This window comes from Ictalurus furcatus, chromosome 23 (assembly GCF_023375685.1).
Source record: "Ictalurus furcatus strain D&B chromosome 23, Billie_1.0, whole genome shotgun sequence".
In the NCBI taxonomy this organism is placed as follows: Eukaryota; Metazoa; Chordata; class Actinopteri; order Siluriformes; family Ictaluridae; genus Ictalurus; species Ictalurus furcatus.
In genome coordinates this window covers 9,602,501-9,660,351 of record NC_071277.1, presented here as the reverse complement: position 1 = coordinate 9,660,351, position 57,851 = coordinate 9,602,501, and the positions used below count along the sequence as shown (strand labels likewise).

At 39.6% G+C, this 57,851-nt stretch overlaps 4 protein-coding genes across 6 annotated transcripts in view; all 4 read right to left on the bottom strand.

Moving 5' to 3' along the window:
• Nucleotides 1-5,735: 5,735 nt before the first annotated feature.
• On the bottom strand, nucleotides 5,736-17,166 carry tfr1b (transferrin receptor 1b). 3 transcript variants are annotated; one of them, XM_053611759.1, is made up of 19 exons: nucleotides 16,910-17,154; nucleotides 13,744-13,795; nucleotides 13,418-13,637; nucleotides 12,925-13,141; nucleotides 12,130-12,267; nucleotides 11,966-12,047; nucleotides 11,030-11,152; nucleotides 10,855-10,947; nucleotides 10,617-10,756; nucleotides 10,056-10,222; nucleotides 9,858-9,974; nucleotides 9,664-9,749; nucleotides 9,285-9,348; nucleotides 8,814-8,881; nucleotides 8,653-8,723; nucleotides 8,225-8,315; nucleotides 7,203-7,409; nucleotides 6,918-7,082; nucleotides 5,736-6,573 (listed from the first exon to the last, which is right to left on the bottom strand). In XM_053611759.1, the coding sequence occupies exons 2-19, from the start codon at nucleotides 13,786-13,788 to the stop codon at nucleotides 6,331-6,333; spliced, it is 2,337 nt and encodes a 778-aa protein (XP_053467734.1). In that variant the 5' UTR covers nucleotides 13,789-13,795; nucleotides 16,910-17,154; the 3' UTR covers nucleotides 5,736-6,330. The 3 variants fall into 3 exon arrangements, 2 of the variants coding, with proteins under 2 accessions (XP_053467734.1, XP_053467735.1); XR_008384474.1 differs by having other exon boundaries at nucleotides 6,435-6,573; nucleotides 6,918-7,042; nucleotides 16,910-17,166; XM_053611760.1 differs by lacking the exon at nucleotides 16,910-17,154 and having other exon boundaries at nucleotides 13,744-13,927.
• Nucleotides 17,167-19,471: 2,305 nt separating this feature from the next.
• Nucleotides 19,472-24,416, bottom strand: LOC128599804 (C-C motif chemokine 3-like). Its single transcript, XM_053611761.1, has 4 exons — nucleotides 24,174-24,416; nucleotides 22,758-22,860; nucleotides 22,594-22,671; nucleotides 19,472-22,500 (listed from the first exon to the last, which is right to left on the bottom strand). Exons 1-4 carry the CDS (start codon nucleotides 24,250-24,252, stop codon nucleotides 22,476-22,478), a joined length of 285 nt encoding a protein of 94 aa, XP_053467736.1. The 5' UTR covers nucleotides 24,253-24,416; the 3' UTR covers nucleotides 19,472-22,475.
• Nucleotides 24,417-28,393: 3,977 nt separating this feature from the next.
• Nucleotides 28,394-30,913, bottom strand: LOC128599770 (eotaxin-like). Its single transcript, XM_053611714.1, has 4 exons — nucleotides 30,359-30,913; nucleotides 29,312-29,414; nucleotides 28,988-29,065; nucleotides 28,394-28,863 (listed from the first exon to the last, which is right to left on the bottom strand). The coding sequence occupies exons 1-4, from the start codon at nucleotides 30,582-30,584 to the stop codon at nucleotides 28,821-28,823; spliced, it is 450 nt and encodes a 149-aa protein (XP_053467689.1). The 5' UTR covers nucleotides 30,585-30,913; the 3' UTR covers nucleotides 28,394-28,820.
• Nucleotides 30,914-42,281: 11,368 nt separating this feature from the next.
• Nucleotides 42,282-57,851, bottom strand: part of map3k15 (mitogen-activated protein kinase kinase kinase 15) — a 31,645-nt gene continuing 16,075 nt past the window's right edge. The window contains exons 12-31 of the mRNA XM_053612160.1: nucleotides 54,438-54,588; nucleotides 54,142-54,249; nucleotides 53,991-54,040; nucleotides 53,826-53,921; nucleotides 53,014-53,101; nucleotides 52,719-52,852; nucleotides 52,515-52,642; nucleotides 51,822-51,952; nucleotides 51,580-51,685; nucleotides 51,052-51,209; nucleotides 50,517-50,700; nucleotides 49,157-49,334; nucleotides 46,978-47,152; nucleotides 46,690-46,878; nucleotides 45,639-45,744; nucleotides 45,316-45,547; nucleotides 45,013-45,131; nucleotides 44,277-44,404; nucleotides 43,654-43,730; nucleotides 42,282-43,305 (exon numbers count right to left, since the gene is read on the bottom strand). Coding sequence (XP_053468135.1) covers nucleotides 43,215-43,305; nucleotides 43,654-43,730; nucleotides 44,277-44,404; nucleotides 45,013-45,131; nucleotides 45,316-45,547; nucleotides 45,639-45,744; nucleotides 46,690-46,878; nucleotides 46,978-47,152; nucleotides 49,157-49,334; nucleotides 50,517-50,700; nucleotides 51,052-51,209; nucleotides 51,580-51,685; nucleotides 51,822-51,952; nucleotides 52,515-52,642; nucleotides 52,719-52,852; nucleotides 53,014-53,101; nucleotides 53,826-53,921; nucleotides 53,991-54,040; nucleotides 54,142-54,249; nucleotides 54,438-54,588 — 2,629 coding nt within the window. The 3' untranslated portion in view covers nucleotides 42,282-43,214. The remainder of the gene's footprint in view (nucleotides 43,306-43,653; nucleotides 43,731-44,276; nucleotides 44,405-45,012; nucleotides 45,132-45,315; nucleotides 45,548-45,638; nucleotides 45,745-46,689; nucleotides 46,879-46,977; nucleotides 47,153-49,156; nucleotides 49,335-50,516; nucleotides 50,701-51,051; nucleotides 51,210-51,579; nucleotides 51,686-51,821; nucleotides 51,953-52,514; nucleotides 52,643-52,718; nucleotides 52,853-53,013; nucleotides 53,102-53,825; nucleotides 53,922-53,990; nucleotides 54,041-54,141; nucleotides 54,250-54,437; nucleotides 54,589-57,851) is intronic.

Below are 57,851 nucleotides of genomic sequence, written 5' to 3'. Positions count from 1 at the left end.
TGGTGACACACTGATGAGTTGACTCACTCGCTCGGGCTGAGTCATGACAGGACGCAAGGCTCAGCGTCGGCCTCTATGCGACTCTGATACACTGTTTACGACTAAGAGCATAACACTGAAATTCTAAACATAACCGTAAATGATACTGAACACCGCATCCTCACACAAACACACAAACACACTCACACTCAGAGCATCCAGCTGGTCATATAAAGCATTACTAAATTATTCACAAGTAAGCACAGAGTGCTGCTGAGCTCTGGATTGTGATTGGTCAGGAGGTGTTGATTAATTCTCTATAACAGCGGCTCTGACAGTAGTGCAGCTGCACATCACAGGTTTATATTAATGCACTCTTTCTAATGTGGTATCATTTCTATAGCAACAACCCATGTACAGGGACTCGTACGGTGGAAGTGTGAAAACGCGTGGAAGGAGTCTCCAGGGTCAGCGCTTTGTAACAGTCTGTAGCTTTAAGTTTTTCCGACATCTTCAGGACAGAGGAGTTTATGCTTTTTGTCTTAATGATTTTTTTTTTTTTTTTTTTGTCTTATTAACTTCAAGACAGAGAATAAAGCGAGGCTGGTGAGAGAATTACCCTTTACAGCTGCTGTAACGTAAGAGAGAACAGGAACTAACTTGTTTCACCATCATTAAATGTAAATAAAAATTGATTAAAAACAACAACAACAGCAACATCTTTAATATCTGCTCAGTGGTTCCTTTCCATTGATAGACAGGGTAAAGTGGTGCCAATACTTTGTGCAGAACAACAGATGGATTCCAGTCTGTAGCTGTACACCTACAAAACGACCTGTACGCTAGGTATACCTAATAAAGTGGCCCATAATTGTATATACTTTTTTTTAGCGCCTTAAATTTACATAAACAGTTAAAGGCACCAAATATTCTGGATTTCACCAGACAGCCTCAATATTTTACACACACACACACACACACACACACACACACACACACACACACCTCAGGACATGTAATAATTCTGTTCTGCATCTGAAGCGGTTTTAGACAGAAAGCTGCTTGTAACGCGCTCATGTAGGAGTCATAACTGTAATAAATCATGACGTTATAAATAATAATAATAATAATAACACACTGACGCTAACAGTAACACACCGGATATCCGCTGCTGATGAAGCATCTCTGATCTGTTAATAAACTGTCAGTGTTTATTCACTTGGTATTATTACAGTAATGATGTCGGTATAAATCCGGTGTGAAGATGAAACCTGGCCTTCTGCTGCACAACTCACCTGCAACGGATTCAGCACGCGCTCAGCTCATTGCCCTAAATTCCCCGTTAAATTCCCGTTAAATTCCCGCAGTGGAGTCGCATTTCAGATGAGTTTAGTCCTATGTGTCGGAGCACTGCACTCCGGATTATCCTGCTCTAATTATACAGCATGTACACACACACACACACACACACACACACACACACACACACACGCAATATTAAAGACACAGTGCTGTTCACCCTGGTGTTACCAAATCCACAGATTTCACTCATACTGAGTGTTAATCATTCCATTTAAACTGCTTATAATTGTACAGAATACTCAACTATTCCCATATCCTTGGTTGTACTTAATGTAATAAAATAATATTTAAATATATATATATATATATATATATATATATATATATATATATATATATATATATATATATATATATCACATTATAGCACAGTTGAATACATGAATCTGATTGGTCAGAAGGTCAGAAGGTGTGCAGCTGTAATATGCACCAGGTTTTTATGAATGCTCTGGTTCTAATACTTAATTGTTTCTATAGCAACAGCTCATTCACAGGGACTTGTACAGCAGATGCTCCACATAATCTAAATTTAATAATAAAAAAAGTAGACCTATTTTTTTTTCTAAACAAACATAATAGTTGATTTGGTGACTTTTTATTATTATTATTATTATTATTATTATTATGATGAGATGTTCATTCATGGAGTCTCCAGTTTCAGCGAACTGTAACAGCAACAACGCCCCCCCCCCCCCCAGTCTTCAGGAGAAGACTGTTTATTTTAGAGTTTATTGCCGTAGCTGCTAAAATGGCTATTTCATGGCAAATACAGATATTAATCAAACAATCAAATACAGCTTAAAAAGTCAGACATTTCTGTATAACATGACTCTATAGAAGATTCTTTCAAAAATTGTAATAGTTTTCCTCGGTCCATCTTACAAAACAAGTCTGAAAGTTTGTCCTGATAAACAGCAATGTGTCACATTAGTAACGGCAAAGAGCAAATAAATATGTTTTACAGTGTAACCACAGTAATAGTATATAAATCTATATTTACTGTATACATGTCTGTTTAATTTTATAGCTCAGCTATTCTTTATTTATTGCAATATGCAGAAAACATTTAAGACTTTGTTGAAACAAAAAATAGATCAGTTAATGTATTATTATTATTATTATTATTATTATTATTAGTAGTAGTAGTAGTAGTAGTAGTATTGTGTTGTTTTAAAAAAAATCTGTCTTGATGTTAACAAGACAATAAAACACAGCCTGAGTGAGTGAGATCTCGGAAAAACTTACTTTCCCTCTGACACTGGAGACTCCTTCCATAAATAAACATTAAATAGTCAAGAATTAAAATGATTAATTAAAATCAAACACCACAATTAAGCGCAAGAACACATTTATTGGACGGGAAAAAAAGAACACACAGAAAGATCAGACTAAAACATTTCCAATTCATACACTCTTCCAAAAGAAAAAGAAAGATTCATCCATCACCTTAAATTGTTTAAGCCCCAGTGTTTAAGCCCCAAAGGTTCCATGTTAAACTCTGCAACAGTGTTTTCCTTTCAGAACCCCTTTAATAAGAGTGTAGAATTCATAACGGAATATATCCACAGTCCTCACTTACTGAGCTCAAACCGGGCAACTTACATCAATAGTGTGAAGAAGTGCGACATATGAACATTTCTGCTCTTTTTGGAAGCCATTTAATTTTCTTATTTAAAACCATAGTGTGAAGAGATTACTAATTCATATCTAATCACAAACTTATAATGTATTGTCCAAATTAATTAAACTAATGCATGCAAATAAATTCTCAAAATTTCCCTAGTACTGCTTCTAAGAGCTGCATCATGCTTTCAGAAATGTTTAAGCTGAGAGAGGGAGAGGGTGAGACAGAGAGCGAGAGAGGGAGGGCGAGTGAGAGAGAGGGAGAGAGGGTGAGAGAGGGAGGGAGGGTGAGTGAGAGAGGGGGGGGTGAGAGAGGTTGAGAAAGAGGGCTAAAGAGAGAGAGAGGCCAAGAGAGAGAGAGAGAGGGCGGGGGGGGGGGGAGAGGGTGAGAGAGAGAGGGTGAGAGAGGGCAAAAGAGAGAGGGCAAGAGAGTGAGAGAGAGAGGGTGAGAGAGAGAGAGGGAGAGAGAGGGGGGAGAGACAGGGCGAGAGAGAGAGGGTGAGAGACAGAGAGGGAGGGGGAGAGAGGGTGAGAGAGAGGGCGAGAGAGAGAGAGAAGGGCGAGAGAGGGAATCGTTTCCGCCTAAAAGAAGAAGCTGCTTTTAACAAACCCGCCATAAACTACAACGGATTTCTTCTGCACAACCACTGAAATGAGGAAGTGGTATATTAAGTGTGCTTTCACATCTGCAGCGTGTCGTGTGAACTCTAGTGCAGTGGGGAAAGTGATTCGATTCTGAATCGACTCACCAGCAGGAAGCGAATCAAACAAGTCGGGTGTTTCGAGTCACAGTGTTTTTGTGTAGATTTTTGCAAGCAGCTGAATGGAACGAAAGCGCAGAGCTGTAGCGCTGCAGAAACGGGTGTGCTCTGAAGATCTGGAGAAAACCCATTCAAAACATTTTAAACTACTCATTTATTTAATTATTTATTTATTTAATAATGATCCGTAACTGTATTTCTTATCCAAATAACAAGCTTTCAGCCATACACACCCCTCAAACAACGGTTATTTGTTTTTATTTGTTCAACAAAATGCAGCGTGAAAGCAAATCAAACCCAACACTGTAGCAAACGAATCAAAAGAACCAATTTCACTCTGATTCAGACTCGACACACGGATCAATAGGTGTGAAAGCACCCTTAAGAGACACTCTGGAAACTAAAAAGCTTGAAAAAACAAAACAAAAAAAACAAACAAAAAAACACAGCCACTAAATGCAAATATCCGTGTACACATTTCTCCTGGTGATCACTGAAAATGAAACTGGAATGATTTTAAACATTTATCAGTTCATAACGTAAACCCACGCTGACCAGCTGAGAAGTGTCACAGGAGAAATGCTGAGATTTCTTCAGAGATTACACACACACACAGCCCAAAAAAGTCACACAAATACAGCAGAACGTGAACATAAATATGTAAAAAACTATGGGAAACACTGTTCCCGATAATTGACTCCACTCTACAGTGAAATATGAGGGACACTGCCCCCGATAAATACACACTGGTAGACAAAAACTACCTTCACACAGTGCATTATGGAAGACACTGCTCCCGATAATGTTTCAGAATGAGAAATATGTTCCAAAATATACAAGCTTCGTCACAGAAATCACTACACGCTCGGCTCTGATAACGGGCATGTGCTGAGAATTAAACAGACCAGGTGATGAAGAGAAGTTACGGACACCCCTGCAAAGTTGATTCTTATTACTCTGTCACTAGGTGGTGGGGGAAGTTTGTTGCTGCGCATCAGTCCAAGATTTCTCCTTAGAACGTGTGGCTGAACATTTCGAGGATTTATGTGGAATTACCATCATCGTTCCTGTTTGAAATATACTTTAAGGGGATTTCAGGCACACACATTAGTAACAAGAAAAATTATACTATTCAAGATCAGAACCGTCAGATCTGCTGTTATAGAAAATTAATCGACGCCTTCCGCTCTGTCCAACGCTATGGTATAAAATCACAATATTTTAGAGCAATTTAGCTGAAAAGCCGTCCAGTCAAATCCAGAATAAAATTTGTGATCATTTTTAATGTTAATATAATCACACGATAGTCATTTTACGTCAGCACACGCCGAGAGCATTTCCGCCAAATCGCTAATTTTTGTAACAAAATTGCTGCGACAAAGAACAACACCAAATATCCAGAATCTTCGTAGTTAAACTACAATTTTAACAGCAGCTTTCTGTCACATGGACGAGTTCCTACACGCTGTGGAAGATGATGAGCATGCGCTGATTTCTGCTGACGGCTTGTTTGGTAACACGGATTCCTCAGAGCAGATGCTGCTTTTATAAATTGACAGTATAACCGTCACAATTATGGAAGGCACTGCTTCCGATAATGTAAAAAACCCCCACGTTTATAGTGAACACTGTCACTGATAAATAAATAATGACAAACAAAACACATTTCTCTCCGTGCAAAATGGATCGAAATCACAAGTTAGATGATCCGAAAGCAGTGTTTTTCCCCCCTGCGAGGGATTTAGATTGGAATCTCGACCCGAGTGCTAGTGAACAAAGCAGAATGAAATATCGGATTAGCTTTTTAATTCTGATGCGTCAGGACACGATGGAGCTGTCCAGGGTTAAACCAAACATCAAGTCAGAACCTGAGAAACAAGTGCACGCGTTCCAAACTGTGTGCTTAACAGATTATTTTTGCTGATTATAAATATTGTTTTATATTTATTATATATATATATATATATATATATATATATATATATATATATATATATATATATATATATATATATATATATATATATATCTCATAATATTAATACTATTATTACTACTACAAATGTAAAATTCCTGCCAATTATTAGATTATTTGACCTACAATGACCGAAATTAAATCAAGTAAAGACATTCAGCAGGATTTCGTAATAACGGAAATAAATACATGACGTTAAGGCTGGACGATATGGCAACAAATATCACATTGCAATACTTGGAATCATTCACGATAAAAAAAATTATAAATTGGGAAACCAAATGGATCAAACAACAATCAGGTTAATCATGGATTTGTTTCAGTGTGTTCTCAAGCAGCTGATGATAAACTACGGCGTTTGAGGTATATATCGCAATATCGCTTTGGTATCATATCGTCCAGCAATAAATGATTATCGACTAAACCTCAGTGTAAATGTCGGGTTAATTATCTATCAATCATCTTTATAACGTTAGCATTAGATTATTAGCCAAACCTGTAATAATACCGTAGGTGTGATTTGTTTAAATTATATTTCACTTAAAAGTCGACCGTTACTGTAACGTTTCATCGTTTCGTTTTAAATGTGCTGCTGGATCAGACCGCGCCTCGAGGCAGAGACGCTGATGATCAGAAGAGGTTGTCCAGAGCCCAGACGTCTCCCGCTAGGTCGTTAGCGCAGCTCTGGATGGTCCAGGTAATCAGCGCAAGCTGGTTCCGGAACAGATCGGTGTCAGAACCCATGGCCTGCTGCGTCAGGGATCCGAGGTGCTCGAGCAGAGCGCCGATGCTGTAATCACCCAAGCCGAAGATGATGTGACGGAACGGGACGTCTCTTGGGGAGACGTACGGAGACAGAAGGTTGTGCTCCACCTGCGGCGAGAAACACACCAGGCTGTTAGAACCACGTTATAACACTGAATACATTCTGACGGCTAGAGTTGGGCGATACGATACGAAACTCGCAATATATTTACATCATGATGCACTTCTCAGTAATATCGAGCTCCATTTGTCCAAAAAAGTTATTTTAATGTTGATTAAATTTTTTTAAACACTATTATTTAACATTTACAAAAAAGTATCATCGAGTATCAAAATATTCATATTTCTGCAATAGAGGAGCACCCCCTGGTGGCACCATCACGATAGGTTTTTTTTTAATGGCCAAGTAGACTTTCACAGGTGCTGGAGTGTGATTGGCCGGTTATTTTTACCCTCATGATGCGGTCGTTGATGTTGCGGCAGGTCTCTGCGACGTCCAGGTCACTGTTCTTAATCTCGTTGTGCAGAGCCAATGCGGCGCGAGAATATGATCCAATCACGGAGGACAGCCACAAATCTTTAAGTGCAAAGGATGCGTTAGAATTAATTGCTGCAACCTGGGTAAAATAAACAAACAAACAAACAAACACCACACCACCACGGAGTCACAGTGAGAAACAGCTCTGACACCTCATCATGAAAAAACATGAATTTCAAAGACTTTTAAAAACTCTTACTTGTTTGATCTGCTTTCCGATCCCACGCACGTTCTTCCTGATGATGCGCGTGTACTCTTCTACGTCCAGATTGAGGATGTGATCGTGGACGAGCCGGAGCACCATCTGTCCCGCAAACTGAGCTGCAGACACGCAGACTTCCAGAAGCTTCTGCTCGGTGGCCGCGTCAAGATTTTCTCTGGTGTCCAGATCTGTTCCAGAAAAGTCCTAGAGCAAGAAGGACATCAAATCAGATTCATGATACTGTATACAGAGAAATATAAATATATACTGTACGTATATTACATATAATATTTCACTGCAATGATTAACCGCATTAATGTGTATAAAATATTCGGAAACAAAAATCCGGTGTGGATAACGTGTTTACATGAACTAAAATATTCTTATATTCATGAAGTTTACACAAGTCTTACATGTATATACTATATAGTTACATAGTTCTGCATTTTAAACAACAGCAGCAAAAGTTCAATGATATTTTAATGTCTAGTAAAATAATTAACAAATGAATTTTTTAAATAAAATATGTTTAATGTTTCTTCTTTTCTGTATTTTAAATGCATTTTTTAAAAATAAAATTATATGCTCAAAACTAATAAAAAAACCCCACAAAGTTAAAAAAAATTACATTTCTTCTCTAGTTTAAAGAAATGTTGGAATGTATAATATAAATTATTCGTCTGTTACTGTTATATTAACTTTTCCAGTTGTGAGATCCATATTAATTTAAATTAAATTCAGCATTTTTAATGTTTATTACTTAAACATATGTTGAGAATATTTATTTTTATTGTTTTTGTGAGGGGGTCGAAAAAAGAGACACTTTCTGGTTCTGTTAGTGCTGTAGAGGTACAGGTAGAGGTACAGGTAGAGGTACAGGTGTAGACAGTAATAGAGATGTAATAAAGGCCGTTATGAGAAAAATTATGGGTGAATTACACGTAAACGTGAGCAGAATTATTAACTCTTAAATGTTAATAGAGGAATAAATAAATAATAAATAATAAATACAAACTCACGCTGTCTGAGACGAAGCGGAAGGAGACGGAGGGAATTCCAGAGAAGGCCAGGAAAGGATACGCTCCGTCCTCCATCCTCATGGGCTCCAGACTGAGAGCAGAATATGCAGACGTTCAGTTTCGGAATAAATTCCTTAAACTACCGCGGTTTCGTCCGTTATTAAAGAACATTTAAAGGTTCAGGTTAACAAATGCACTGCAACTAATAAGTGAATAACTTTATTATTAGTTATAAATGATTGTAATTAAACTATTTGTGGATATTACTGGTGCATGTTATTATACATTTACTAAGATCACTACATCATTATTCAAACCAAGCGACTGGAGCTATTAATCCTAGTTACTTTTCTCTGCAGCATTAAAACTGAAATGTGTTTATGCGGATATTAAAAACTACCCAGGTTTAATTCTGTACTCAAACTCACACTGACTGCTCCCATTTAGAGCCAGCGAAATCCTCAGAGATGGATCTACTCACATGCAGAGGACTCTTCACCTGTATAAGAGATTATTATAGAACAGGTTAGAGACATTGTTTGGGAAGGGGGGGGGGGCTAATACTTCATCAGGAGAAGTAAATTCAAACCTCATCCATTGTGTTCTTCAGGAGTTTGTGTAACAGCGGACTGGAGGAGGCTTTGAACTGCTTTATACCTGCAGGCACACACACACACACACACACACACACACACACACACACACACACACACACACAGACACAGACAGACAGACACAGACAGACACAAGAGATGAGCTCATATTTCCTCACACACAAACACACTCTCTCTCTCTCACACACACACACACACACATTTCCATAGATGTTAAGCAGGAAGTTACTCCTCTGGTAAAAGGTGTGTGTGTGAGTGAGTGAGTGAGTGAGTGTTAAAACCCTCAATAGAGAGGAAACTATAATTAACTTACTTAACTTTTCTAAAAAAATTAAAGCCTAGGTTAAAATATATATAGTTTATTTATTTATATATTTAGTAAATTAAAAACTCAAAGAACCAAACGTGTGTTGTGTGTGTGTGTGTGTTGCTGAGCTGGAGTTTACCAGACACGGTGGAGTCCAGGCTGATGTAGGTGAAGGCTCGGAGGTTGAGAGAGGAGATATAACCCTGAGTGAGAGAAACAGAACAGAGGACATTAGGGTTACACTGCAGGGTGTGTGTGTGTGTGTGTGTGTGTGTGTCTGTGCGTTCCCCAACACGGACTACACTGTATTTTTTAGAATATTTCGCTAACGTCGGTGTTGGTACTGTGGTACAATGGTGTGGTACGGTGTTGTGGTACTGTGGTATGGTGTTGTGGTACTGTGGTACGGTGGTGTGGTACGGTGTTGGTACTGTGGTACGGTGGTGGTACTGTGGTACGATGGTGTGGTACAGTGTTAGTACTGTGGTATGGTGGTGTGGTACGGTGTTGGTACTGACCTCAAGCCATTCTGTAGAACCGACGCTGCCGAAATCTCCAGCACTCCAGCTGGCGAACACGATGCTCCTCCTCGGCTTAAATCCATCTGTAGGAAACGTTTACAGGGTTTACTCTAAATCAGCGTTTATATAATAAATAAATAAATAAATAAATAAATAAATAACCGCTTTGAGCATGTCCCGAGTCTCTTCACCTTTCATCATGTCCCTGACGGCGGTGGCGAGCTCCACCAGCAGCGCCGTGCCGACGGTGGACTTGGCGAACCCGTGGCTGAACGCGTCTCTCTGAGCGCCGAGCACCACGTAGCGATCTGCACAAACAAACCCTGAGTTCGCACGGAACACCGACATGCTCGCGAGCACGGAGCACAGGAGCACGCTTCAGCTCTCACCTGGATCCATGAAGCCTTTAATGACTCCAAAAATGTTGAAAATCTTGGTGTCGGCGAGGACGTTATTAATTGTCACGGTGACGTCCGTCTCTCCCCCCAGCGTGTATTTAGAGACGCCCGGCAGTGTTCCTGCGAACTCTTTGGGCGCGTCCTTTCCTCCCATCTTCCTGCGAGTCAGAAAGCAGTTAGCATCAAACATCAAGCTAACATTAAACACTTCCTGTAAAAACTATTGGCACCCTGGTTGAGTCTCTGCATGTTTCCCCATCACATACCTGTGAAAATGGGCGGAGTTTTATGGGTTATCAGGGTGGAGATTAATAAGTAAACCACTACTGAAATTTTTACAGTATTTACAATGTAACATTTTTTAAAAAAAACAGTTAACTTGGATTTTTTTTAAAAATGTACATTTATTCAGTTGGTTATCATTAGTTTACGTCTCGAACAATTTTAGTCACTAAAACGATTTTAGTAAATGAAAACGAAAGATTTTGTTTGGTTTTTTCCTCCAAAACACAAACACTATAATTTCCTGAGGCTCCGTGGTGTGAAACTTACAGATGGATTTTGCGAGCCGTTTCCGCGGTGACGGTCTGAGCCAGAATCTCGGGGAGACCGGAGGATTTAGAAGGAGGGAACTGGGTGTGGTTGAAGGAAGGAAACCCCGGAGTGTAAGGATCTCCAGTTCCGAGGTGAACCTGGATTTAAAGACAAGCAGAGATTAAATAAATGAAGGGGAAAAAATGAAAGAAGAGAGCGAGACGCGAAGGTGGCGAGAGAACACCTGGACACTCACCTGGCCGAAGAACTCAGCATTGAGTTCGCCCTCATTGTTCGGCTCCCGATAGATCAGAACCGCAGCTAGACCGAAGCGTGCGGCGTTTGCGACCTGGACGACGAGCAGACAGAAGCGGTCAGGACAAAGTGGAGGAACTGAGCTTTCACAGCTGTGGTAAAGAGATCTGACGTACCTTCTCAGCCAGGCTGATCTTTCCAGCTCTCACCAGAGCGATGTTCTCCGTCAGGTTCAGTCTCTGGTTCTGAAGGTTCTCCAGATCTTCTCTTCGGCCGTAGTTAGCGTACACCACCTTTCCCTGCGAGAACATCGGAAGCGAGGAGAAGGAACGATCAAATAAAACCATCACGGATTTACGCATCAACTACGAGTGGAGAAACTCCAGCGAGCTGGATTACACGTGAATTATGGATGCGTTTAGATTAGTAATTTCTACAGCCTTCGTTCATGACTGTTCATCACAAAATGCTTGTTGTAGTGGGCGTGGCTGCATACTAGTTCACATGAGTAGGTCACATGACACAATACGATGTGTGATTCTTACTCCAGCAGACGGAAATCCTGACCTGACGAATTGACTACCCTGATAACAACAAACCTGTATATTTTATCTGTTGTGAAACTGTTGTGGAATGTGCATTCTTCTGGAAGTTTCTCAGTAACCTTGAGACGAGGATATGTTCTTGCACTGACAAGAACATTTAGTCTGCTACATAAAGGTGCTAAAGGTGTTATCACTCACGTAGCGCAGACTAAAAATACAGCTTATATGTCTATAATGTCTACCATGTATTTATCCACTCTATATCCTATGTGCTGAGCGTATATAGAAATTATTCCTGCTTAGACTTGCGGTTACTGCCACTCAAGTGCCACTGAAGAAACACAAACACTAAGAAACTTTTTTTTGTGACTTGATGACAGCTGCTAACATTCACTGCCTCATTAATATTCAAATGAATATTTAAATCTCGTACGCAATTCAAAACCTAAAGTTTTTAATAGAAGTGTTGACACTGTTGATCATTTGCACTGCTGATATGAACATACTCAGGACACTTTTTTGAAAAAGTCTGACAAAACGATATGAATAAAAAGTTTTGGCACCCACCTGTTTGGTTCCCGGTGCGCTGTACGCTAAATACCCTTTTGGTCTTCCTATCTCCTCAGCCTCCATCGACACTTTGTTCTCCCTGTTCATTAACGACACGCCGTGTGAGCGATAAACACACACGACTCGACACACAACACATCAGAACCCGACCCAAAACTCACCTGGATGGCACCTGCAGCTTCACGTAGTGCACATCCATCCACGTGTCCATGCCCAGATTCCTGAACTTCGCCAACACCTTCTCCGCCAGGTCGTGATCTCCCTCACTGCCGGCCTGATGGTTCGGAGAGGAAAACTCCCTGCAGGAAGAGGATGAGAAACGCAGCAGTTACATCCACAGGCCATGTGGATCAAACAACGGTTCACAGACATATGATTTAACATGTTGCACAAAGTTGCCGGATATGTAGCAGCATTTTAGAAAACAACAAATGAAAGGATAATCAGAGCAAACAGCAACGCTACAATGTTTTTTTTAATGAAATAATAAACATTAAAAATATAAGTCTCTTTTAGTTACTTTGCAACTATTGGGTACTTTGTACATATTTTTGTACGCTATATGTTTTTAAATATATATATATTTTTACTTTGCATCATTGTGGCTAATCTCTGTGTTAATATGTTTGAGGCTACTTCGTATCTTTACTTTGTAGCTTTTTTGTTACTTTGTGGCTTTTTGTTGTGTTACTTCATACTGTTTTGTAAATGTGGCCGACAGACAAGCTTCGAAATGCACCAACTCTGACCCCACCCCCGAGTGTCTCCACAAACACCACGGCTGCTTTCTGGAACGATTTACACCCTTCTACTGAAAAATAAGGTTTCCCAAAAGGTGGAACATTATCTAATTAAGAAACTGTAATATACTCTTACGTGTTCTACAGTAATTGGAGTCTGCACTTAGCTGTACAATTTATAAATAAATAAATAAATAAATAAACAAACAAACGTACTGTAAGGATTTGTGGAAGTTTGCAGTTGTGAGTTTCTCTCTCAGCGTGACCGTGACACTGCCCCAGTCCGCAAAGCTCTGAGAGGGCTCGCTGTCCTTCAGTTCAGACTTTGGCTCTTCGTCAGCGTCTTCAGTAGCAGAGATTAAAGTCTCCATGGAGACCGTGGTGTTCACGGTGACGTCAGGCTTGCGGGGCGTCACATAACCAATAAGGTAACCTGATGTGCATATAAAATAACATTTTAAATAAAAAGGCTGAGTGGCAGACATGCTTAAAAAACATGAATATTCATGATGTGTAAATCTTTTTTTTTTTTTTTTTTTACACCTGCTGACCTGCGTTCTGCAGATGATCAACAGTTAATATCACGCTGCACTACATTCAGTTCACTTGAACACAACTTATGGCACTAAAATTGTGTTATTTTCCAACCTAATTACGGTAAACATAAAGCTTTAACGTTTAGTCTACAGATAATTCTAGAGAACCTCACCAGCAATAAAGAAGAAGATAACGATGAGCGCAATCTTGGCCACTTTGCTCCACTTCCTGTTTGGTTTACGCTGTCTCTGAGCGAAAGATCCGTCCATTTCCTCTCCTCCCTCGGACGAGGACTTCAGCTCCACTGAGATCTCATGACCATCGATGATCTGATCCTGATCCTGGTCCTGGTCCTGGGTCAGGTCCCTGTACCTGCCGGTCTCCTTACGGAACTGATTTCACACAGAACATCCATTATTCAGATCAAAATCTCTCTCTCTCACACACACACTTCTCTATAAAAACAGAACTGTTTCTTGTCAGAGAATCACCACTTACGATGTTTGAAAACTTCACGTTTCCTTGATTGATGCATCCTGCCATTATGGACCTGGAAAAGAAAAAGATTAATTATAAAATAAAAGATGAATTCAATGCACAACAGCACGAGTAAGTCTACGGTGCGTTTTGAGAATCAGACTGATGTGGTGCCGTTATATACACATCGAACCTGCTCCAAGGACAAAGGTTTAATTTTTAACTCATCAATCCAAATAAATAAATAAATAAATAAATGGCTGATTCAGAGCCAGGTGTAGATGGAAGAGAAAATAAATCAATAAATCAGGAATGAGATCAACTTCCAGCAGACACGCTGATAAACAACAACAGTTAAATAACAAAGAAACAAAATGAGAAAATTGCCAGTTGTAGGCATAACAAAGTTTAGAAATAAGTAAGTAAGTAAACAGATAAAAACTCTCAGCTCACACACAGGTAGCGATGAAATAAATAAAATGATGATAGCAATAATTAATAAATAATAGTAATATAAAACACATTCAGAGCCAGATGGAGATGTGGATTTTTTTCAATTGGGAATAAATAAATAAATAAAAACCCAGAAAAAGACAGGCCACATATCAATGGAAAATAAATACAAACATAAAATAAGAATAAATTAATACATTTAAAAAGTGTTTATATAACAGCACTGAAATGTGGTGGTGGGGTTTCATAAACTGGTTCATTTTTCCTGGGATATTCAGAGAAACAAGCTTTACTGTGTGTGTGTGTATGTGTGTGTGTGTGTGTGTGTGTGTGTGTGTGTACGTGCGACAAACAAAGGCTTTTTTTTCTTAAAACTATCAGTTTATCACAATCTGGAGAAGAACATGTCCGGCAGCTTCACTGTACTTAAAGACACCTGTAACTGAACACATTTCATCACCAGGTATTTCCTGTTCATGATTTCAAAACCTAAAAACCTCAAATGGCAGAAAACTGAAACCAGACAAGGAACGCCACTAGCGCAGCTGTTTCCCCACAACGCCACACAGAAAGGCGCGAAATCTTCAACTGTCACTTCCTCACTCGCTTCGGCTGCAGAACTTTCACAGGTCCCACCTCGTTAATGATTAACGACTCATTTACCGACTTTAACGGCTCACTGTTTACTGACTCACGGGGCTTACAGTCAGCACCAACATCAGCATTAAAAATACAGAGATATAAGAACGCTAGACCAGCGCACACGGGGGTTTACAGAACACTCGTTTCAAAAGTGGGCCAAGAGCTTCAGCGGTGTTTCGGGTGAAAAGACGCACGCTCGTTATCTGACATTTAAGAGTAGTAATGATTTCTGTACGAGGAACATCAGAGGAACTCAGGATGATTTCCTCACAATAAACTCTTTCAGAGCTGGAGGCATCATCTTCACAATATCCTCGACCTGTATGAAATATGACCGAGGAACACACAAAACTCTGTTTCCTCCAAAAAAGCCTCCTGTTTCAGAGTTACAGTCAAATCACACAACAAAATCTAAGAGATAAGAGCGAGGCACCAGGATGGCACCAGGACTTCAGGGTCACCATTACGCAAATCAGAGCTCATGTGGTAAACACTACTACTAACACTGATTCAGAGACAGTAAACTGTATATATATATATATATATATATATATATATATATATATATATATATATATATATATATATAAATAAAAGGAATTATATGTAAGAATAATATACAATAATAAGAAGAATAAGAATTGATTGAATTCCTAAAACCCTCCTGGCACTGTTCTCAGGTTGTACACACAAATAAAAGTGGACAACACGCCAAGATAAGAGCAAGCAAGGCGCCAGACTGAACGCGACTCCATTACGTAAATCAGAACTCGTCCTACAGACACTGCGGTTTAAAAATTAAACTACAAACTTCAAATTAAACTAAAGTTTTCACAAAGAAGCTGAGTTTAAAGGTTTAACATGATGAATAAGCTGATCACTTCACATTAAACTCATAGGACTTCCTGTGTGCAGGGAAAAGATCAACATTTCCCATTGATAGATGTGGTTTTTTTCTTCTATTGTGTTCTATTTCTATTATCATTTAAGACTATTGTACTAAAAAAATGAATAATAAAGCAACAGCATGAGGGAATTTTAACAATTAATCTACAGGTGTCACAAAAGTCTCCATACACAGGGGAAATAAATACTTTTCAGCAAAATGTCATACAAAATTGTTCATACTTAGTTTATATTACACATACATGCATATATATATATATATATATATATATATATATATATATATATATATATATATATATACATATATACACACACACACACACATACACACACACACTTTTTTTTTCCAGACAGCCTTTAAGAACACCTTTTCAATTCATTCTTCTTTTGTCAATCATTATCATGGCTGGATCAACTAGTCAGCAAATATTAATTCTATTAAGGGTGCCAATAAGTTGCATAAACAAATTCATTAATAAAAAAAGTTTAAATATTAATGACCTGTTTGCTCCTTGTCATGAAGGGTGCCAATAATAATAATGCTGGAAATTACAATATAATAATAAAAATACTACTACTACTACTACTACTACTAATAATAATAATAATAGCAATAATTTGAGTTTTATATTAATATACAAATTCTTTTTCCATACTTCCGCCTTTTACCGTTAGCGCGTGCAATATTGTGTACACTTCCGGTTGTGATGACATAAAGGTCGTTTCAATGAGCAATGAGGACAAAAGTAACCATAGAAATAAAAAATGCAATGACACTGACCAAGTAAACTTTATTAATCAATAATTAATGCATGTGAATAAATGACAGATTTCAGTCTGACTCTGACAATACATTTAACAGCACGATGCTAACCGAGCTAATTTAAATATAAATATAAATATTTGTAAAAGTTCCATCTCAGCAGATAATAAGTCTTCATACTTTTACTAAAAAAGAAGTCATATATTTATATTTTTCAGTATCTAGCTTGCAGAACTGATTCAGTTTGGACAGCTAGCTAGTTAACTGGTTATACTGGTAAACTGCTTAGCATTTTCATTGATTCACGATTCGCACAAAATGGCTGAAACGTCAGTCTATAATGCTACAGCTTAGATAACAGACATCTGTTTTTAATCTACGCTACGTTCATTATATTATTATAACCTTAAAATGTCTCACCTTTTAATCTGGAATTAATAAGAAGCAGGAAGCAGTTAAACCATTCGCGAGATACGCGGTCTGTCTGTGTGTGTGGTGTGGCTGATCCGAACCCACGAGTCATTCAAGAACGAATCGGTTCTCTGAGAGTCGACTCCCATATTTACATACATTGAGTTAATTCTCACCTATTCCTAGGTACTCTGTTTCTCCCTTTCTTTCTTTCTTTCTTTCTTTCTTTTTCAGTTCTTGCTTTTAACTTGGTTCTTTTCTCTTCTGTTCTGTTATTCTGCATTTTACTTCTCTTGTCTATATCTTTATCCTGCATTTTCACTTCTTCTTTCCAGGGTTTATCTTATTTCTTTCTCTACTCTCTTCATCTCACTTTTTTTCAGCTGTTACTTTCAATCACACTCTTGTGTTCTTCCTTTTTTCCCTCCTCTTCATGTAATCATTACTCATTGATGTCTCATTACTCAGTGACTACGTTCACATGCAAAAATCAGTATTCCGATAGTAATTTGGTAATATTCAGCAGTATTCAAATTAGTCTCGAGTCATGTAAACACTGCAGTCCGATTGCCCGATTCAGATTAAGACAATATTCTTATTCCCCAGATTCCCACCCCTGGAACACGCTTATTTTAGTATGAAATTTGCTGTACGTAAACACCTTATTCAGAAAAACCACTGAAAGTAAATATACGTGCACGCTCAGTCTGCAAGGAATTGTGGGTAGCAATGACAGCATCTTGAATCTCCAGAGGAATATCCTGATGCCTGTTCGCATATAAACATCGCATTCGGAATATGGCTGCAACCCGAATACAGACCTTAAATGGAATTTGATGTGCGTGTAAACATAGTCATTGTAATGGGGGATTGGCCCAAGTACAGAGCCAACTATAAACTGATGTTAACCAAGGGATAGAACCTAGAAAAGTACGGCTAGGACATGGGAAGCGAACTGAGGGAAAACCACACCCAAAGAGGAGCTACCAACCCAACACAAACAAAGAACTGGGAGTGTGTCTAGTCAAAGAGGCTGGAGAAGAGTAAACAGAAAAACAAAAGACCAGGAAGGACTGACTTCCTCAAGGAAAGAAGCCAGGATGGATATGTTTTTTTTTTTTATTGTAAAAAAAGTAAGGAACTAGAGAACGCCAGAGAAACCCCAAGAGATAAGCTCCAGGAGGACTGGTCTGACAGAGAGAGATGAAAGCATTTTTTTTTATCAAATTACAAATTTAGCCTTAGTCTCAGTACAGTAATGAACACGGAGAACTCAGGAGTGTTTGAGGAACCTGTAATCAGCCTTTAAACAGGTGAGATACAGGAGGATCTGGTTCCCAGTAATTACTGAGAGGCACCTCTCCTTCTTTATTCAAAAGTCATTCAGTTATTAACTCTTTCCTTTCTCTTCAGGAAGTAAAGTCTTCCACTGAAAACTCTTTTTCGTGTTTTGCGGTGTGTGTGTGTGTTTGACTCAGCCATGTGAATGAAGCAGGTTTATTACTGCAGATCAGTGTATCAGAATAATAATCTTTCTAATAAAGAAGCACAGTAGCACAAAAACATTACTGCAATGAGGCTCAGTGTTTTTGTCAGAGCCCATGTTCCTAAACACATTTAGTAAAATTCACTGCAAAATGTTATTCTCTCTTCATTAGAAGGCAGAGTGAGCTTTCATTAAACACTTTCAGCCCTAGTTAATGAAGTTAAAGAAGAACATCACTGATCTGATCAAAATCTAGGGGAAAAAACCCCCAAAACGAGTGATTGGGAGCCGGAAGAGTCGACTCTTACGGTTGATCCGACTCTGCAGCTGTGGCAACCCGATCCGCGTCTCCTGGACGAGCTGCGCATGCGTGCAATTAACACTGAGTTTCTTTCGCATCAAACAGCGGATACACTGCGACTCCTTCCATAAATGTTACATAATCTTCTCCTTAAATGTGTTAAACAACACATTTTAAAAAATGTATTTGTTATTAGTTTTAGCTTGAGTGGAGCATCCCTGTGAATACTGTTACTATGGAAACGATAACCCTTTCATGTTACAGCTGGAACTTCAGTCTCGATGTTCTACAGAAACACTGGCATGAAGTAGTTTTTATATTTGTGTTCTTTCGTTTTTTTTTGTCCCATCCTTGTTGAACAGATGATTGTAATTGTTATATGTCCATTAATCTTATTTGTGTGTACACTGAACGTGTAATAAAAATCATTTCCAAAACAAAACACACTCAAATCCTGTAAAGATTGGATTAAATCGAGCGCGTGTGCAGGTACAGATCGGGTCGCATCGTCACTACCTGATTTGCGCCCACCGCCCAACCTGCACTGCGCATGCGCTGGGTAGCCACACCCGCCCCGAGAATCTGCACATGGCTTCTTCAGTGGTGTACTCTCAGAGCAGCACGCGCTCAATGGCTGTCAACTTCAAAATAAAAGTTACACACAGGCGACTCCATGTTTAAACTTTGTTTGTTTGTTTGTTTGTTTTAATTTGTTTCAGTAATATAATAAGTAAATGAAGTCATTAATACAATAATATATAAGTAAGTACATGAAGTCCTGAAGTTGAATCTTTGAATTGTAATACATGAATTTAGCTACCAGAAGTATATAAGTGGTCAAAGAATAAACAAATAAATCAATTAAAATAGCTTAATTTTCACATCATTCCAATTTCCCGATGGTCCAGTCAAGGAGATGGGATGTCTTTTCAACTTTCTTGTTGTATCTGATGTTATGCAAGGATTCATAAAACAGCTTTAAGTCTACTGTAAATGATGTAAGATTAGATTTGGAGGAGGTTAGTCTTACTTTGTGTGGCCTAAATTAAATGTTCTGAAACACTACTAGAAGCCTAATGGAATCATATCAGCGTCAAAGACCTGTAATATACAGCATATACTAGAAGGAACTCATCGATAAGAAGTCATTTATGTAAAGCTTGGAAAAATCAAATTCAGAAGTCTTCAACAACAAAGAAAAGGTGTATGATGGCAGATGAGAACTGCAAGACTTGTGAAGTGTCCTGGAATGGGCTTCTTACATCTTATTAATTATTAAATATTTATTCAAGGTTTTCCAGGGGTAATTTTTTTAAGGGATAATTGAGGAAAAGCTTCTTTCCATGTGAGAATTCCTTGTGGAATACTGCTCTGATCAGCGGTTAGTGTCTTTCTAACGTGCTGTGATTCTCTCCAGTTGTTACCAAGCTGTTTTCGTCTTCCTGGTCGTAGCCTTGCCTAGTTTACACTTTTTACCCTTTGCCTGACCTCTGCCTGTTTATTTACCACCATCTTGTGTAATGTTTTGGAATTGTCTGCCAGTGTCTCTAATAAAGCTGTTGTTTACCTGCACCTGCGTCCATTTCTGTCTCTTCATACATCAAAGAGATCTAAAATAAGACAGATATTATGACGCCAGATTGAGCTAACATTAAAACATTAAAAGGGAAATGTCCTTGCATGTCAACTTCAAAGTGTCTAGATGTGAGAATATGCAATCAGATCCACTCATCTCTTTAATGAGGACCCTTTGATCCCTTAATCTGGTTTCCTCATTCCTCATTCCCCCTGCTGTATTTACTGAATTTTCTTCAGGCCTTCGTTATCCAATCACAGTCAGAAAAAAGGAATTTGCTAATTGCATGATTAAGGTTTCCTTGCTTGTAGTTTCTCATTTGTAAGTCGCTTTGGATAAAAGCGTCTGCTAAATGAATAAATATAAATGTAAGATGACTAAAATTGCTTTATAGGATTTATTTAGGCAGTTTTATTTAATAAAGCACAATAAATCTGCTCACATCTGCTAAAAATGGTGCAATGTGTTTTAGTTATTGTATATTATCTATCTTCCTTTTTCTTCTATACATTTAGATTAGTATATTCAAGTATATATTAGTATATATGTAAATTTATAAAAATAAAAAATAAAAAACCCTTTTCACCATTTTCACCATCATCTCAAGTCATAAGCTAATTTGTGATAGCAGGGTGACATTAGAAAGTTGTTTATTTTAAAATAAAAGTATTGTGCGACTGTTAAGATATTTACATAGTGTTTTTTCTGCTTTTTTTTTTTTTACCACAGCTTTCTTTATAGATTGTTTTATATAGAAGGTTTAACACCTTAAATATGCAAAAACAAATGATTAGATTATTAAATTTAAAAAAAGGATAGCCTGACCCTGTTTTTCTAAAGGAAAAGAGAATTGACTGATAAAATTGTCATTTTTAAAGAATGTAAACTATCATGTTTTTTGAATTTTAAAATAATTCTAAAAAAAATCTAGAGTAATAGTCCAAACTGTCTGAAAATGGATGAGATATCATCAGCATGATTAGGTTAATTAGTTATGAACTGGTTAGATCTAGTTATAGCCTATAGACTAATATAATACTAACTTGTTAACAAACCTGGCTACTGGTTTACACAATACAGGAGTTTTAAAATACCTTTATTTTGTCATGGATGGAGCAGAGAGGGTTAAAGCTCTTGCTCAAGGTCCCAACAATGGCAGTGTGGTGGTGCTGGGGTTTGAATCCCAACCTACTGATCAGTAATTGAGAGCTTTAACCATCGAGCCACCTCTGGAATTGTTAGCTAGATGCTAGCCATCTTGCTAGTATCCCTCTTTTGAGTTAGACTAATTATGGCAATTTTTTTCTTTTTCTGTTAATGATATTCAGGAAATCATTTAAACAGATAATCATAACAGTATATAAAGGTAAGATACAGGACATATTATAAGAGATGTGTGGCAGCGCTAGTTGTAGATCACCTGCAACACCCTTTCTTTTCACGTGCACAGTTTTTCCCTTCAACATGCAAATTAGCATGTGTTGTTTGGGATCCTACTTTCAGGTGGACTACAGGTCAGCTCCTGGGACACTCTTGATTTTCAGACAAAAAAGTGTACAAAATGCCCTTTAATAGAAAAACACCTGAGCACATAAAATGTGTTTGGAGTGAAATATTTCATCAGCGATGCCATGAATTCAAAAATGGAAGTTTTGTGGATTTTAGTATGAATATGTCGGCCTTAAGGTTCTCTCTAACGTTTAGAAGAGATACGCAGTCAAAACGTACAGTCTCTCTCTACCACCGATGCGGATCAACAATTCTGATGACATCATTCTGCACTTCAGCTTCTCATCAGATTTTCTGTCCAATCAAACGCTCTCTAGAATCTCTAGTGTCCCGCCCCCCAACATTATAAACATCCCCTTGCCCGAGTTGCACTTGTTGAGCGATTGGCTATTTAAAAAGGGGGAGGAGCTATTCGATATGTCCTGCCCTGACTGGCTGTTTCAGTTGAAATTCCATCAACATCAACACTTCGAATAACTTTACGCAGAGATGAAGCGAGGGCCGCTGCACCTCGATCAGCACGGCATTGTGACTAATGTAGGAAAGAGTTCGGCAAAGTTAAATATGTTTAAGCTGAAAACCTTAGAATTTCATTACAGAAGGAATATACTGTAGGATGCCGTCAAAAATCGCATGCTAATGATAAAGATTAATATGTGAATTATTTTCCCGGACGAAATGTCATCCTCACTTCAGCCATCCATCATTCCACCATTCCAGCCTTTTCCCTAGAAAGAAAGAGTTTTTAATGCTACGGTTGAATTTGTTAAATAGAAAGTTTCTGAAAAAAAAACAAACAAGCAAACGACAGTATATCTTACCACAGGCACATGATCCTCTCTTGAGTCCATTCCATTTTGGGATCAGCGCAGATGAATCGCCCATCCTTGGTCTGAAAACTGCAGAAAAATACAGAAATCGTAACTTTGAATATAAAAAATAAGTAATTACTGTAACACACTGTACAACGTGCGGCGAGACTCACATTATAGCTCTGATGTCGCAGCTTCTGTTGATTTCCTGGATGTAGTAGCCTTGCAGCCGGCCGCAGCGTACAGGCCTCCGAGTGTAGGAAAAGCAGCATCGTGCTGTAAGGTATTCCGATTATTTACAATATTTAGAAATATCAATGCAACCATGATCGCACTAATTCAGTCCCAACATGATGATGTGTTTAATTCTCAGCAAATCCATGCCTCGTTGACCCAGGACATCTCGTTAAGCGTTAACAACAATGCAAAAAAAAAGATTAGGGTTAAAAATACTGTCATTTTTAATGATATCCAATAAAATCCAATCAATCAAATAAAACTCCATCATTAGTGGTAGAAATAGTAGAGTTTTTATTTTTATTTCTAGTCCTCACAGTCCTAATTCCATACAGGTCAGGAGTTCAATTTAAGTTTATTTACTATAGTTTATTCATTTAGCGGAGGCTTTTATCCAAAGTGGCTTGCAAATGAGGAAAAACAAGCAAAGCGATAATATCAAGCGCAGAACAATACAAGTAGAGCTACCGTTCAAGATTCTTAACCGTGTTCTAGAGAAGCCTAGCAATTAAACCACAATGCAAATTCTTTCTCTGACACGTATCTACTTTCTCTTTTCACAATTGTGGCCGTGGCTTATCATGTAAACGCTTCTACAGCCAACAAGTTGAACAAGTTAATATCGCACGAATGCGTGTTGCTTTATTTAAATTAGTCAGGTGTAAAAGTTCCTTCCAAGCTTTATTTTTCTTCATGGCATCTCAATGCACATTTAATGAGACGTCTTATATGACAGGAGGAGATGACACCGTGCTTATTATCCTATTACCCTTCCAGTAAACAGGAGTTAATCGCAGGTAGGAGCTGAAGGTGTGAGCGGGGAACTGAAGGAACGTCGGACCGCACGCGCTGTAGCATTGGGATCGGGTCTGAGAACCCGTTCGAGACGATCGTTTTGGGTTCGTCAGACCTAATCTGCATAGTTGAGAAAATCTTAAGTTATAATCTCGCTGCTGCTGAAATCACGGCTGTGGTTCACATCGTTTAAGGAATAAACAACACAGTGTAAACGTAAAGGTAACACACACATCAAAATCAGTTTGGAAATCTCTGATTCTTTGGAACCTCTACGTACATCAGCGCCGACACCTGCATGTATAAACCTGAGAACACTAACAATGAATTAGCCATTGTTATCTAGCAAATAAATAAAACTCTCCTAACCATGCGTGATTATTCCTGCACTATTGCACTCTCTGTGATCAAAACATGAACATGACTCAAACGCTGATGTACATCATGTTAGGAACAGAATCTAACATTCAGGATGTGTTTGACATGTTTGTTCTATTTTTACTAAAACAGAAACAGAATATAAAGGTGAAACATGACTGTAGTTTTTGCAAACTCACCAGTTTCTGTGTCCATGATGAAGGCACTGAGGATAAGGATGAACAGAAATGTCCCAGTGGGAAACTTAAACATGGCCATGATGTTGTGTCTGTCTTTTCCTTTCTTTTATTCTCTCTGAGCAGGTTTACAAAGCAGAGCGCACATATGCGTGTGTGTGTGTGTGTGTGGCAGAGCATGTGTGTGGCACAGAGCGTGTCTGTGTGTGTGTGTGTGTGTGTGTGTGTGTGTGTGTGTGTGTGTGTGTCTATGTGTCTGTGTGTGTGTGAGTGTGTGTGTGTGTGTGTGTGTCAGTCACAACTCATTCATGGTTCAGCTTCAGTGTGATTGAAGGTAGAAAAAATTTTATGTTCCTTATTTCCGCATTCCTCCTGCTGTAATCTTGTTTTTACAATCTTCACACATTTGTTATCTAATTGTAGTTGTATATAAAACGACACGCATTGCATCTGAGAGTACAAAATGTTTAGGACAAAATGAAGACTACAAAATGTATTTTATACCAACAAGATGCTGGAGTCCTGATTTATTTCCACAATATCGCACAAGCAATAAGTGCTGTTCTACTGAATACCAGCACAGCTGTGACCGGGCCACAGGTACTCACAGGTACTCACAGCCGTGCTGCTATTCATTTTTGCCTTATTGAATATGTAATTTGGGGCAGAGTCAATCAAAGAGATTCCTTTATCAACAGCAGTGTGATTGATCACTTTGGGAACATCCGAAGGGCAGGTAATACATTTGTCAAAGGTTGCTTCTCCCAATTATAACATTCACTAGGCTTTAATAAGAAGAAAGTTGATCAGGATTATGATTTAGCATCTTCAAACGATCAAAACATTTCTTAATATATAAGCATGACTTATGCCTCTGAAACAGCTCTGAGCCGTCAAGCAGGCCCGGATTAACACAGTGTGGTCTGTTGTGGATAAAAATGACATGAAATAAACATGAGGGAGACCTAGTATGAGTAATATGTAATTTTATTGAAAATTCACAGAACTGGTGGGTGCATAATCTTGAGGAGAGCGGTAGGGGGAAGAAAATGGGGTGTGTCCTGGGGACATGGGATAGTCAGCAAAGGTGAAATAAGGAGATCACTGAGAGTAGGGCGGACTGACAGGTGAGAAGAGGGAAGAATGGTCAGAGCCCAGATCAGAGAAGGTGACATCATCCTCAGACTGAAAGCTGGAGGGAGGGTCTGTCTGTGTAGAGGCGTCAATACACACATTCACGGGGTGGAGTCTGTATCGGGGGGGGGGGGGACGACCCCGCATTTCCATTTCCAGAGGGGGTGCTGCGAAGAACGTTAAGTAGCACCATGATGTCAGCAGTGAGATGCGCGAGCTGATAGTGAGTGTTCAGGTCCAAATCCAGCCCCTCCCGTAAAGAAGAGAAGGAAAAATGACGACGGGCACCTAGACACACAGAAGCGGTATTAGGCGGATATTGACGAATTGGATTCACACTTTAAGATCTTTTAAGAATAACACACTATGGTTTATAAGTCACAAAGAAGTATAAGAGCTGAGGAGTGCAAACACACACACACACACACACACACACACACTCTCGTACAGTCAAGGGCAGGCATGTAGACGTAACCCACACACACTCTCTCTCTCTCTCTCTCTCTCTCTCTCTCTCACACACACACACACACACATAACATTATAACTTTATAAGAATAATAAAAAGGAGTATTAAGATATTATAAGGGTAATATAAAGAGTAGTAGGATATGTAGGATAGTAGAAGGGTAATATAATGATATTATGAAGTAGGAAGTACAGTAAACCATTTTGCAAGCAGTATAACTATATATAAAATAGAGATATAGAGCAAATATGAAAATAAATTGTAAACCAGAAATACAGAAAAATGTAACTTACTCATAATTCAGATGGTGAAGATTCTTGTCTCGCAAGGAAGGGCTTAATTTTAAGTGAAAACCATGAGGAGCCATTTATAAGGGTAGCTGAGTCAAGCTGCCCCCGCGAGATAATAGTGAGACCAAGGTCTCTCTAAATTGTTTTGTCTCTCTCCACTTTCGAACCTAATGGTATCCAGAAAGTCCTCTTTCAAAACATAATGGTAAATTTGATAAGCCTCTTTCAAAACATAATGGTAATGTAGATGAGCTCTTTTTTAACCCTATTGGTATTGATATCATAGTCTTTCTGAAATATATTGGTTATCTACTGTGTAAATACAGTATAAATACTGGAGCTTGAGCTCCGGGTGTCAGATCACTTCTGAGAATTCTCATCGGTGTGGATCTCGTGTGGTGGAACAGAACCAATAAATCTGTACCCTTGCTTCTTCTCACTCACGGCTGGTGTCTTTTTTTCTATCTCCAACTGGGTTTACAGATGTGAGTATTTGCTTCTATGTTGAATTTTAAGTGTTTTTGGGTAATAGGCTAAATTTGGGCCAGCAGGTCCCAGGGTGAAATTGAAATTTACTCTGGCTACAAAGACATAGATTTACATGAAATTCAATCTAAAGTACAGGCTCACTGCACGTACTACAGACAAATGTAATACCCAAACAAAAAAGCTGCCACAATTGATAGACATCTGCTTACAAATTCCATCCTAGCTCTTGCACTGATGCTCAGATCTGAACGCAACTCATATGCCAATGCAACACGTCATCATAAATGGCCTGTACGAGGACTACGTACAAAACCCTTACAGATTATGTCTAAAAACAATCATCGCACACACACACTAAATATAAGGCAAGTCTGAGAAAGTCTGTTGTAAGCAACATATGAACAGCTGGATTCATCACCACGGAGACATCACCAACTGAGCAAGCAGTTAAAAGACAAAACTGTTCCACAAATATCAACGTTGCATATCTGCACAGAAATAATGTTCAATCACTCTTACATTCAGCAGAACATTGACTTTCCTGAAGTCGTCAATTAAATCTTTAACTTTACTTTTCAAAATCTGAAGAAAAAAACTTGCGATCGTGGGTATGTTGTGGCTATGTACCGTGATCATTTTTTAGTTTTCGTTCCACACAACAGATTAACTGATGCCTGTCAATTCTGAATTATTCTGATATGTTAGATTGGTGCCAGCAGCACTGCGTCACTGTGGACTCGACTCGTACTGGGGGGAAATTCTTTATATATATACAGTGAGAGAAATAAGTATTGGACGTGTCAACATTTTTTTCAGTAAATATATTTCCAATAAGGCTATTCATATGAAATTTTCACCAGATATTAACTGTCCATCATGGATAGACCTTCCAGCAGGACAACGATCCAAAACATACAGCAAAGGAAACTCTCAATAGGTTTCAGAGAAAAAAAATCAAGGCCCAGCCAATCACCTGACTCGAATCCAACTGAACAAGATTTAAAGACAATATGTTTAGAAGAACGGACCAAAATCACACCTGAATACTGTGGCCCATTAATGTCTTCATTCAGGAAGCGTCTTGAAGCTGTCATTACAAACAAAGGTATTAAATATTAAATACATTTCAGTTAGCGTGTCCAATACTTTTTCCCCGTGTCATTCCACTATATTACACATAACTTTATTTATGGACTTTAATGTTGTGAATTTTTTACATTTCCGGATTTCTTGAGTTAATACCGATGTCTGGTGAAAATTTCATGTGAATAACCTCATTGGAAATATATTTACTGAAAATATTTGTTGACGTGTTCAATACGTGTTCAATGATCCCCCATTGTTTATTTTTATATTCTCTCTCTTTTTCTCTCTCTCTCTCTCTTATATATATATATATATATATATATATATATATATATATATATATATATACACACACACATACACACACAAAATTTGGCCCTTGTCAACGTCACTCAGATCCTTACGCTTGCCCATTTTTCCTGCTTCCAACGCATCAACTTTAGAGAACTGACCGTTCACCTGCTGCTGATCTTTGTGATCTTGGACTTGTTGGATATAAGTTGAGCATTTCAGTGTGATATTTTAATGCACAGACTATCAAACACGGTCCAATTAACCAGAGTTTAAATTGTAATAGTAATGACACACCATTCCCAGATTGTTAACATCAATGGAGAGTTTTAAGAAGTCCAATATGGTGGACCCAATGTTCTTTTAGAACCCCAAATTTTTCTCCTTTTATTTACCGTCTCTTCGACTTGAACACGTAAAATATTTTAAAAATCATATAAAGAACAGGGTGAAGGCTGTGCTTTTTCATGCTGTGCTTTTTATTAAACAAAAATTTAACATAATGTGCATTTAATGTGGTAAGTGATGCTTGTTTTTTTTTAGCATCCTCATTTTTTTGTTATTTATACAGAAGGAAGAAGTAAATTTTCAAACCACATTTTATCCATCAATACAGTCTTGTTTGTTTTTCACATTTACAATTAAAAAATTATATTTATATATAAAGCAAAACAAAATATGGATGTATTAGAAACTCCCTCAGCATTCTCTGAGTATTAGGGTACACAATATGTGAATGTGAGACTGCGGCTCCCACAAGGGGCCAAAATTCTAATAGAAGCACATCTTTAAGATGCTCTAATAAGAGGAAAATAAAGACTTCATTTGGAAGAAAGAACTGATAATCTTAATTCTAAGGCTGAATTAAATGTCCTGAGCTGGAACTCATCCTCAGTTCAGTGTCCCAGACTTCCCCATTACTGCAGCCTTCTTCCTAAAAATAAAAACAAACAGTAGTTTTAAAAAAAATTTTTTAGTGAAAGTATTGTTCTTGTGTGTAGAATAACTTTTAAAAAGCTGAATTGCTTTCACTGGGCTGATAAAACTGCTTTTCTCACCGTAGGCATGTGACTCTGTCCTGAGTCCATCTCATCTTCGGATCAGCGCAGACAAATTTACCGTGTCGGGCCTCAAATCTGCAGAAAATACAGAAAAGTGTGTGAGTTAAATGAATTATGGAACTACCACAGTTTTACTGTAATACTATGGTTTTATTATGGTACTGTGCTGTTATGGTTTTGCTACAGTACTTTATGGTAACCATGCTAAGCATAACACTACCATGGAGCTACTATGGAATCTCATGGTAACCATGGTAACTGTGATACTTCATTAAAACTGTCATAGTCATCATTTTCTTTCAGTGTAGCGTTGAGACTCACATTATAGCTCTGATGTCACAGTTTCCGATGATTTCCTGGATGGTGTAACCTTTCAGCTGGCTGCAGCGAATGGGCCTCTGGGTGTAAGAAAAGCAGCATCGTGCTACGAGACGAAATGAGACGAGATCGTAGTGATTAATGATATTATTAGATTATATTAGATTCAACGTTACTATCATTGTGCAGAGTACAAGTATAGAGCCAATAAACTGCAGTTAGCATCTAACCAGAAGTGCAAATAGCAATATGTCAATATATATACATAGACATATAGAGAGAGAAAGTAGAGACCAGCTCAGTGCAAATGACAAGATACATATATAGAAGATTCATTGTACAGAGAGATGAGGTATATATGTCTGGTGACCATCAGGTGACTGTACAGGTGTACATGTAGTAATTAGTCAGTAATGTTAGAGAGGTAAGATTGAGAATGATGTGTAAGGGCCAGTACCATGGTAGTGCTACTTTTGACAATTGGTACTTAAGAGTACAAACAGCATTAATACTGTACATTACAGGTGTTTTTTGAAACATGGGTCACAGTGGGGTGTACAGTTCAGGCTGACAGCTGATGGGAATAATCTCTTCCTGAGTGTGCTAGATCTTTTAGATATATTAGATCATTATGATCAGATATACTAGATGTGATACCGCATGTCCTCTTGTGCCCTTCATGCAGATTTAATAAATATCTCATGCACATGAACTGAATCAGGTATTTTGGTCCGTGGGGTCCCGTATGTTCTGTTTAATACTCCGCAACACACATCTTGCTGACGCAAGATTGCAACTGCTCTCTTGCAATCTTGATATTAATAATTTACAATATAATCAGTGTTTAACTTTAACTTTGCTTGTTAATAAGAGATGGACAAAATTTCACAGGGAATAAAACCACATTTTAGTGTCATATAATAAATAATAAATAAATCAACTTTTTACTTTCTGGCCCAAATGATTTCAACATACATGCAAAGCTTAATCTATAAACCTTATTCATTAAAAATAAAGATGATGGAATTAAGTATATTTTTCTAATCTCACCTGTTTCTGTGTCCATGATGAAGGCACTGAGGATGATGATGAACAGAAATGTCCTACTAGAAATCTTAACCATAGTCATTATATTATATCCGTTTTTCCCTCTCTCTGTCTCTCTCTGTCTGTCTATCTCTCTCTCTCTTTTTCTCTTTCTTGGTAGATGAACAGTGCATGTGTCTCTCACAGAGCGCCTCTTTTTTAAACCATATCTCCTGGGACTTTCCCACATGGATATCTTTGGTGTTTTTTTGTGTGCAATCACCTGCTGGATTAATCTTTCCGCATTCCCCCTTCTGTAAACACGCCTACCTGGCACAGACTACAAGCACAACCTGATCATGACCTAAATTCAACTCTCTAATGTTGTGCATACTGTACATACACCAATCACCTATAACATTACAACCACTGACAGGTGAAATGAATAACATTGATTATAACATTGATTATAACGGCACAGCGGGTGGGATATGTTTATTAGGTAGCAAGTGAGCAGTCAGTTCTTGAAGTTGACATGTTGGAAACAGGAAAAATGGGCAAGCGTAAGGATCTGAGTGACTTTGACGAGGGCCAAATTGTGATGTCTAGACGACTGGGTCAGAGCTTCTCCAAAATGGCAGGCCTTGTCGGGTGTACCTGGTACGCAGTGGTTAGTACCTACCAAAAGTGGTCCAAGGAAGGACAACCTGTGACCTGGCGAAAGGGTCATGGGCTCCCTAGGCTCAGTGATGCACGTAAGGAGAGAAGGCTAGCCCGTCTGGTCCAATCCCTCAGAAGAGCTACTGTAGCACAAACTGCTGAAAAAGTTCATGTTGGATGTGATAGAAAGGGGTCATAGGTCACATAGTGCATTAGGGTGTTCCCTAATAGCAGTGTCCTCTTTCAACATGACAATGCGCACAGATACACTACAAAACCTGTTCAGGAACAGTTTGAGGAACATGACAAAGAGTTCAAGGTGTTGACTCGGCCTGTGGGATGTTCTGGACAAACAAGTCCGATCCATGGAGGCCTCACCTTATAACTTAAAGGATCTGCTGCTAAGGTCTTGGAGCCAGATACCACAGCACACCGTCAGAGGTTTTGTGGAGTCCACGCCTGGACGAGTCAGAGCTGTTCTGGAGGCACAAAGAGGCCTAAACAATATTATGCATGTGGTTTTAATGTTATGTCTGATCAGTGTATATGCACAACATTGGAGAGTAACTTCCTTGTACGCTTAGCACACACAGTTCACTGTCTTCTGTCAACATGACTATTAATTAGATCTTTCTTTTGATTTTGGCACTTTCTGAACACTAACGTCAGTTACACCTACAGGCAGGCTTCGTAAAGTAAAAAACATAATACTTATTTTATTATTACAACATATATCTTACTTCCAGCCTCAGGCTGACTTTAAATAGGACATCTGAATATTTTTAAAACTCCTCTGTCCTTCCAATTATAACATCAAATCATAAAGTCATATAAAGCAGTTATTTAGTTTGAAAGGTGCAAATGTTTTAATGTTATGAAAAAATTCCAGATGTTTTCCAGGTAATCGTTAAATACAATATACACAGTTAAAAAGCGATGTTTATGCAAATACTTTAAATATTTAGAATGTTTTATAGGCACAATAAGCCTAATTCATATTTTAGTGTAAAAACAACAACAATGAAGTTTATTTACAGACATAAATACATTTCATTTAAAATGCATCTCAAAGTGCTTTACAGTGTGACGTAAAAACTGAAATAGGGTAATAAATGGTAGATAAAAATTAAATAATTTAAATCATATCTAAAACATATTAAAGGGAGATAAATATCCTACAGCACATGACACAAGGTTACTAAAGGGTTGTTTTTCTAACTTCCATCATGACCGTTCCATGGAAAGTGGCTTGTTATTTTCCATGTCCGCGAGGTTAATGTTTGAGGTAAACACTGAAAACTGTCGCATAAGGCCATAGAGTGGCTTTAAAGGAGCTAAAAATAAAAGAGCTAAAAATAAAGGAGCTAAAATAGGATTTGCATTTCGCACCTTTAAATAGCTGATGTATGATATAAACACCTGTCGTGCAGGAGAACGTGAGATCAGACAGATCTGACCATACCAAGACAGTGGCACAAACACACACTGTAAACAGAATACTGAATATAATCAGGTGTATTACAGGAAGTCCAGTGTGGAAATTAAACCACTACACCAGGATATTCTCTCTATGTGATCTAATAAATCATAAAGAATTTACATACTTGTTTTTATAAATTATGCAATTTCATCATCACAGTTTATCTAATGTTGATCAAAACATGGTAGTTTACCATAACAGCACAGCATCCTCATATACCACAGCAATTTATCAGTGTTTTTTTTTAAAGATGACATACATACTGTATATTTACATTTAATTCTGGGGACACGAGTCAGTTCCTGTTCTTGCTTACATTGTAGCAGCTATATAACACTCGTTCCCTCAGCAGCCCTCTCTTTATTCTCTCTCTTTATTCTCTCTCTTTATTCTCTCTCTTTATTCTCTTTCTTTATTCTCCTCACAGTTAATAAGACAAAAAAACCCACAAAGAAGCATAAACTCCTTTAACAGCTTTAACTCTGTTATAAAAGCTCTGACACTGGAGACTCCTTCCTTAAACGTTAAATAAACATCTCCTTACAGAAACCCTCTCTGTACCAGTGACTAAATAACAATATGTTTTGGGTTTTTTTTGGTAAATGAGACCTTTTAGCTGTACTGTTGTTCAACACACGTGAATCAAAGAAGGCTTCGATTGAATGTGCGTTGTGATGATGTCACATGATGCGTCTCGGCCCGAATCTGTAGTCATTTTGACAAATAGCAAGCTCCTCTGAATATTGTGGAGTTTGCTTGATTTGCGTTCATTTCTGCGATCGCAAAACTCGCAAAATCCTGGAGGGACTGGAGTATATAATGAACAGAATGGGTGATAAAACGCAACCCCGAGGAGAACCCGTCAAAGAATCTAACATCCACCCAGAGATATTCAAGTCCATATTAAAAAGAGAAATAAATTTCTCTGTCAACAAATAAGCAGAAGAAAAATCAATAAATAACAATCTTGCATGGGTCTTAGGATTCTCGAGGTGTGTAAACAGTTTAATAAGAAAAGAGTAGCATCCTCAACACACTGACCCGCTCTATATTCCTCGCAAGGCCAATATTCAATTACTGTCTCAATTTCATCCTTCTATTTTAACAAGTCTTTACTCATTTCTAATGTCACCAGCTTTTTAATTTCTCTAACTGTGTTCAGATGTTCCTGCTTGAAAGCCACTTGTTTTCTATCCAGAAGATCTTTCGTATTGTTTGAAATCCATGACTTTGCTCTTTGGGAAATCTTTAACCGGTTAGTAAGGACTGACCCTCTCAGTACAAAAGGACACAAGTTCACACAAGACCTCTGTAAGTTCATCAATGATTTCCAGAGCAGCTTGAAAAACAGTGTAATGTGTACAATCGAAAGAACGCTGTAGGGACAAGGAACTTTCCTCTGATCAAAACCTCCACCTTCCTTTCCTACATCTTCTCCTCTCGTAACACTGACGTATAAACAAAAAAACCTATTGAAGGGCCAGCAACAGATTTCACTGCCCCTTAAGAGAACCATAGCAGAAGTCCACAGGTAAAAATCCCTTCAAGTTACAGTTATTAAAGTTGAAATTGATTTCATTTAATTTGATATTACTTTACAGACAGTTTCAGAAGCAGTTATGTTATTTGCCTTTGGGTGAATGTATACTACTGTAATGAATACCTGAGGGAATGTGGTAATATTATCCTGTGGTAAATAGAAAGATCTTAATGACAGAGAGAGGAGTTCATTGTCTGGATTGACTTTGATTGAGGTACAAACAAACTATCCAACCTTGGTTCTTCCCCGTTACCTCCCTGTCCCGGTGGTAATCATCAGGAACCATCAATCACCAGAGAGGAGTCCAGGAGTGACTCCTGTGGAGCGAGCCACGTTTCTGTCAATGCCAGTATGCAAGCGTTCTTGTAGACCTGAAGATGGCAGGTGTTTGCCTGCAATTCGTTAAACTCTGCATGTTTGTCAGAATTATTGTTAGAAGCAGTATGGGATTTTTCTGTTATAACTTCTTCCCACGCTCACAAACAACGCCTTTCCTTCCCTGCTTCCTCCTGTGCAGCTCCTTCCTCATAGGCCTTTCCCCATTGTCCTGGAAGTCCGTAACAGCTTGAACCAACATATCCGAGGAATTGTCCACCTGAATGTCCAAATTCCGGTAACTCCATTTTATTCCAAGTAGGAACTCTAGTGAATACCGGAAAACTTTCATTTCATCATGAAATGGATGACACATAACTACACTGGTGAGAATCACACAAATAACCATATAAAACACATCCATCGTATCTGATCGCATGCCAAATCAGGTAGTCACACTTCTTCATGATGAACTAATTTTGTGCATTTCATTACTAACACCTGGCTGCTAATTACTCCTTTTATGATTGTGGAAGTAGGAAGGGTGTACTTATTTTTTCCCTACATGGTTTCTTTACGTTTTTGGACAAAAATGACTATATTGTTATATAGAAGCCGTTGAGGACCACACAACTGTTATATAAAAACATAGAATTAAAGGAGGGTGCACTTTCCTTTTTTTTTTTTTACGACTATAAAATGTAGGTCAAAGTTTTTCCATCCTCAAACGTTACTGACTGATTGTTATTAGTCGAACTTCTGGCTTTGATCTTCACCTTGCAGTCTGGATTTCATCATGTTTTTCCCACGCTAGGTTCATCTCCACTATGGACTACAATAATGTTCAAAGATACCGTCCCGACCTTTCAGTGTAAATCGTTACCGGAATTATCTGTGTGCTATTCTCATAAAGCCTTTTATCAGACTTTATACAGTTCATAATCAAGCAGAGGTGTAACTGCGTGTGGGAAACTAAAGTTCAGCGTTAGAGTCTGCATGAGTGAAAGCTTTATCAGCTCATACATGCATGTAAAAATGTGGAGGAACCGGTAATTCATCATACTTTTCATTACCATTTCTGTTCTGTAAAGAAGGGAAATGCAAATACATACAAATCATTCAGAAAGAGTTTTTTCAGGGAAGAGATTCAGCATCTGGTAACATGGTACGCCAATAACAACCCTGACCTTAACACCCAGAAAACCAAAGAACTGACTGTGGACTACCAGAAGTCCTCGAGGAGCCACAACACCACCTCTATCTTTATTAATGGGACTGATCTACTGTAGAGTGGGTCTCTAGCTTCACGTTTCTGGGGGTCCACATCTCCGTTGACCTTTCCTTTCTCTCTCCTCAAACAGGTGCAACAGCTCCCGTACTTTCTGAGGAGACTGAAGAAAGCTCAACTTGCTCCTCAGATCATGGTAAACTTCTGTTTGTAGTACCATTGAAAGCATCCTTACAAACTGCATCACAGTCTGGTACAACAACTGCACAGTGTGTGAGCAGAAGGTATGACCGTAATGAAACGTGGTAATGAAAACTGCCAAACACGTCAATGGGAAACATTAGCTGCGAATAAAATCTCCAAAATGTGCATAAAAGACTGATGTACTCTATTGAGGTGGATAATTTTTTAATTCGATAAGACGATGTGCACATAAACTACATTATTAACAAGTTTACCAAATAAATTCCTCGATGCGCATCAAAAAAAGTCACGTGACTTTGCCTCAACAATAATGTGATTGGATAACTGGCTCAGAAAAGTAAAAATGGTGAAGAGCAAGATGCAGCAGTTTCCCCGCAAGTGTCGATTTTTGTTCTCCTGAACACAGTGTTCTATTTTTTTTTTTAAATTAAATTTGCAATTTAGATGGAAACAAAGTGCCTCTGTCCTCATACTCTGACAATGATGATAAATTGAACCTAACTTAACATAACTACTTTGATTTTTCCAATTCATCATCTTCCAGTAAGATGTAGATTATGTGTGTTTGGGGTGGGGGGGGCCCTCTTATTTAATCTTCACATCAGTCTCAAGACTAACTTCACACTTGTTTCCTTCCACAGTTCAAAAATATGCGGGTAGACGAGTTACCTAAATTGCCCCTAGCTGTGGCTGTGGCTGTCTGTGTGTGTGTGGGTGTGTGTCACCCTGCCTCCTGTTCGGTGTTCCCATGAAAGACTGCAGGTGACAGGACAGGTATGACACGTTAAGGAAGGAAAATGCTGTGAAAGAGCCAAAAAACTGTCTGCTAAGATGATTTCCTTATGACTTTGAGCTAATGTTTATTATTTGCAGACAGCTTTTTGGCTCTTTCACAGCACTTTCCATCATCAGTGTGTCCCCTTTCCTTCAAATGTTTTGCAAACATCATGTCCAGAAAATCCACTTTTATAAGCCAACATTAAACTTGTTGACAAAAGTGTGAAATTCTTTAATGGCACACCTATATTCCGATATGTCTTTCTTTATTTTACTTATTTGGCCCTGTAGTGGCCAAGTGGTATTTTATTAACACCACTCTGGTGTGTTAGTTTAGAGATGTATCTTAGAAGTGGAACGAGTCTTGAGGAGATGTAATGCGAAACTCTCCTGTGTTTGTGTATCTTACTGTACATTAATAACTCAAACACACGATTTCAAAAACATAAATGCAAAAAGCTTTACTGTAGGCTATGTGTATATTAGAGGAGGGCTAATACTTTTGCACACAGGGTACACAGAGCACATTTTCTTTGATCTCTTTCGTTTTCAGGTTGATTGAGAAGGATTAAGATGGAAATCACACAACTTTCACTAAGAATAATAATAATCTGTACAGTGGATTCCGAAAGTATTCAGACCCCTTCACTTTTTGCACAATTTATTGTATTATAGAGTTCATTTTAAATGGATTAAACTGACTTTTTGCCATTAATCTACACACAATAATCTGTAAGGACAAAGCGAAAACACGTTTTTGGAAAATGTTTCCAATGAAAACTGAAATCTCTCATTTAAATAGGTATTGAGCCCCTAGCTAAACGCTCCAAACTGAGCTCAGGTGCATCCTGTTTCCTCTAATTATCTGGAGATGTGTCTAGAACATGACCTTCGGTAAGTTCAACGGATCGGGCGTGATTTAGAAAAAGCACACGCCTGTGTGTTTAAGATCTCATAATTCACAGTGTATCAGAACAAAAACCAAGCCAAGTCCAAGAAACTTTCCAGAGAGCTCCTCAATCAAACCATGTTGAAACATATGTAGATCTAGTTGGGGGAAGGGTGTGGGGGGCGATTGATGACTAAGGTCATGACCTTGACCCCCAAAAATGTTTTAAAGAGAAGCCTTAACTTAACGGTTGAGCTAGATACAAGTCCTTCTTATCAAATTAAAGACAAACAAAACTCATCAACAAAAGAGAACAGATAACAGAAATGGACTAAAAGAAATGTCAGAACTTAAATAGAGACACTAATGAAGAGGAAACACAAAACAGGTGAGAACGTTTAAGAGGACATGTGACATGGTCATGTGATCTGTTGTAGCTGGCTGATGGTAGTGTCTGAAACTGGCGCTGATGTGATAAATACTCATGAAATTATTATTCAATTAATTAGATAATGACACTAATAACAATACAAATGAGTAGAAAACAAAAATAGTTTCTTTTGCCTCAAAGTGTTTATTTAAAGAACAAAACTTTACTACAGTGAAACATCACACTGACAACAGGCTTCTCATCTCTCCAGTCTGAGAAAACCGCTAGGAGTTTAGGGTTCACGAACACAGACTGAACACTAAAGGCAAACGTGGGCCACATATTTAACACATTCTGCTGTCAAAGTCTGTAAAACTCCACAATATCTGTGCATGCTTTAGTAAAAATACTGTACAGTCCCCTCCGAAACTATTGGAACAGCAAGGCCAATTCTTCTGTTTCTGCTGTAGACTGAAGATATTTGGGTTTGAGATTCAAAGATGAATATGAGAAGAGAGTTTACAGTTTCAGCTTTTATTTCCTGTTTTGTGCAGAGGCATTGCACAAGCATTGGGTATAGCCAATACAACAATCTGGAATGTCCTGAAAAAGAAAGAAACCACTGGTGTACTGAGTAACAGACACAGAACGGGTCGGCCAAGGAAAACAACAACAGCTGCTGATGACAGAAACAGTGTGAGAGCTGTGAAGAAAAAATCCAAAAACACCAGTCAGTGACATCACCAACAACCTCCACAGAGCACGGTTGAAGATCTCACAATCCACTGTTTGAAGAAGACTTCGAGAGGAGAAATATAGAGGACATACCACAAGATGAAGACCACTCATCAGCAGTAAGAATCAGAAATCCAGATTGGAATTCACAAAGAAATATAGAGATGATCCACACACGTTCTGGAACCAAGATGAACCTCTACCAAAGTGATGGAAAGTCCAAAGTGTGGAGAAAGAAAGGATCTGCTCATGATCCAAAACATACAAGCTCATCTGTGAAACATGGTGGAGGTAGTGTCATGGCTTGGGCTTGCATGGCTGTTTCTGGAACATTCTCACTAATCTTTATTGATGATGGAACTCATGATGGTAGCAGCAGAATGATTTCAGAAGTTTACAGGAACATTCTGTTGGCAATTTACAGAGAAATGCATCCAAATTAATCAGGAGGAACTTCATCATGCAGCAAGACAACGATCCAAAACACACTTTCACCTCAACACAGGACTTCATCAGGGGCAAAAGTGGAAGATTTTAGACTGGACAAGTCAATCACCAGACCTTCACCCAACTGATCAGCATCTCACTTCCTGAAGAGGAGACTGAAGGGTGAAACCCCCTGAAACAAACAACTACTGAAAGAAGCTGCAGGAAAAACCTGGAGAAGCTTCACAGAAGAAGAAACCAACAGTTTGGTGTCAGTGAGTCGCAGGATTGATGCAGTTACTGCGAGTAACGGATATGTAACCTAATATTTCATTTACTTCAATACTGTCTGTTCCTATACTTTTGCTCGCCTAAAAATGGGGTGGTCTGATACAAAAGGTGGCATATTTTATTTTGTTTAACACGTCTAGATGTAAACACCAGGAAATAAATAAAAGCTGAAATCCTAAACTCTTGTCTCATCTCCATCTTTTGATCTCAAACCCAAATGTCTTCAGTGTAGAGCATAAACACATGAACTGTGTTCCAATAGTTTCAGAGGGGACTTTACTTCAGTTTATATGGAAAAATATTTCCTCTATGACTTCCTGTGCTTTATACAAAATCATTCCACATTCTCAGTGATAAAATACAGCAGATTTACCAAAACACATCATTAAACTTCATATTTTATAAATATACACTGTGAACTGAAACAAGAGTTATGTGGAGCATTAAACACAGACACACGCACGTTTAGGACATTAAAATCACATTACAGAAAACAACACGGTCGCTTCAACAACATGTCCGAACAGTTGGAAACGCCAACTTGTACGAAAGGATGTGATTGGTCAAAGTTAAACTGAGAGGCGGAGTTATGGCTTGTAGCTTTTTTAAACGAGAGATCTACATCTTTGTGTGAATTTCTAGGATTTTCATCAGAGATCAGGTTTGTGTCCTGGATTATTAGAATTGTAATTCATCATGTTAACATCATTTGAGGCTCGGATTTGCTAATGTCCCAAACAATCTAAGAAAACGATCGATTTGATTTACCGAGAATAAATGACTTAAATCTACATACATGAGATTCTTATAGCTGCTAATTGTTTTGGATATCTCAGACTAGCTGATATTTTTACAATAACAATAGGATCAGAGGAAATTGCACATTCATTTCGTAATTGTTTTATGCTTATACACACACATGCACACACACACACACACACACACACACACACACACACACCTGTAATGAATCAGAGCCACAGAGATTTCCACTGAACTTGGGTGTGTGGGACAAGATGGTAATGGTATTCATTTTCAATGAATGTTGGAATCGTTTCTGAACATCTTGACCTCCTACCCCAGGGTGAAATGTTTTAAATACCTTTCTGGGTAACAATAGTGCTACTGGTGACGGTTACTTCAATGTTTTATGCAACTTTATGGCTTTGACGGGAACATTTCCTCAAACTGCCATGTTTCTGGAGCACAAACGTGAAATCTAAAGCACTTCAGAATAGCCTCCTCAGCCTGGACCAAAAGATCTGCACAGCATTTGAACTCTAAATACACCACAAGTCAAAACTTAGAGAGAAAAAAATGATTTTAGAATAAAGATGACATGAACACTGCGAAATAACATGTGGCATGATGGTGTGACGTGTGCTAAACAAATTATCCATCCATTTTCTATACTTCTTACAAGGCGGGGTACACCCTGGACGGGATGCCAATCCATCGCAGGGCACAATCACACACCCTACGGACACTTTGGACTCGCCAATCAGCCTACCATACTGACTGGGGGAGGAAACCAGAGTACCTGGAGGAAACCCCCGCAGCACGGGGAGAACATGTAAACTCCACACACAGGGGAGTGGCGAGAATCGAACCCCTGACCCTGGAGGTGTGAGGCGAACGCGCTAACCATTAAGCCTAATTAAATGAATCTGACCCAGTTTCATGAGGAGCTTCACTCATGAGGCATTTCTAAATCTTCCCAAAGAAAGTGAGCTCCTCTCTGCTCTCTCCTGCTGACTGATTTAACTTTAAATTAAATTTGATGTAAAAACTACTTTAAATAATATATTTTGATTCAGAAATAAATGTATACATGGACATATACTTCAATATGGAGCACACAAATTTGTCAGCGTTAAACCTTACTTTAAAGTAAATATTTTTTATTTTTATAAAAAGTGTTAATCTTTTGACTGCAAGTGTATATTATTAAAATATGAAAATATGAATAATGAAAATGTAAATCTTTAACAATCTTCATACTCCAGTGTAATATACAATTATGAATGAAATCTACTGAATATGAATTTATTTATATTTTTATTTATTTCTAAATCTTATAGGTACTTCATGGAAAAGTGTACGTTTTATATCAAAAATAAATATAAATATCATATACATCTCTGCAACTGGCACGATTTTCTCGTAAACAGCCAGCAGAAGCAAATTTATTAATACTGACTTGTAAAAGCTTCTAATGAATGAAAATGGCACCTAAATATAAAAATAAGCCTTAATTTTATTTATTAGTATTTTTAGTTTTTTTAGTTTGACTCAACTGAACAACTGAATCGATGCGAATTTCTCGTTTATACGTTTGTCAGGACATGCAAACATTTTTTAAAACACTGACATTTTATAAACGCGCAGACATGTAATCGAATGCAAACGTTTGTACATCCCGAAGGTTTTGTAAAATGGTAAACAGAATTGGAAATTGCAGCTCTAGTTCAAAATTCAGATTTGTAATTCATTTGTAATCCATCAAAAGGAAATGTTTAAACATAAAACATGGGTGTGTCCTGGAACAAGTCAACAATCCAAAACATGAGAGCAGAAAAAATTCATTTCGCACTGACCCTGTAAGTCCTAGAGAATATACATCTCACATTTAGAAAGGAGGGGGGGGGGCACAAACTTTTGAACAGACGAACTGATGCCATTTCGTGGCTTTTCAACTATTCATTAGTCTAATTTCTTACACATTTCTGGCCACAAGCTTCAGAATCTTGACGGCTGCACTCTGATTGAGTATACAATACATAATACATACTGTATAAAATACTGCCGAGTGCAAAAGTTTGTGCCCACTAAGTTTGATGAATGGAAACCGTACATTTTGTTGCCCTGTATTATAATTCATCTACAAACAAAACAGAATTATGAATTGGGAAGTTTTCTGGAACAATCCAAAACAGATTAAAATCAAAGCAGGAAAAAATATTGCAATATTTATCTAACATTGCAAACTTTTGAACTGAATTTATTATTTTTTAAATGTTTTTGCACTATTCATCTGATCTATATGCTTGCCTTTTTTTTTTAAATGAATGAGCATTTCTTGATCTTCTACTATATATGTTGTCCTAAGGATGTGCAAACTTTTGCACTGTATATAATCTGGAAAAAAAATCTGTGTTTAGAATTTTTTTAATGCGCAATGAAACGCTACGATATGTTCAACTTTCCTTTTAAATATTCAGGTTTTTGCTTGATTTATTGACTCGTGCTTCTGAATTATTTGTAAATACTCAGGGTGACGGTTCAATAAATATGACATTTAGAGATAATAACTGAATTTACACAGAGGTTTTAAATATTATCCATGAAGCAGTCCAACAGGAAGTAGACATATGAGGACTTGGTGATGCTGTCAATCTGTTGGGGTTTTTTTTGAATACTTGCTCAGACTTGTGCGTCAAAAAACACAAAATAGATCTTCATGTTCGCTGATGATCGCCGTATCAGGAAATCTAACATCTGTGATAGTTTCAGAGTGTGAACATGAGGAACGCACGAACCTGACAGCCAATCATATCGCAGAATTTTCAGTCAACCATCAAAAAACCAAAAGAGAAGATACTAATAACAACAACAACAACAACAACAACGAGAACACAGACACATCCAGAAGAGCGCAGTGGATTTTCCCCAGGGAAGGTCAGAGGAACAGTTCCATCATGGACGTCATAGGGAAGTTCAGGCTGAGAGTTGGGAAAGGCCTCGCATGCAAATTTGAAGTGAAAAGGAAACAAACGAACCAGTGGCATGAAGTGGAAACATGGTGGTGGGATATTTCCAGGTCTGGGTGTGTTAGGATTGTATGTATGTATGTATGTATGTGTGTGTGTGTGTGTGTGTGTGTGTGTGTGTGTGTATGTGTGTGTGTGCGCTTTAAAGCATGAGGTCAATTCAGAAGTTTTTCAGAAGGAGAAGCGAGATTCTGCTCATTCAGTCTCATCATCGCTCCGTGTTCTTCTCTGCTCTCGGCTTCGGTGCCTCTGAATGGCTCTCCAGATACGGCACAACATACCGCCTCTGTAACACACACACAATCAGAAACACACGCAAAAAAGTTTTCAAAAATGGGCAAGAATTCACAGATCACAGCTTTTCTCACAATTTATGCAAAAAAAAATAATAATGCAGCACCACCTGCTGGACATTTCTATAATTGCAAGTCGACTTAACTGGACTAATGGTGCAAGGAGAGTTCAGATTTGCATACTACTAATTTGGGGAAATTTTATGTAAAAACCACTATACGTATTGATTCAGAAATAAAAGAATCTTATTTACACCCCCCCCCCCCCACACACACACACATACACACACACACACACGATTAAAACACAACAGTGGAAATTGAGCTGTTTGATTTATTACCTCAGCCTCATGTACTGCAGGTCGTCTTTGGTGACGTCGTTGAGAACATCGTTTAGTGTGTAATCTTCCGATACAAACTGATCAGAGACACAGTGTGACACCACACACACACACACACAAGCAGAGACATAAATCCATTAATTATGGTGAATATTGGTAAAGTGAAACACTTAAATTTGAATCTCTGTATATCAACCTGTATTTACGTCACTGATCTAAACCCCTGACTGAGCTCCTCCTTGGGAAGTAAAGGGTTAAAATCAATTGCATTTTATTTCTTCTGTCCCACTTGAGCAATAATATATTAGGTTTACTGGGACATCAGGACAGAGAATCAAGCCATTTAAAGAAGGTGTACAGGTGAATGATCTTAAAAATTAAATGTCATATGTTTAAAATAAAGATTATATAGCACAGAGTGTTAATGGATATTCTTCTCCTTATTATTATGCATTTCAGAATCAAATATGAGGGAAAAGAAGACAGGTAAGGAAGTTTAAATCAGCTGTGAGGAGAGGAGGAACGGGAGAGCGGAGTAACACCACATCTCAGGGTGATATGGAGGACATGGTGTGTCCTAAACAAGCTCCCTGAAAACATGAAACCACGATGTAGAGCGTCACCTTGTCGACGGTCTCTGAATCGGCCCCCTGCTGCTTCAGCCAGTCGCTCAGCTCCTTATCTGCTTCCGGCTCTGCCGTGATGTGGAAGATGGAGGGAGAAGGAGATTCTACCGAGAGGACACCGTTATCTGAAAATCAAAACAGATTCCGACAAAGTGCTTAAACAGATGATCGTCAGAGTTGCTAATTGTTCCTGTTTCCGTTAAATGATCTGTTTTAATGCTGTTTTCTTCTTCTTCTTCTCCTTTACTCCCCAAATTTAATCACTTGTCAATTCCCACCACCAGCCAGCTCTCTCCTATCTCTCCTGAGAGTGAAGGAAGGAGAACATGTGCTTCCTCTTCAGGATTCAAACTCTGTACAACAGCGTGATTGCTTTTCTGTCACACCACTTGAGAGCATTAACGCTGCTTTTTTTGTTTTCGAACATATTAAAGGGAAAGTTCAGCCAAGAATTTGAATTCTGTTATGAATTGCTCTCCCTCATGTCCCATTGGTCTCCCACATGGATTACTTTTATGATGCCTTTATGAACTTTTTCCCTTTATGAAAGTTTTGGTTACTGGACTGTAAATGGAGGGACAGAAATCGCCTAGGTTTCATTAAAAATGTCTTCATTTGTGTTCCAAAGATGAATGAAAGTCTTATGGGTTTGGAACGACCTGAGGTTGAGTAACTGATGAGAGAATGTTCATTTTTGGGTGAACTATTCCTTTGATAATGCAGTATAACACACTCAAAGCTGCAGGCTGGTTTTTCAGTCTGAAGAGCTCCAGGTCGTGCGCCCTCTGCTGGAGAGTCTGCCTCAGAACCTGCTGGTACTCCTTCTCCTTCTGCACCAGTTCCTCCAGGAGCCTGGACAGACACGAGGCAAGAAAACGTCATTAAAAAACCTTAAACATTTCGTCTACAATACTGTCCCCTGTAGTTCCTTATACACTCTGATTTGTTCTGGATGACTTTTAATACCACACCAGGGTCAGAGTTGCTGTTATAGAAAATGAATCGACCACCAGAACGACACAGGTGGAGTGTGTACCTGCTCGTCTCCTGTTTGAGGCGCGCGAGCTGCGCACCGAGAGGATGCTGAGGCCGCTGGGAATCGTGGGAAATGACCGAGCTGAGGGTGCTGACCCCCGAGGTGAGGCCTGTGTCCTCCGGGGCAACGTTCTCCACTGTACCGAAGTCGCCGTCCTCCTCCACGTCCACGTCGTCAGCGTCTTTCTCGGCTCCTTCGCTCTCGGACGCCGGGCCAAAGTGAGTCTGCAGCTCTGGAGCAAGATGCAAAGATCCACTTCATCACAGCTGGGTTAAGAGTTTTTTCATTACACACACACTGACCCTGAGATCACACACTTGTACCTGGAATTAATATCGTGACTGCAGCCTGGACGGCTCGTCTGATGATGTTGTCCATCGCAAACATCCAGTGGGGTTTAATGTGATGGTTCCTCAGAACTTTATTCACCTTAAACACGCACAGTGGACGAACAGAAAGAGGTTAATACATTTATTTATTTTTTTTAATGATGGAGTTTCTATCCTGCAGACAGGACTTAATCCGTGTCTAATCAGCATGTTTTCAGGTACAGGTGCTGATCAATTAGCCATGAGCTTTAGTCTCAGTTTACAAATTAAACCAGAGACACACAGTCCTGCTACCAGAGATCCATAGTGAACAGTCTGAACTCTGCGCTAACACACCCGCTACGCTAACACACCCGCTGGGCTAACACACCTGCTACGCTAACACACCTGCTGCCGGACTAATCATCTTAATCCCGTTCACACTGAGAGACTCAGCGAGATGTAGGGCAATATTAATACTAGATGATTTTTTAAAATAACAACATGGTGGGTTTGGATACACAGCTTAGAGGAAGGGGCGGAGCCACCAGAGGGCGCTGTGGCTTCAGTATTGCTGAGAAGGATGACGCGGAGCTCAAACATCAGCATCATGGAAGTAAAATAAGAGTAACAAAGTTCAGAATAAACATTTAGTTTGTGCTTGTTTGGGAGGAGACCCAGTGAGGTATCAGATATCTGTCATGAAATAAAAGAATTAAATAATAACACCAATTATTTTAGAATAAAGTATTAACAGCCATTTTAAAAAATTACAAATTTGTCAAACAGTTTAATAACATTATTGTTAATCCCAATCCAAATCTCCACTGAATAAATATCAAACAGCTATTTATTTATTTATTTATTTATCTTATTTTTATGGCATTTACACTTTTTAAAAACTGTTATGATACTAAAAAAAGGTCTTGAAATCGAAATGTTGAGGAGAAACTGATCATCTGAACAGGTTACACAAATGAAAAAGGAAAATCCTTTCATGGCTTCTTCCACAGTGTTCAGGGCAGCGTGAGATACCTGTACACCTGTAAAAATTCTGAACACTGACCGAGTCCTGGAAGCCGAACAGAACCAGCTGGATCTGGTTGATGGAGGTGCTGTCGAAGTCCAGGTCCAGTTTGAGCTTGGAGATGGTTGAGGCCATGACGCGGCGCTCGGGAGAACGGATGAAGTCCCGCAGTATGCAGATGATCTGCTTGATGTGATCTACAGACAGCTTCAGCTCCTCCGTGCTGCCCTGAGACCAACACACACACACACACACACACACTTCAGATGTTCCCTTCATTATGGAACACACCTTCACTACAGAACCCGTAAACATCAGCAGTCACACCTGCATGTGGTTCTCCAGGAGGTTGGACGTGACCTTGTCCTGGTCCTCGTTCAGAACTTTGTAGAGGATTGCTCGTCTCTCGCTGTCTTTCTTCAGCAGGAACAGTCCCGAGTCGCTGTTCTCAGATGAGGCCGGAGAACTTCGGTCCTCTGACGTCGGGCTTTCATCAGGAACGCTGGGACAGAACACACATTTCATTTGCTTGGTACAACCACACTTCGGTTCTCGACATTGATTAACATTTAAGGGTCTTAGATCGGGAACATTATTTTGACACATACACGTGACGTGAGGACAGAGTGTGACGCGAGGACAGAACGTGACGTGAGGACAGAGCGTGACACAGCGTGACAGCTCACAGTTAACGTTTTGGCGCGAACACGACGTGCTATGTACATTATAAACTTTATTATCTTCTTCTAATAATCATAAACCCATTTGTTTCCCTGCGTGTGTGTTAACGCACTTCACCAGCGAAGGCGTTTTATCTTCATCGGTTTCCAGGACACAGAAACGCAGGACTTCGGCGTGTAGCCATGAATTTATGATTTATCTTCCTCACATCACTAATGCTTTAAGATTTGCTTCTAGGCAACCTTTTCATGCGTTTCCATTTTCAGAAGCGTTCCTCTGCAGCCAGGAGATGTGTGTGTGCGTGTATGCGTGTGTGTATGTGTGTGTGTGTGTGTGTGCGTGTGTATGTGTGTGTGTGTGTGTGTGTGTGTGTGTGTGTGTGCGTGTGTATGTGTGTGTGCGTGTGTATGTGTGTGTGTGTGTGTGTACAGTACACCTGTGTAAGGGCAGTGTGCTCAGATATTCGTCCCACATTAAGCAGCTGCTGATTTTAAACATGGGAACTTTGATTACAAACATAAAAGCTTGTGTGTGTGCATCTGGACGCGTGACCTCACCTGTTCCATGACGCTTATGGACTTAACGAGCGAACACATTAACGAGCCGATGTGATGGTTATGCACACAGGTCTTCTGGATGAGCGCTGCTCAGAGGATGATCAGAGAACAAAGCAGAAAGGGAAGAGTAGTTGTGTGTGTGTGTGTGTACACAAGTGTGTGTGCGCAGGTGTGTGTGTGTGTGTGTGTAATGACGGATGTGAGCCGCTGGTTATAAAGCCATCAGGTGCGTGAGTTTTACGAGCGACCGCAGAGGGCCTGTTATAAAAAACTCATTATCACATTAGTGCCAGATCATGGAACACATCCAACACACACACACACACTCTCGCACTTGGCCACACACCAGCACACACCTGTCCTCTCATTCCTCAGTGGCGATCAAACAGCGTAACCATGGTGCTGTGGAGTGGGTGTGGCTGAACGCTGATGAGGATTTACAGCATCACTCAACACTTCTGCTTCATCAGGCTTTCACACACACACACACACACAAACACGCACACACGCACTGCTGTCTCCCCAGAGCTTCATGTCCCACATGCCTTAGACTCCCAGGTGTGTGTTATTTCACAGTTATGTCCATTTTACACACACACACACACACACACACTGTCCTGCTGTGTATTTGCAGAGCCGTTTGTATGTGTCATAAAATAACTGGAAAATGGAAAAAGTGCACCCTGTTCCAGGTAAAGATTCCTCCCTCATTACCTCTGGAGCTCATTTCGTGAATCGTGTTTCTGCAGGAGATGTGAATTCACATCACGTTAACGCGTTCGAACACAAAAACGGATTCTAATTGGCCACAGGTTTAATGTGTTAATGCGCTGGTTCTAATACGTTATCGTTTCTATAGTAACGGCTCATCTTGTTCAGAGGGATGTGTACGGTCGACGCTCCACTAGTATTAATAAGGACTTTTTAAAAAATTATGTTGATATAGTGAAATTCTGTTAAAGTAAGGAGATTTACGGTAGGAGTCTCCAGCGTCAGCGCCTTGTAACAGTCAAAGGTAACTACTGTTACTATAACAACATGTCCCAAAGTGTTTTATTGACCACTGAAAAGCGCTGACACTGGAGACTCCTTCCGTAAATGTTAAATAAACGTCTCATTACAGAAAACTTTGAGAAGTTTGATAGCTGTTACTATAGAAACGATACCGTATCAGAACGAGCGCGTTAATATAAACCTGCGCTACGGTCCGAGCTGCTGTTCTAGAGAACTAATCACCACCTGGCGATCGATCCGGAGTTAAAGCTCACCTGAGGAAGCTGGACGTTGCGGGTTTGATGAGGTTCTCGGAGCCTGAACGTTTGTTTTTATTGAAGAAGACGTCGTGTTTGGAGTCGCAGTCCGGAGACACGGAGCCCGGCTCGCTGCTGCTGCTCCCGGTGGTTTCGGCCTGCAACTGCACAGGCAGCGACACACTGCGGATATAATCTGATACACACACACACACACACAATATATAGATATACAGATCATTGTATGTGAAATTTAAAGCTGAGCAGCGAGACACAAACGGGCCAAATCACTCACTCACACACACACACACACACACACACACACACAGTTTATATAGTGATTACGATGAAAAGCAACAAAGCTAAAAAGGGCACATTCACGTTCACATGTCACATGCACTGTTGATTAGAAGCATGCGGCATGTTGATAGAAATATAAAACGAAGCAGAAACCGCAGAAGGAGACGAACCTTGCCACACTGTTATAGAGCGCAGCGTCAGACGCAGCCACCGACCGGCGCCAGAGACACAAAAAGACATGCAGTTAGCAAAATTCAACCCAACATGATACATGCAGTTCCATCATTAACACGGCCGTGTGTGTGTGTGAGTGTGTGTGTGTGACTGTGTGTGTGAGCATGTGTGTGTGTGTATGAGAGAGAGTGTGTGTGTGTGTGTGTGTGTGTGTGTGTGCATTAGAAAGACCGGATTGTTAAAGTATCATGGTTTCGCTCTTAGTCATGGTGTTTAATTTCCTCAAACAGCAGAATAACCTACACTTATTTTTATTAAAAGTACAAAATGCAACAGTTTTGAGCTACTATCATGTTTGAGATAAACGAGATAATGTAAATCAGTCTGGGTAAAGCGTCTGCTAAATGCCATGAATGTAAAAGTTTGTTGTTTATTGGTTTTTACACCACAGTGGGGTTAAACTCTGGATTCTGATTGGTCAGAAGGTGCTGAGTCATTTTCTATACGAATCAGTCCATCCAGGATTTAGCGATTTCACGATCGCAGAAATGAACGGACGCTCAACATCAATGGATTTAAAAAACATGTGGTGTGTAATTGCTGAAATGGTGAAATTCAGACACCACAAATCCGTCTGCGTGGAACAAAGGAATTACTAATGCAGAGGAAAAATTCCCATTTTCTATTTTTCTCCCACGCAGGATGATCTGAGCCGGTCTAGACAGAGTTTTTAAAGCAGCCCAGGAATTTGTGTGTGTGTGTGTGTGTGTGTGTGTGTGTCTCAGACAGTGTAGAGAATCTAGAACATTCCACCTCAGGCATTTGGGTGGGGTTTGCCCTGACTCTCTCACAGCTCTGAGTAATTCTGTGATCGGTGCACTCTCGCGTCTCCTCGTTCACGTACCCGAGGGTTTGAAGGCGATCTTGTTCTTCTTGCCCTTGATGTTGTGGCGTAAGAACTGGTCCTTGAGCAGGTCGCCGGCCGTCGCTCTCTTGCTCGGATCGGGCTCGAAGCAGCGCAGGATGAAGGACTTGGCCTCATGGGAAAGGGATTCGGGAATCTCGGGGTGGATTTTAAACATTCCGACCTGGAAAATAAATCAGACTGAGATACTGAGATGATGTCATGACATGAAGGGCTTTGATTATTAATATTTATCATTATAATGCAAAGGCATGAGACTGTGAGGTTTAGGTTTGGTGTTTATGTGATCATTGATAATAGTAATAAGGGGCGGAGTCAGAAAGAATCAGTCATGATGCTACAATATCCAATCAAATCAGCTCCTCTCGTCAGCATGTAAAATGTGTGTGTGTAAAATATTTTGTGTGATGTTTGCATGTGACTGTCTATATGTATGTGAACTTCTAGCTTACTTAAGCAAAAAAAACAACGACAAATAAACACATAAACAGAAATGTTGGTCCACGGTGTTTACCTTAAACATGGCCGCCTGCGGCTCGCCCAGCTCGTGAAACGGAGGTTTTCCAGTCGCCATCTCTATAATGGTGCAGCCCAGAGACCAGATATCAGCCGGCGCGCCGTAACCCCGAGGACCTTTATCAATGATCTCAGGAGCCATGTACTGCAGAGTCCCTAAAAAAACCCAACAAGAACATCGCAAACAAATAGAGACAACTTGGAGAGAAAGCGGGCGGTGAATCCAGTGCTGACCAGTGTGAGGAGAAAGTAAAACAGGAGGGAGGAGAGGAATAAAGTGCACCTGCTCTGTACTCCATCATTCAGTAATTAAACACAAACACGCTCCCGACCGCGAGAGTAATTACTCCTGCGGCACTCCAGTTACAGGAGGAGAAAAGCTTCTCACAGGAGCTTGATCACGGCCTTCAGTCCGCTTCACCACGCCACATTTCCCTTCATTAGACTTTTCAACAATCCAGCGGAGCACAAAATATCTTAAACATACTCACATTTAGATTATATTATCTTATATTTAACGACTCACCGGTGAAGGTCTCAGTGCAGGGGTTCACTCCGGCCAAACGCTTCGACGTGCCGAAGTCGGAGATCTTTAAAACGCCGCTGTAGGTGTTCACCAAGACGTTATCTCCCTGTGGAGGAAATATATCAACACCAATCAGTAAAAAGGTTTAACAGCATGTTAAAGTGTAATATTGTGTAAAAAACTCTCCTCCTCACTCTCCTGGATGATTAACACAGGTTAAATGTTAACTCCGCCGTATTTACCTTAATATCTCGATGGACAATCTGATTTTCGTGCAGGTATCGCAGACCTTCCAGGATCTGACGCGTGTAGAAGATGATGGTGGCTTCTTTTAGAGGACCCCACTTCGACCTGAGTAGCGCTGATAAACTACCTGTGCGTTTAAAAAAAAGTATTAAAAATTGTAGACACAACTTTACCTTCATCAAAAATGCAAGTCGAAATTTGCGAATTGGGTGTAATTGGTCCAAAGCACTGGAGTTTATTTTGTGACATCACAAAGACCGAGACCGAGCTTATGACTAATCCTTGAGTGTAGAATGAAAGGTTCTAGGTGTTAAGAAGAAAATAATGAACAATAATTTGTAGTTTAATGCACACTTACCCAGTTATTACACACACTCTTTAAAAAAAAGCTTCTTGAAGGGTTCTTAAAGTGTTTGTTGGATAATTAAGGTTTCTCACAGTAGCTTCCAAAACAGGGTTCTACTTGGAACCCTTTGGAACCCTTGGAACCCTAACACCTTGTTGTACAGTTCTACATACGGTTCCCTCAGAGAGACAACTGAAGGACCCTTAATGGTTCCAGATCTTCTAAGAGTGTAGGGTTTACATTCTATTATAAAACCCAATACTGCTAATCTCCATGAATTGTAATTGTATCGGCTAGACGCTAGTTCTTTTTCTGAAGTGCATGTACACACTCACACACGTACCCCCGGGAACCTGCTCCATAAAGATCTTGATGTACCCATCCTCAGAGACGGAGCCCAGGTACTGGACGATGTTCCTGTGTTTGAGGTATTTGTGCAGAGCGATCTCCTCGTGCAGCGGCTGCGAGTACCTGCACACATTATGCTCATCAGCTAACCACACAGAACGGCGTCACAACTCTGACAACACGGAGGCGCTGTTCTCACCTGCTGTCCCTCTCGGGGATCTCCTTAATGGCGATGCGCACCTGGTTGCTCAGGTCTCTCCCGGCGTACACCACTCCGTACGTGCCCCGCCCGAGCACCACCCGGTCCCCGTTCTCATTGTAGTCGTACTCGTACTGAAACACACATGGAGTTCACGTCACGTTTTACTCCACAGCGATACTCAAGTCTATTCCGATTGGTCAGGATTGGTCTCTAAAAGCCGTCTGATTGGTCCACAACATTTACTTAGTCTAATCATTTAGATCTGTCACTTCCCAGCAAATGAATGTCTCACCTCCAGCGTGTCTCCTTCTCCCTCTCCCTCCAGCTCCACCGCGTTTCCTGAACCGTCTGAGATCAGCTCCTTCACCATGGAGCAGAACCTGGAGAACGTTCTTCACAGCTCAATATCAACATAACCTTCACATACAGACAGTTTCAGGCTTCGAGTGTCTCAATTTTTTTACATTTCATAATAAAATGACTAAAACATTATTAAATAATAACATTAAAATAATTAAGATATTTCTAATTATTTATTTAAATGGTTTCATTTCTCATTTCTTTCTTTATACACGTACACAAGACATTTCATTATGGATATTGGGAACACACTTTATTTAAATTTAAATGCATTCATTTAATATTATATTTATTTAATTAATTATCTATCTAATTAATTAATAAATCAATCAATTAAGTATTTTCCTTTATGTTATATAGGGCAGAAAAATACATTTCAAAATTAGACTCAGAAACATATTAAATTATTTATTTACTATTTTATTTATTCATTTAACACCCCCCCCCCCCAAAAAAAAGATAAAATAAATAAATAAACAAACAAAAAAATAAACTAAACATCTGATTTGGGATCACACTTAGTATTATACTTCTTTATTTAATCACTTATTTAATTCTTTAATTTCTTTTTCCCTCTGTTTTTTATCCATCATGGCTTTTGTGTAGGAATTATTCATCAGCTGATGTACGTAGCATTCTGTACAACATGAACAGGCAGTAACACACTTTGGGTCATATTAAATTAAACCTTTTTTAAAAAAAAAAGTACATACAGTATGTCTGATTACTAGCGTCTGATCTGACCTGCCGCACTGCTCCTCAGTGGAGAAGTAGATCTGAAAATCATCCGAGTTGTCGTGGACGTACAGGAAACAGCAGCGCTCGTCAAATTTGGAGATGCTGAAGAGGAAAAGCGATGATGTCATTACAGTCTTAAACACACACACACACACACACACACACACACACCTGATTCCTTTGATAGATGAGGCTGTAAAGTTCCACTCGTGGATTCCTTTCTGCACAGAGATAATAACTGTGAGTATTTTAGTGGGTTTTTGTTGTTGAGTGTTTAGAACTGCTTTATTAAGGTTTATGAAGGTATTAATGAGCTTCTGACCGTCTCCGCAGGAGAAACGTGCCATATGGAGACGTTCTTCTCCTCTGCCTCGCTGTTGATGGACACGTACGAGGGCTGATAAACTTTAGTGGGCTCCAGGATCAACACCTTTACAAAGAAATACATGAGACCTTTCTCAATTGACTGAGCCCGACCTACTCCTCATTAATATTCATAATCAGACACCCGCAAGATAAATAAATAAATAAATAAATACATACATACATACACTAAACTAAACTAAACTAAACTAAACTAAACTAAGTATGCTAAAGAGGTGTGTATTTTGTCAGTACCGGAAAGCGCAGGCTGTTGGTGGTTCGTTGCGTTGCCTCTACGATGATGTCCATCCAAAAGTTGAGTCTCTCTCTCTGAGCCGAGTGTTCTGTGTTCTGCTTCTTAAAGTGCTGGATGAGTTTCAGGTTCTGCACCACCGAGCGCAAGTACCTGAGAGAGAGACAGAGAGACAGAGAGAGAGAGAGAGAGACAGAGAGACAGAAAGAGAGACAGAGAGAGAGACAGAGAGAGAGAGAGAGAGAGAGAGAGAGAGAAAGAGATCGAGAGAGAGACAGAGAGAGACAGACAGACAGAGATAGAGAGAGAGAGACAGACATACAGAGAGAGAGACAGAGAGAGAGAGCGACAGAGAGAGAGAGACAGAGAGAGAGACACACAGAGAGAGAGACAGAGAGAGAGAGCCAGAGAGAGAGACAGAGAGAGAGAGAGAGAAAGAGAGAGAGAGACAGAGAGAGAGAGAGACAGACAGAGATAGAGAGACAGACAGAGATAGAGAGAGAGAGACAGACATACAGAGACAGAGAGAGAGACAGAGAGCAAGAGAGACAGAGAGAGGGAGAGAGACAGAGAGAGAGAGACAGAGAGACAGAAAGAGAGAGACAGAGAGAGAGACATAGAGAGAGACAGAGAGAGACAGAGAGAAACTTTGACTTTTAAACTCACTTTATTTACCAATTGTTTAGGGGAAACAGAAAGTATCACTCATTTAAAAGGAAAAAAGGAAAGAGGATCTACGCATTTAAACATGGAGGTGAAGAATGGTTAAATTAGTAAAGACAATCACCAGTGAAAAACGATTTCACCATCGTCCGTTATAGAGAACAAACCCATGTTTGCGCACCATGTCTTTTCGAACATTTCCACATTGTCATTCATTATATGGAATTCGTGTTCAAGTTTAATCCGTGACTCTATTAGAGCTTTAAATAAGTTCACGGTGTTGATTTCTCTTCCTTCCGCTTTCAGTCTATAGGATTTCCAGATGGCTACTTTTGCCTGTCCAACTAGAAAGTTGATCAAAGTACATCGTTCTCTGCGTGAACGGGAATATTTACAACCTAAAATAAACATTGCTTTAGAAAAGGGTGACCCGAGATTGTTAATTATTCTGTCCAGTGCACTGAAAAGAGGGTCTAGTCTGTGGCAGTCGCAGAAGCAGTGGAATACAGTGTCTGGTAGTCCACAGAACCTGCAGAGGGGAGAGTCCGTGAGGTTGCACTTGAACAGGAAGGTGTTGGTCGGCATCGCGGAGTGAAGAACTCGCCACTGCAGGTCTCCAGATCGCTTTGGTAGGGGATTCTTGTAGAGCAGCCTCCACGTAGGGGACTGAGACGGAGGAGTGGATAGGTGTGTTCTCCACTTTGTGTCTGTCTGTCCTTTGAGCTCTCTTGAAAGTACGTTTTTTATGCAGAAGTTGTACAATTGGTCTTTTGTTATCGTTGAAAAGGGGACGTTTCTAAGTCTTGTGTAGGAGAGAAGTTGGCCTGTGCCATCGTCGTCTGGAGCTTCACTGGGAGTTATGTACAACTCTGGAAAGGACATTTGGTCAGGATCTCCGGTCATGTAGTTGTTTATGAATGTTAGTAGGGGTGTGGGGAACGAAGCCTTCAAAGTCCTTACCACCTTCCCCACAATCCTCTCTGACCTGCCTCCAATCTCTTTGGAAAGTTGGTGTACTTGTATCCACTCTCGCTTTTCCTGGTCAATAAGATCTCCCACCTTGGCTACTCCTGCTGAGATGAAGGCAGTAATCTCGCTTCTGGACTCAGTTTGTTCAGGGAACCAGGTGTTATAAAAAAGTGGTTCGTTCAGACCGTAATGATCTTTTCGTTGCGTTCTAAGCTGAGCCCAGATTTTAAAAACTGTTCCATAATGGTGACTGACAGAAGCGGCCTTTGTGCCACTATTGGACATTAAGAACATCTGTCTGTCGAGTCCCATTCTTCCCGCAAACCTCAGTACTGCAAGCCCAAAACTAACCCATGGCACAGTAATTGGACAGTACAACAGTTTCTGAGCAGTTTGTAGTCTCAGGGCCTTCACCTTGGACTGAAGATGGATCAGAGTTTGCCCCCCCTCACACACCGGTAAACTCAGTGCGCCGGATGGTATCCAATGGTGACCGCTCCAGACAAAGTCCACAAAGCACTTCTGAAGTTGGTGTAAGAGTTCTTGAGGTGGGTCTAGTACTGTCAGACGGTGCCATAGCATCGAGGCAGCCAAGTTATCACTAGGACTCTGCCCCTGTAGGACAGCTGTGATTTAATCCATCTCCATCTATTTAGCTTTTCAGTAACCTTACTGGTCAATCCATCCCAGTTCTTCTGCATATATCGATCTGTGCCAAAGAAGATCCCAAGTATTCTCACTCCCTCCTTGCTCCATGAACAGTCCTGTGGGAGGGGAGGTATATTCTCCTCCTGCCATTGGCCTAGGAGCAAGGCATCAGTTTTGTTCCAGTTTACGCGTGCAGATGATGCTCTCTGAAAGACATCGAGGCTAGAAACCATATGACCAATGTCATCCTCGGATCTGATTACCACCGTCACATCATCAGCGTATGCTATGAGTTTGATCGTGGTCACATCAAATAGATCAGGGCTTAACACTGAGAACCCTTGCAGGTTTTCTCGCAGGCGTCTTAGCAGGGGCTCGATGGAGAGAGTGTACAGCAGACCGGACAGGCTACAGCCTTGTCGAACACCTCTGTGCACGGGAAACGTTCTCGTTAGTCCTCCATTTATTTTCAGCATGCTGTGCACATTGGTGTACAGCAGCCTAATCCATGAGATGAAGCGTCCACCAATGCCAAAAGCTGTTAGGGTCTTAAAGAGATAGCCATAATCTACTCTGTCAAAGGCCTTCTCTTGGTCTAGTGACACTAGTCCCATCTCTGCCTTATATAGCTCTGTGAGGTGTAACAGGTCTCGCACCAGGAAAAGGTTGTTAAAGATTGAGCGTTCTGGGATGCAGTATGACTGGTCTTCATGTACTACTGTGGCCAAACATCTTTTAAGGCGATTTGTTAATGCCTTCGAAAAGATTTTGTAGTCTGTCCCAAGAAGAGACACAGGACGCCAGTTCTTTAAGCTGCCAAGGTCTCCTTTTTTGGGTAGCAGAGTAATTACCGCTCTCCTACAGCTGAGGGGTAAAACTTTTGATTCCATACATCTGAGTATGACAAAGTGCAGGTCTGGGCCAATCAAAGGCCAGAATGTTTTATAAAATTCGGAGGTCAATCCATCCAGCCCCGGTGACTTTCCGTTTGACAGCTGGTGAGCAGCCGTACTGAGCTCTTCAAGCGAGAGCGATTCCTCGAGTTCATTCCTCTCACACTCACTCAGCTGTGGTAGTCCACTCAGGAGTTCTTCAATTGCTTCAGGATCACATGGCTGGCTGTTGTACAGTTTCTC

Excerpts from the sequence above, each read along its gene's own strand:
- tfr1b (XM_053611759.1), bottom strand. The coding sequence starts at position 13,788 with ATGGCAGGATGCATCAATCAAGGAAACGTGAAGTTTTCAAACATC. Across the intron at positions 9,975-10,055 it reads TAAAGGCTTCATGGATCCAG|ATCGCTACGTGGTGCTCGGC; the intron begins GTGAGAGCTGAA and ends TTGTTTGTGCAG. Across the intron at positions 9,349-9,663 it reads GTTCTACAGAATGGCTTGAG|GGTTATATCTCCTCTCTCAA; the intron begins GTCAGTACCAAC and ends TCTCTCACTCAG.
- LOC128599770 (XM_053611714.1), bottom strand. The coding sequence starts at position 30,584 with ATGTGGGAAAGTCCCAGGAGATATGGTTTAAAAAAGAGGCGCTCTGTG. Across the intron at positions 29,415-30,358 it reads CATCATGGACACAGAAACAG|CACGATGCTGCTTTTCTTAC; the intron begins GTGAGATTAGAA and ends TTCGTCTCGTAG. Across the intron at positions 29,066-29,311 it reads TGTGACATCAGAGCTATAAT|ATTTGAGGCCCGACACGGTA; the intron begins GTGAGTCTCAAC and ends TATTTTCTGCAG.
- LOC128599804 (XM_053611761.1), bottom strand. The coding sequence starts at position 24,252 with ATGGCCATGTTTAAGTTTCCCACTGGGACATTTCTGTTCATCCTTATC. Across the intron at positions 22,861-24,173 it reads CATCATGGACACAGAAACTG|CACGATGCTGCTTTTCCTAC; the intron begins GTGAGTTTGCAA and ends AATACCTTACAG. Across the intron at positions 22,672-22,757 it reads TGCGACATCAGAGCTATAAT|TTTTCAGACCAAGGATGGGC; the intron begins GTGAGTCTCGCC and ends ATTTTTCTGCAG.